This window comes from Pieris brassicae, chromosome 10 (assembly GCF_905147105.1).
Source record: "Pieris brassicae chromosome 10, ilPieBrab1.1, whole genome shotgun sequence".
Lineage (NCBI taxonomy): Eukaryota > Metazoa > Arthropoda > Insecta > Lepidoptera > Pieridae > Pieris > Pieris brassicae.
Genome location: NC_059674.1, coordinates 4,701,041 through 4,766,022, shown reverse-complemented (window position 1 = coordinate 4,766,022; position 64,982 = coordinate 4,701,041). Strand labels below are relative to the sequence as shown.

Genomic DNA, 64,982 nt, shown 5'->3' with positions numbered 1-64,982 from the left:
TTAAAAATTTTCAAAATTAAAATATTAGCAAGTACTAGAATAACAGTGCGTCATAGGAGTAGCCACCATTCCTTTAAGTCACCGGCCACTTGCTGCCGCCCCCAACGCATACGCAAGTTGCAGGAAGGAGTGTCAACCAAGGCCACACCCCCGACCGGTGTCTAAATACAAGACCTTCCTTGCCATTTCTGCGCTCTTGGTATAAGATCAAGGTAACTAAGGTATGTAACATCACTACCGCACAATGAATACCCTGGAAAAATCTACGTCAGAGCCTAACTTACAGGAATAAAATAAATGCATTACCTTTGTCACTTCTAGGCAAAAACGTAAAAGGTTTGCAAAAACACACAGTGAGGAAATTTCTGACTTAAGGGAAGAAATGAAAAATCTTATTACCTCGTGGGGAGAGAAACATCAAAAGCATCAAGCTATTCCCAATGATTTCTGCCCTTAATCTGAGCAACTCGAGTATAGAAAAGTCAATTACTTTCCTAGCAGAACAAAACTTAGAATTCAAAAAAGAAAATTGAGTCATTGGAAATAGAGATAAAAAAACGCGATGAACAAATTTTGATTTTAGAACATAAATTAGAAGATAGCAGACAACATAAGAAGACAACCATTGAGATGAGAAATGTACCTCTGGAAGTAAAGAATCTAAAGAGGACCTCATTAAACTTATGTCAAATCTTGCGCAAAATATAAAATCTGAAATGAACAAAGAGGACATATGGGATATATATAAAACAAATAACAAACAAATCTTCTACAAAAACAATTGTAATAGAACTAACCTCTACGGTTCTACGCTGCTAAGATGTTTAATAATGGCCCAAATAACAAACTCTGTGCTAAACACCTCGGTCTTAAGAAGGATCCTGATGTACCGATCTTCATCTCGGAATCACTAACGCAGAAGGCAAGCAGGGTTTACTTTCTAGCTCGAGACTTAAAGAGAGTCAAGAAATACAAGTACTGTTGGACCCTGTGGCCGTCCGACTTGTATATCTGCGAAAAGATGACACCTCTAACATAATACAAATAACAAATGAGGCCCAAGTTCAGAACCTAATTTTGATTCTGTGTCAACCATTATTTGTACCATATTGTATCCCAATCGCTTGTGTGCTGATTTCAGGTATTATAACTAATTCTAATATTTTCTACTTAAGTTTATGTAACTCACATGTACTGTCTAGTCAACTTACCTCTTTCAACTAACGTACACTGTAAAATAGTCTTGAACAACTAGGGTAAAAGAGGGTAATGGGGGTCACTTAAGCGAGAACTCAAATAAAATTTTAATTAAAAAGAAAGTATTTATTATAACTGCGTGTAAAATAATTTGCTTATTAAACTATCTTTAGAGATCAATTTCAGTCACTTTGGCAATCAACTTTGGAAATTATAAAAGTTTTAAAAAAAACAGATTTGACTCCCATTACACCAACGTAGTGATAATGGTGATCACCCTGGGGGCAATCGGAGTCAAACAAAATCTAGCATACGTCGCAAACATAACCTTCAGCAATTCCCATCCAGTGCACTCCGCGTGAGCCCATAGTCCACACGAGGTACACCTATACCACATCTCGTTGTTTTTTCCGAATTCGTCGCATACTAGGCGTCTGTTTCTAGCATCTTTTGCGTCATCATCCTCATCGTCCTGGCATAAGTCGTCAGTGCCAACATCTGATATAAAAGTTTCGTTCTGTTCTTGTAATACTTGGCGCTTTGCCTTTTCAGGACCCTTCTTCTGTACTTTAGTCTTTTTTCCTTATCCTTTGCCTTTCCATGTTTTCTCTTTTCATGCAACCAATCGCGTCCAGCCATTTTTGAAGCTTGATTAAAATTGTGATTCACATTTAATTGTTCAGCATATACGAAAGCGACTCTTCTGATTTGATTAGCAGTGCAACCATAGAAAATATTTGCCATTTTCTTCACCAAGTTCGCTAGCTCGGCTTCTTCCTCACGACTAAAGACAGTGAATCGTCCTAGATGTGGTGCTAAGGTAGAACCTTTTTTTATCCTCTTCTGAAGGCTTGAAAAAGGGATTCCCATTACTTTAGCAGCATTTCTTATAGAAGAACCGCCATCAATGAGCTGTATAGCTTTATTTAGGCTATCAGAAGACCAGGAAGCTTTTTCAGTTGTCCTGACGCGTACTTTCGGCATGACTCTCATTACCCACAACTACACTAATGAGTAAAAAATAAAAATAAAACTTTAATACACTGATATAATCTGAACTGCATATCACAATTTGAACCGTCTCACTAAGTAAGTGTAAATGTCATAACCGCATACTGCAAGATATTTGGTACTTACCTTCTAATTTGCATTTACGAAAAATTACATCAGCAGAGCGCAAAAAGAAAACACGGTCGTTTCTCAGTGGCGCATGAGTGGACTTGCGCGAGCCGTTCGTGGCGAGCCCGAAGCGGGGGCTGAGGACGCTGTTTACGCGTCGGTCTCATGTAGTGTTTCGTAGTGGTGTGGGTGACTCCCATTGCCCGCTGACTCCCATTACCCTACTCTCCCCTACACATAACTGCTAACTTTTACACAATTGAGCTTCAATACCTACCATTGCATAAACACATCAAAGTAAAATTACATGATCTCCAATTCCTAATATCCTTCTTCATCTTACCTTGCTTCCTGCTGGAATCTTCATAAATAGAAATGGATAAAAATTATAATAATATTTTACAAGAATTAGACACCTTCTCAAACATCACTGCCCAACAGTGCACTATTGATACATTTAATCAAAGTGCAATATCAACTATTCCCTTTCTCTCAGTGGTTACTCAAAATATAAGAAGTATCCATAAAACATCGAATATTGACAACTTGGACATAAATTTAACAACATTTAACATAAATATCGACGCAATAGTTCTAACTGAATGTAGAATAAACCCTGACAAACCACTCCCTCAGAAACCTAATTATGTAACATATAATAGTACGAGAAATGTTAATCAAAATGATGGTGTTGTAGTCTTCTTGAAGGAATCAATCGAGCACAGAGTCAAAGAAATACATCTACAAGGAGCATCACGTCTTGAAATAACTTTTCCGACATAACAAACATTGATTTGTATCTATAGCCCATCAGGGGATTAAACATCAAAAAAATTATTGATTCATTGGATAAATCCCTCATGTTACCTCATTTAAAAACAAATGTGATACTTACTGGGGATATCAACATAAACATAATCGACGGTAATAATGACAAATTGCCAGGTGCATACCTTGACATGTTAGCAACATAGTTTGCAACCAGGCCATAACTTCGACACGAGGATAAATAGCTGTATAGATCACATTATGACTAACTTGGATTCTAGTCACTATTCTGCATCAATAGCCGTTCTAGATACTACAGTCACGGATCATAAAACGACAGTTATTTATTATTTAAAAAAACATCATACAGCACCAAGAACTAAATTAATGACAAATTACGATAAAGCACTAAAAACCCTTGAATCAAATTATGAGCCAACTTATTCTAAATACTGAAGATCCTAATTTTCTAACAAACCGACTTATAACATTAATAACTGATTCCATAAAAAACAAATACAAAAATTGTAAACCTTGTATCAAAAGACTAATAAAACCCTGGATTACACCAGGTATTCTTAGATGTATAAAACATAGAAATACTCTACAAAAAAAACTGAGACTCGATGAACATAATCACGTACTGAAGATTACATACCGACGGTATCGTAATTACTGTAATAATTTAATAAAAAAGTTAAAAAATAATATGAAAGGCAGATACTGAATAATTCAAAAGGTATTATATATATATATATATAGTATATTAAAGGAATAATAAATCATTAAGGAAACGTATCAAAAATATTGCAAACCTAAATAAACAGAAACAGAAAAACATTGAACTTACTAGTTTAAAATCTTCAGGCATTGAATCTGCAAACTATATAGCTAATTATTTCAACAACGTAGGCAAATCTACGGTATCTCAAGTGATCCTCAATCTCTAAGGAAGTATCTTAGCAAGCTCCCTATCCAAGTCAACACAATTGGAGTTATAGAACCGGATGCAGCAGAGATAGAGGTTGTTATAAATAATCTCAAATCCGATGCAGCATCAGGTTATGATAACATCTCTACAAAATTTATAAAAATGGCAAAACATATTACTATTCCTGTATTAACTAAAATTTGTATTCTATCACTATCATGCGGTGTATCCCCTCAATCACTTAAATGCTCAATAATACCCGGTGCATAAAGGTGGTAATAAAGAAGACAATACTAACTATCCACCCATTTCAGTCCTTCCAGTAATTTTCAAAATCCTTGATAAACTTATAAATAGCCGTTTACTTAACTCCTATGGTATATTGTCCGAATCACAGTATGATTTTCGTGCGGGTATCTGTGCTGAGGACGCTATTAAGGATCTAACTGGTAAAATTACAAAAACGATCGATGGTAAACTACTAACTGACGTGTGACTTATCTTAAATTATCGTGATTTATTTGTCTTCTTACTTTCTATTTTAATGTATCATCTTTTTAGTTTAGTTTTTGTTGTTCCTGTTTAGTATTTGTCTTAATAACTGTGTATAACATGTATTTTTGCACTACTTGCCTATCTTATGTAATTTAATACATTTTTTTTCTTTATTCACAGTGGTTGCCTGGAAGAGATCTCTCGAAAGCGATAAGACCGCCAATTGCCCTCCTTTTGATTTAATTATGTTCATTTTTTTTATTTTCTGTAGTGTAACGAAGTGTTAATAAATAAATAAATATTGATTGCACTTGTTCCGAGATCGAGAGAGTTAACACTACAAAATTGTTATTAAACGCCTTCGTAACGTTTGTGATTTACAGCTTATTATGTATATCTACAAAACCTTAGTAGAGTCCGTTCTCCTATATTGTATAAGTATATGGGGCGGCACATTTAAATCAAAATTTGTAAGTATTGAACGTGTACAGAGAAGTATCTTGAAAATAATCATTTGCAAGAATAAACTATATTCCACAGAAAAGCTATATAAAGATACAGATCTCCTAACAGTTAGGCAACTATACATCCTTCAATGTATACTTAAAATCCACAAAAATAACTCGTTTGATATATCAATATTAAGGAAAAGAAATCACTCAAATGTAATAAAGTCTCAAACTATGTCTACAACTTTTGCCTCGAAGCAATTAGCAACCCAATCTCCAAGATTGTACAATAAAATAAATAAAACCCTAAATATATACCCTATCGTGTTTAAAAAGTTTAAAAAAACAGCAACAACGTGGCTAAAAACATTAAATTATCCACAAACTGAAGATCTCTTTGTAGAAGTTGAGTAAATAAATATAATATATATTTAAAATCAATACAAATCACAATGTTCAATAACATATCCCGCATAATAAACACGCTTCCTCGCTTAAGACGCGTTTTGGTAGGGTCCCTGAGAAATCGTCTTAAGCTGGTTTTACTGTATCTTATTTAAATGATACGTAGTACTGATGATGATATGTGATACTATATAAGTACCTACACTGTTTTGTTTTTTAAAAACTTTGTTAAGTAGATTATGTATAAACATATAGGAAAGAGCGTTCATCCCTAACACAGGTTCTCGAACTTAAAAGGGCTCTACTAAAATGTAGATTTAAGACTTAATAAAGATTTGATTACATGTATTCAATTATTAGGCGAAATATTAAGATATACCTAAATTGAGTCTTAAATAAAACAATTTTATAAAAAAGTAATTTATTTACAAACTATAAAGTACATTAAAAAATTGATGCTTATATACAAACATTTATCTTACTATAAAGCTCAGATTATTAAGACACTTAATTCAAAATAGAGATTTAACCTCAAGATAATAACTATATAAAAAATATTTCAATTCAATAGCTTTAATAGAATATTCATTGCAGTACAATTGACTATAAAGACTGACAAAATTTGTATGATTAAAGGTTATCCACTAGATAATGGTTTCAGAATAAAACAAGATCCGTAAGAAGCTGCAGTTGTGGTAGCTTTTAGCAAAAAATAGATTTTGATACTTAACAGTAGATAATTATGATGCTACCGTGATATAAACTGAAACCACTTAAAAAAGAGTTACTTATTTAAATTACTTTGGATAAACAACAGAGATTCATATTCAGATACTTGAGTCAACTAAATGAGATTTAAGCAACTGTATGAGGAATGGCACATTAAAGATGGTTACGCGCAGAAGTAAAATTTTTCATACAAATATTTTAACTAGATTCCTCTTAAAGAATATATAAAGTGGCAGAAATCTTATTATTTTTTTTTGTAAAATTAATGCAATAATGAAATTTGTCTTTTCTTTAAGACTGCAAAGCTTTAGTTAGGCATAAGTACACTTCGTATTTGTATGTAAAGTTAGTTCAGAGTAAAAAACTATGTACATAAAATTGTCATACGGTAAATTTATGAGTGTACTCTTTAAATAATTGTAAACACATCCAAAATACGGTCAGTTGGCTGATACATAAATTTACGACGATTAATAACAATTAAATCGTGTGAGAATTGCTCTCACTAGAATATATTCGAGTTGCAATAAATTGCTCAATTATTTGTAGAATACTTATAAACTAATAAAATATTGCTTTTAAATGAGATATAACGTTGAGAATAAAATAATATGGCTGTAGATCACTATAAGTAGTTGCGTCCCTGTCCATGCCATGTCCATGCTCTGGCATAGCAAAACTGTCAAACACTTTCCGTTCTATGGGATTAGCACAAGTTTCATCGCATAAACGAAAACTATGGCTTCTACAGTTAAATAATACAATAAAATTGAATTATCCGATTGCCTTCATGTTCTATTTTAAATTGAGTTACGTCAAAACTTGTATTTATCAAAAGAACTATAAAAAATAAGACAAAACGATTTTAACATCATCCATACTGATCTGAAAAGTACGCATATTCAATTTGATTTATGTGAACAAAAAGTAAACTAAAAAAAATACGACGTAAATACTAGAAGGAAGGAAGAATTTGTTATTAAGGTAATGAAACCACCCTGTATACATATTTATACGAAAATTGTCTAAGTTTTTATCATCAATACAACAGACGCAACGCAACTCCGAAACTAGCCCAAAATCCCAGAAAACCTTTCGTCAAGCTACGCAATTCTAAAACTTCATAACCTCCCCTGATTCACCAACTGGCCATCAACATTGATCTGAACATCAAGCGCCCCTCTTAACTTACCTTCTTTCTTCACCCCCTTTTCACCGTCCTTTTTCTTTCCAACCAACTCCGGCCATTTGGGTTGTCTCAAGACCGCGTCCCGCAGTCGTTCAACGGCGTACGGATTCGAGTAATGCGTGTACGTAGTTGACTTAATGTACAATTTAATTTCCGGACTGAGCGATTCCGATTCGTGCACATCATCCAATATCAACACCAGCAGTTTGGATTTGCTGTGCGCAGTTAGATATTCGATTTTCGCCCAGTAGGACTTAATAAAACTGTGCGAAAGGACAATGATCGTCCAACGCGATCGCTCGACCGATCGCTCGATTTGATCGACAATCATTTCGCCGGGGATCCAGTTGCGTGAGTGCACGCACAACTTCAGCGGTTGCGAGCCACTTTCCAGCTTTTTAACAATGTCTTCGACGATGGCCACGTCCTCCTGCGCGAACGAAATGAACGCGTCGTACTCGTAATCGCCCAAATCGGTATACAGCTGGAAGCCGTACTTTCTCAATATAATACGAATGATAACAACGTTTCTGTACGTCAAAAATATCGCAACACCAACGAGGCACACGGCAGCCAACGCTACGAGGCTGTAAGTCACTTGACTCTTTAACGAGCAAATTTGATCGATGTCTTTTGTTTCGATATAGTCACCGTTCTCGCACGTTAATTTCGCGTAATATTTGAGTTTTTTATTGAATCTCTTTAATAATCTAAGGCCGTCCTTGTGTTCGCAATCGCATTTAAGCGGGTTGTTGAGGAGGTTGAGTGTAACGTTTTCGTGTAACAACTGAGGGGCGGCAATGAGGGCGTTGTCGCTCAAATCGATTTCAATTGGATTAAAGAGCACGGGCTCGAAGTCTGTTATATTTAACCCTGAGACGTTTAAAAGCTTGACGTAAGGCGGTAACCCATTAATATGCGTGTACGATTCTAATCGCAACACTGTGTCTGGGGACGAACGACTAAGTTCCTGGAATTCGGGCAGCGAAGTGCAAGTGAATTCGACTTTTTTCATTGCGATTCTTTCGGTGCAACTGCAACCGTCAGGGCAAAACGGATAATCGCAAGTCAACATATCCACTGACAAGTCGGTCAACTTGTGGTCCGACAACTCGTTGGGCTTAGAACATTTTGCGTCGTTTATGTGTATGCGTGTAACTGACTTGTTGCTGGTGAGGTTGATAAAGGCATATAAGGAACAGTTGCAATCGAACGGGTTGTAGTCGAGCAACAGATCCGGCAACGAAGCGGCCAACGATTCGGTTGAAATTTCTGGTTGTAGGATTAGGTCGACATATGTAATTTTGTTGTATCGTAGGTCGACGCGTGTTCTGTTGTCAAAGTTTATACGCTGAAAGGAAAAAAAGATTCTATATATCTATTCGACCTTGTACGCTATATTACTTATATTTTGAGGCTGCAAAGTGTTCGCGTGACTTATTGAACAAAATCACTGCAATAAATATCCCAAAATTTTAAAAGTGATAAAGAGAGATTTTTGTAAGGGATAAACATAAACTCAAAACGACTGGTCCTATTTCAAAATTATTTCATCAACATAAATTACTTACATCCAACTCGGTGATGGAATTGTGCGATAGGTTCAAATCCTGCAAGAACACCAGCGGGAACCATACATCATACACTGTTGTTATACGGTTGTAGCTTAGATCTAAACTGTGAAGGTCCAAGAGATTTAGAATCCCTTCCGAGTATTGGACAATTGAGTTGCGCGCGAGCGACAGCACCTGAAACGTTAAGGTGAAGTCACGCAAAGGAGAATATCAGCACTCGTTCCTGGCTTCGGGGAGAATGTAAAAAGGATTGGTCAAACCACCATATCTCATGTCATGATATATGAGGAAAGACGAAACTATTACATATATAGAAATTTGAAATGATCTTTTTAAATAACAAAGGAGCAGGGCTGGCTGATGTCAAGCAATACCGCCGCCCATGTACGGTTACATTGACGACCATTTTCATCCAGGTATATCATGATACCTTTGCTTACATAGTAAAGGTTATCAATATAGCTTCGATACTAAGGGTATAAAAAAGCATATTTCGTTTGACTCTGATGGGTGGACGGCATCCCTACTGACAGATGACATGATACGTCATGATCAGTGGACGGCATCCCCACTGACAGATGACATGATACGTCACGATCGAAGGGCCCTAAATGGGGTGCCAATTTGACAGCTAGCTTTCGCTACCGTGTTGGTTAATATGAACAATGAAATGACTGAAAATATCACACGAGTACGCTCCGAGATGCACGTATACGTAACTCCGTCGAGCGTTACCAACCGTATCTTTTGAAAATATAGCGGGTCTGAGCGGACATGTGCAGTTTCATACTCTACACGAGATTTAAAATAATGGCGGTGGCGGTATATATAATGGCGGTATACGTCAATTCATTTTCTGAAATTCTCTTACCTTCAGATGTCGCAAAGGATTAAAGGTCCCATGTCTCAGTCTAGTGATTTGGTTCTTATTCAAATACAACTCTTGTAAACTTAATAAATCCTCGAATACATAGCTGAAACATAAAAACAATACATTATCAATTATCGACTATGTATTTGTGCATTGTTCCCATTGTCCCCCATAGAGGATCTTTGATAATCAGAGACAAATCTTTGTTTTTAATTTATTATTTAAGATGTCATGTGGAACATGGTGTAATGGTTTCAGCTCCTTACAAACGTTGTGTAAAACATAAAACTTGGCGATTAAAAAGATTTTTATAGAAAAGAAGTTTATTGCCAGTTGAGAACTGGCAGTAGATGTAAAGTTAGATGCATTTTTCTTCTTTTTTTTGACGTTCATAAGTGTACATTGTGTTACCTCAGTCTTGGCTGTGTTCATATTTTTATAGACAAATGGTCTTTTGAGCCTGACACGTGTCGATTTTTGAGTCTAGTTTAAAATTTCTCATTGTGTCGGTAAATTTAACCATGTATTAGAAAAATATAGTAAAAAAATTACTCACTCATTCAAATCTTCAATATTATTTTCTCGCATATCCAAAATCTTCAGGCTCATTAAATAAATAAACAAACCGTCTGGCAACACTTTTATCTTGTTTCGACTTAGATTTAATTTCATTAATTTGTCCTGTCCATTAAACACTTTTGAAGGTAATTCCTCAATTTCATTGAAACTTAAGTCGAGAGATTCCAAATTCAAATTTAAGAACAACTTTTCAGGCAAAGTTTTGATATCACAGGCAGACATAAATAACTTCTTAATGTTGGTACTATTTGAAAATAAATTTTCGGGTACATCACTTAGACGTGTATCGTGAATGTCAACAAGTTTTAATGAGGGTAGATTTGAAAAAAGACCATCTTGAGCTTGAAATAATACATTTTGTGAGTTACTGAACATTTTTACCTGAAAATATAATAAGCATTTAAATCCATATATGTATGAATTGCTGTCAGTTTCTCTATGTGTATATATTTTTGTGTTAACTAAGGAATGTATAAAAAGCTACTCAAATAAAGATCTAGTGATAGTAGTGAATTTAACCAATATTTATGTATTGTGTTCATTACATTATAAATAAGCTAATTCGGTATCTAGTGCCATGCAATTGATTGACTTGTCATATAAAAAGTTAACTATGACAAAATTTCGTAATGTTATAAATATATATAGACGAAACGGGATAATTTGCCAAAATAAATTAAGAAAGGAGGTAAAAGACATGCCGTTTTGACATCACAACTTATTTTATGTACAATTTATAAAGTATGATTATATACGATGATACATAATTCTATTGTTTAAAAAGGCACGACGTAAATTATCACTACTTAAAAAAAAATGCTGTAAAAATCCTCTTTCTAAACCAAAAATAGATGAGAACTGAATGCTTTTGTAAATTTTATGTAGGTAGTTCTAACTTTTATTGCACATAAGCTTGGTTCACCTAAAGGTATGTATTTTACCTCAGTCAGTCGTGAGAGGCCACTGAAGACGGACGGATGCAGCGTCTCCAACGAATTGTCATACAATTCAATACTTTCCAGGAGTCTATTTTTAGAAAATACTCTTTCCGGAAGGGAACGAAGATTATTTGAGTTTAAACTAATATTCACTAAGTGAGGTAGATCTGAAATAATAAAAAAGTGATATTTATACAAATAGAAAATTAATGGACAATATTAATAAAAAAATTAAGACCTCAATAGGGCTTGCATTATCCAAGAAAATGACTAATACAAAAAAATACCAGGAATTAAGGATACATGACGTCGCCGTATTTTCTAGAATATAAAATCACTTAACATTAGGTGTGTTTCCTGACTGTTTATCCCGTTATATAAAAAATCTTACTCATCTAATTTGTTGTTGGCTAATGATTTCTAAGCCGGAAATTCACACTGCCCGGAACTTAGGCTTGTATGACCATAGCGATTATGTGAATTGAAAGTGACCCTGTTAATATATACGTCTATAAGTCTGGCCATAAATACTGTTACAATTGAAAATTAACAAAATATTACGTTTGGATTTGGAATCTATCATTTCTATAACATTGTTCATTGGGTTTTCTCATTTTGGCGCCAATATATTGTACAATCTTTTGAGATATTAAAATGGAGTGTGGTGATAAAGAGAACTGAATCGCTGTGATTGCATTACATTAAGTAGGTATGAAGCCAAAAGCAATTTTTTTAACTCTCCATACGCTTGGTATTAGTAAAATGTTTGTTTACCGGGCTATTAATAGATTCGAGACCTTCTCTGTTTGTGACAGAAAATGATCTGGCCGTCCACGTAGTGTTCGTACGAAAAACGTGGTCAAAGCAGTAAGGGAAAGAATTTTAATAAATCCTGGCCGAAAGCAAAAGATCTCAGGAGATGAAGATACCACCTCGCGAACTCGAAGAACCATGTCACGTTCTTCAAAAGATGTCTTGTATAAGAGACATTTCTGATATTTTAAAAGAGAATAGGTAAAAGAAAAAACTACTGAAGCGGCACGCAAAGGGAGGCCACAGAAAAATTTTGTTTACGGATGAGTTTTTTTTTTACAATTGAGCAACATTTTAACAAACAAAATGACCGCTGCTCAAAGCTCTAAGGAAGCTTTCGAATTAGTCGACAAAGTACAACGTGGGCACTATCCGACTTCAGTGATGGTTTGGTGGGTCCATACTTTTATGAAAAAGGTATCAAAACATCAGCACAAGTGTATCAAGATACCATTCATGAAAAGGTAGTGAGGCCCCTTAATAACACCATGTTCAATAACCAAGAATGGTCCTTCCAGCCAGACTCGGCGCCGTGTCATAAAGATCGGTCTACGCAGTCTTGGTTTGAAACTTTTCAGACTTCATCAGAGCTGAAGACTGGCCGTCATCTAGTCCCGATCTTAATTCGCTGAATTATGATTTATGGTGAGTTTTACAGAGTACGGTTTGCTCTAAACGCCATGATAATTTGGAGTCTCTAACACAATGCATACGATTGGCAGTGAAGAAGTTTCCCATAGAAAGAGTGCGTGCTTTCATTGATAACTGGCGTCAACATGTAAAGGACTGTATTGCAACCAATGCATACCACTTCGAATTATCTTTACATATTTTAAATTGTTTTATATTTATGTATTAAACTAACACACTGTAAAAGTAATAAATGGTATTGGCAATAGACATTTTTTTTTACTTTATTCATTATTTATGGCTAGACTAGGTATATATAATACCTACCTGTCAGTACTACCAATAGCAAAAATATTATTTTCCCACACGATCCCAAGTTTGCAGCATCCTACAACTTACAGAGTACAGCTAGTGTTAAACCTTACCATCAAATGCATGCTCATCAATTTCGAGACTAGGTTTCTGACCAATAATCATCAAATCACTCAAAAATGGCGTCCTTTTAAAAGCGCCATCTGGTATCATTGAATTCAATTTAATATCGAGTAATGTTAGATGTTTTATTGTCAAGATGGCGCCAGTCTCGTTCGTGAGATGCAATGCTGCGTACTGTATAAGCACACGCGTAAGATTTGGCAATGTTGATAATGCATCATAGGGCATCTCTATTGTGTTATCTGAAATTCAAAGACATGTGAAGTTGTATCCCGTAACCTAATAGTTTGGGGGTAGACTCATTTTTGTGATATTTATTTAAAATATCATCTGAAGTCAAAAGACCAGAGGTTGTATATAGATAGACAATTTTTTTAGTTTACACCGCATTTTAAAGAAAGGTAATGAAAAATATAATTTCATGAAGGATTTTATTTTATAACTTATTAAGAAATAAATCAGTCTATTTTAACTAAAATAATCTACCGTCTCCTACTGACATATAGTATTACCGCTGTGTTGAAAAGAGATTAGACCGAGTATTTATATTTTTTTATTTTAAAATTAATTTTAGCGGTGTGTGGCTAGTGGCTTCAGCGTCTCTCATCCCTGAGGTCGTAGGTTCGATCCCCGGCTGTGCATCTATAGATTTTCTTTCTATGTGCGCATCTAACATTAGCTCGAACGGTGAAGCAAAACATTGAGTGGAAACCGGCTTGCCTTAGACCCAAAAAGTCGACGGCGTGCGTCAGGCGCAGAAGGCTGATCACCGACTTGCCTATTAGATTAACAAAGGATCATGAAACAGATGCAGAAATCTGAGGCCCAGATCTAAAAAGCTTGTAGCGCCATTGATTTATTTAATTTTGTAAAATTAAGAGTTTATCTTATGCATGTTCCTTGCCCGCGTTTTAAAACGCACTTTTAAAAAGGCCTGCTGACAAACGAAACTAGAAAATATTTTTGAGATTCGGAGTATTCTATGCTTTATTGCCAAGTAGAGCGTAAGCTTCTTATTCAATGCAATAAGTTCAGGTTCAATAACACACAAAACAAATTAGAAAGTAGAATCTTACGGCATCCGCGTATTTGGAAATTCGTGACTTCCTTCAACCCCGCTAGATGGCGCTGTGTTATGTTACTTTTCAGATCTTCGAACATTAGCACCTTGGCGTCCTTCGCCCCGACCACAGCATCGAGCACACACGATAATTCTTCATCTGGCAACACGCAGTTTTCAATTACCAGTAGTCGTATATTGGGCGAGGCTGAACGTTTGCTTATATGTGAGCGCACTTCTGTTAGCTCCTTGCAAATGAATGTTTTATCCTGAAATTTTTATTTATGGTTGGAGATTGGACCACGACTATTCGTCTGAGATTCATCGTTTCATTAACATTTTTCTTGTAAATTTTATTACAAATTTATTTATTTTTTACTAAGTGAATGTAACTCTGAGAAATAAAGTATCCTTAAATTTTTTATCACTTGTCCCTTGACTTAAGTCACCGTAAAATTGTAAATACCGTTAGGATGTAAGCTATCTCGCGAGATTGTGATCCTTAACGTACTGCTTACAATTTGACGTATTATTATTTGGTAGATTGGAATCTATTGAAGTGAATGTATGTATTTATATAAATATAAATGTTTGTTTATAATAACTTTAACATTATTTTATTATTTTTTACCTCACACCGCAATGAAACGCTGTTCGCAGACACTTTCACCACTACTTCTCCAGCGGGAAGTGAACACGTGACCTCCACTTTTCCTGGCACGGATTGGACAGCACAACCATTCGGCTTAATCCATGTTAGCGCCATAGGTTCGTAGCCTAGCGGGTACTGGATATCCAGGGCTGTATTACTGAAATGATCGTTACAAATGTTTAATACTAGCGGACCCGACAGACGTTGTGCTGTCTTAACTATGAATATTGATTTCGAATTGGTATAATCACCTAAAAATGCTTCATGATATACAACATCTTTGTTTGTTATTCTGGCGCGTATATAAATAATTCTGTTTAACGGGAACAGGCGACATATAACTGGCCATGTGAAAAACATGGATTTTCAAGATTAATGCCACAAACAATTAGCGACTGTAATTATTTTAATAACTCCAATCGAAGCATTACTTTTAGTGAGTGCTTAATATGGTGGTTAAGTATTCTTAAATTTTCTAATTTCCGCGCTTTTTTCTTTCATAAGAACCTTCTCCTGACAATAACAAACACAACAAAAAAATAATTTGCGAAATCGATCTAGCCGTTCACTCGTGATGCCGTGATAGGGGTCCATTTTTATATATATTGACTAGCTGACCCAGCAAAAGCATGGTTATGCGCCATCATTTTCTTGTCCCTACATCGGTTGCTTTGAAGAGATTTGAAGCCATTAATGACAAAAATATATAATAACGATAACAATGATAGTAATAATTCTATTACAATTAATGAAATTCTGTAATAATCTTAGTAGTAATAAGGTAAAATGAAATAATTGTATTATTTGTATTCATGGCTATGATAATAAAAGCCTTATATTAAACTTTATCTTATTAAACTTTATTTAACTAATTCCTGTAAAGTTGCATATCACACCCCCCTTATCACTTAGGGGTTGGAAATATAGTGAATGCAATTCTTTAAAAAGTTATCTTTGAACCGAATATCAATTTTAAAATATTATATTCATATCATTCTTGAAGGTTAAAAAAGACGTGAATAGCTTCTAAATTACGCTATTTATAATCCATCGTCAAAGGCTGACATCGCCTTTGGCCACTCACAGTGACGATGGGTTTCTGTAGCTGTCTTTAGTAGGCGATTGACTGACTGATCAGATTGACTGAATGTGCATTAAAAAAAATCATAATTGGTCGAGCCGTTTCGGAGGAGTATGGGAACGAACATTGTGACACGATAATTTTATATATATATAGAGATAACAAGTCCTGTCTAGAAAGTACTACATTAAGGAAGATTATATGCGAAGCAACTCCTAGCTCAGTTACAGAAAGAAAAGGAGGCAGGCTATACTGCTTTTATAAGAAACGACAAACTTATGGTATTCAAAGGTGTATGGTAACATGTCCCGCGATCTTTTCGAATCCACTCAAATGAAAGAATTTTATCAGGATCACCACCAGCCAGAAAGAGGAACACGCCAAAAGACAGCCATCCAAGAAAAACAAGGTTATCAATTTAAAAAATTACGTTATCCAAAGTTCTCCAAAACTCCAAACTTCCTCTCAATACCAGGATGCCCACAGCTTCCAATAGCAACCACTAATAAACCCGTCGGTCGCACCACAACTGCCCATACGGCTGGTCACCGCGGAAGAGATCGACCGAAGAATGGCCAAGTTCATACAGATAGAATCAAAAATAATACAATTTACTACCAACTTACACTATAAATAAATATATACCACAAACAGTTCAGTAAACATTCTTATACTTAAACGCTCGAAGTATTGCAGGACAAGGAAAGTTTGATGAACTTAAATGTATCCTGAACTAATTTAGAAATATGATTCACTTTATTATTAATACAGAAACATGAGTCAAAAGTGAAGAACAAAAATACTTATTTAACCTGGTCATATACATAAGTGTAACTTTAGAAAAAACAGTAAATGTTGAGTGTCCAATTGTATTTTTATGTTTCATAATAGGAAAAATTCGAAAAATCTAATTATAAATACACCTAAAACTCATTGAGTAAGTATAATGCAAGCTATTAACGATCAAAATATTTTATGGAACCAATAAATCCCAACCAAAATATATAGAAATAATGTACCAAGAGGCATGAATATTTAATAAATTTCCTTCCAGTTTAAAAGAAATAAAACCGAATTACAAATTTAAAAAAAATCCACACATATGTCTATAAAAATCGTACATGTATTTATCGTATACAAAACGTCAAAAAGTCAATTGTAGCATTATTTATATCTGTGAACGAGCGTGTAATAAATTATTACGCTTCATTAGTCACACAATGCGTGATGTAACATCGATGCGATCAACCTGCACTTTTGTAAAAAATATTTAGGTATTGTCGGCAACTAATATTTTATATAGTTTTCACACGATGTACATTACTAACCTACTCTACAATTTTCAAGTGAATGCAATTCTTTTAAAATTTATCTTTGAATGGACATGAATTATATTCATGTCATTCTTTAAGGTTAAAAAAGACGTGAATAGCTTCTAAATTACGCTATTTATAATCCATCATCAAAGGCTGACATCGCCTTTGGCCACTCACGGTGACGATGGGTTTCTGTAGCTGTCTTTTGGGGCCTCTATTACCCCTCTAATTTTATTTAAAATATATAAAACTGGAACTACCTCGTTACTATAATACTTATACATATTAGTAATATTCAATATTATACACTTATAATGAGTAAAGATTGCTTTTAACTATATAGAGAATTCTTTATCAGTCTTGCTTTGAAAACTATTTACAAATCAGTGATCCAACAAAAACTGTATTCATCCACGTGTACTTTGAATTGAAATAAATAAGAAAAGGCTTACTTGAGCGATTGTCCATGGCTACTGCTGCCCAGCAGAACCAGTAATAATGATAGACAAATCATGGTTGGCTACGTTGACATTGACATCTGAAACAATACAAATAATATTCATTAATTAGGCTTATGTGACCAGAGTTGGCCTAGTGGTTTCAGCGTGCGACTCTCATCCCTGAAGTTGTACTTTCGATCCCCGGCTGTGCACGTATGGACTTTCATCTATGTGCACAATTCACATTCGCTCGAACGGTGAAGGAAAACATCGAGAGGAACCCGTCTTGGTCCAAAGCGTTGGCGTGTGTCAGGCACATGCACAGGCTGATTATCTGGTTGTCTATTAGATTTACAAAAGATACAGAATTCTTGACGCCCAGACCTAAAAGTGTTGTAGCAGCACTGATATTTTTTGAAGTCATACTTCTTTTGGCGCGTTAGGGAAAAATTATGGTGAATTTTTACGATGCGCGCGCACACCGTCACCAAAGAACCGACACCATGAAGTTGAAGCTATGACTATCAACATTTTAAAATAAAAAATATACATTTTTTCCGTAGAATTGTTTTTTGTGATATTTAAATAAACTCTATTTAACTAGATAATGCGTTATAATAAAACTTTTAATGAATTAAATACCCTTTTTCTATTGTTATTGTCGTTTTTTACGAACGTAGAATAAGACAAAGAATAATAACTTATAACGCGTGTACACAAAGTACACACACTTTTTTATATTTTTTATTATTATTTTAGTTTTGCAATGTAATCTGTATATTGTCTAATTGTTCTCATTTTTATAAAATGTATATATATAGCTCTAAGGAACCTTAGAAACAATACTTATCCATTACATTTAGAGTCAGAATTAGCCCCAAGTCTTATGTACAATCATCTTCTTAGTTATTAAAATTAATGAAAGGATGTATTTTTGTCTTCGTTTATATATATATATAATTCCTAATCGCCTATAAGTGCTTGTCACGTTAAATCTTGTTTTTTTTTCTATGTATGAATGAGCCGAGCATTGGTCGGCTTGTGTAAATTAATAAATAAATATTTTATATAATTACTTATAAGGTGCCTTTCCTGATACATGGACACACTGAGAACGGCAGGGTTTGTCCTGAAACAAATTATTTGTATACTGGGCTTAATAAATAAATTTTCCAATAAATTGGTTGATGAAGACTATAAAGTAACTATGATTATTGCCTAGATAATTAGTGAGGCGAATACAAAATGGCCGCCGCGTAATATAACACCTGGTGATAATTGTGAAATACACGTTTTATCGCACACGCAGATAAAAAAGAAAAAAAAAAGCTTTTTAAATAAAATAGTATAGTTTGATTATTAGCTTTACATAAAGTGAACTGATGATGTCGTCCTTTGATATCTGTACCAGTTTCTTGATTTATTTTACTGAATCGGCAAGTACCTAGGTGATGAGTCCTTAGTGCCTGAGACACGCCGTTAAGTCTAAGGCGTGCCGGTTTCCTCGCGTAGCAGAGTTAAATGCAAATATAGAAAATATCCATTGTTGAACAACGGTGATTAGACATCACGACCTCAGAGTTAACAGGCACGAGTTACACAAGCTAAGCAAAACTTACATTTATTGTTTGAAGCTGTTTACAATTAAACAAATTTGTTATAATGCGGAATTTGCATGGAAGGGGAAATTCCCCAACGGCCGAACAAGGGATGTTATTATCATATGCCCTTGATAAGTATACAATCTAAATACCAAACATGTTTTTTCAAATGAGTCAAAATACACAGGATGTCCGATAACGATATCACTATTTTCCTTAGGCTATCCACTGAAAAGTTATATAATAGTCCTTGTCGTAACAGAGCCACTGCTATTAAAACCTGTAGCTCAGGAGGAGGATGATTTTAAGGAGTCATGTCTAGTAAATTTAGAAAAAAATCTAATATATTTTGTGTATTTGTGCAAGGATAAAAAACCTTTAGTTGCTTTTTATTGGTTGAAGCTCTACCCCATGTATTAAGATTGGGAGGAAAAATGCTCAAGATAGAGAGAGATGAAGGCCAGTTGGATAAGGTCTGGTTTCTCTAGGTTCTTGAAAATATTATTATTATTATACAAAATAATGAAGCTCATCTAAGTAAATATGAAGAAATGTTTCAAGGAAAAATGAAGCTTCATTATTATTATAGTTGGTACACGTCTCGTTCTCAATATATTGATTTATATATTAACACTTCGTTGCAAAACATAATACAATAGATATAAATAATTGTAAAAGAGGTCAACTTGCGGCCTTATCGCGTTCGAGCGATCTCTTCCAGGCAGTTACTATGAAAAAAATAAGATAAGGTAAGCAAGAAGTGCAAAAATACATCATAAATAAAACAAATCAATGGCGCTACAACCTTTTTAGATTTGGGCCTCAGATTTCTGTATCGGTTTCATGATCATTTGTTAATCGAATAGGCAAGTAGGTGATCAGCCTTCTGTGCCTGACGCACGCCGTCGACTTTTTGGGTCTAAGGCAAGCCGGTTTCCTCACGATGTTTTCCTTCACCGTTCGAGCGAATGTTAATTGTGCACATAGATGAAAGTCCATTGGTGCACAGCCGGGAATCGAAAGTACAACTTCAGGGATGAGAGTCGCACGCTGAAGGCACTATGCCAACACTGCTCTACACAAAAACACACAATACATATAGTTATTTAGATAAAACTAAAAAACGAACAAAAAAAAGTCATGAAAAAGAAAAGTGCACATGAATCGCGATAATTTTAGATCAGTCTCACAACATAGTATAAAAGTTGAGAGTTACGATGTGCACAGGTAATGTTTGTACGGTAGATTTAAAGGTAGATAGAGAAGCTAAGCGAATAGGGACGGGATATGAATTCAATTCGATAGATTATTATTTGCTAGGTTTTGCTAGGTAAATGGAGCGTCCATGTGGTCCAGTGAAGAGACCGAACATGGCAGAGTTATATTAGCATACCAAACCATTCTAAAATCACAAAATAGAGGCAGATTCTTCGTCTGTTTTATCACATAACCGCGCGTTGTTAACGACGAATAAGTGAAGTATTCATTATGAAACGATCACCAACAGTAAATGCAAACATAGTGAGGAAATCTTTGAAATGTTCACTAACGATTCAAAACTTTATAAGTTCAGTAACAATATTCTCAACCCATCCTATGCTGAAACGGAAATTCTTGTTATTGTGAATCAATAGTTGAATTATATCTTAGTGCACTTTCGTTCTCTTTTCTTTTAGACAAAACAAAACTTGTATTTCATAGCACTTTTAAAAAACAAATATATCAAAAAACATCTTTCAGTTTAAATGGTACATAAAAATCATGCCCAGAGTTCTGTAAGTCTAAATTGAGTTGTACCGTACCAAGGTCACCATCATAATTGCAAGGACTATATACAAGAAAAACAGGATCACCTCTATTGAGCCAGCCATATCCGGTTTTAAACCACTATACCAGAGGCAATCATGATATTACTACAAATTGATACTCAGGCAGCAAATATAAATTAATAAAGAATATTCATATAAACGTCATTGAATTATGTTATAATAAAAATTAGAATAACAGTCTTTTAATTTTTTTCCTACCACCGATCTTCCTAAAGAAATGTCGAATTTTATAATAAAGAGTCGTAAATTTGATAATTAATTAGTCGCTTTAAATTACTCACGGGACAAACCCGTCAGTTTGTACCGAGTAGATAAGAGATAAAACATTTATATTATATTTGCAAAAAATTTTTTTTCAGAATTTATATATATACTTAGTCTGGCCATAAATACTGTTACAATTGAAAATTAACAAAATATTAAAGTTGGATTTAGTATCTGCCATTTTTATATCATTGTTCATTGGGTTTTCTCATTTTGGCGGTATGAAGGTAAACCTTAAAGGCACCCAAAACCGACGAGCATACATGCTGATTGTCATGAAAGTGAATGAAGCGAGAGACATACGTCAGGACCGTAGCAACTGGTGATCCGTGGTCTCTGCCGACCCCTTGATAAAAGGCGAAATGATATAAATAAAGAAATTACAAATACTTCTTTTAACGGAGAGCAATGTATATTCAAAAACATGACAGAGAACAGCCTCAAATTTTTAACTAAACTCAAAAAGCCTGAAGGAGGTTTTACTCTTCGACTGGTATATTTTTTTATATTCATTGTACGACCTTAAATCAACTTTTTATTAACAATATTTGACTCTATCAAGATAGAGTCAAATTGGACTAGGACAAAAAGACAGAGGAAAGATTTTGAGTTTTTGTAACGAATACTACTGGACCAAATTTCACCACAAGCAACCAGCCCCGGACGGGCCTGTAACTTGTAAACCTTGAAATATACACCTAGTGTTGCGTCCACAATTAAAGAAAAAAAACCAGATTTTTAGGTTCCCTGCAAGTTTTCTCTATATAAAAGCCTTCCTCAGATTTCAAGAAATTAAAACTACTTCAATTGGTCCAGTCGTCTTCGAGTTTTGAGCTTAGCAACATAATTTGCGATTCATTTTTATTTATATAAGCTAAAATGGTCCTTGTCACTGAGTGCTTATTACTTACATAAGATTAGCAAAAGTAAGAAGTCGTCCATCATATGTAACGGTATATTAATAATTATAACTAATGAATAACGTAATGATCGATTAGTTAACGATGATCGTTTACAGTGCGAATTTAATGAGCCTTATTTAAAACAGGAGAGCAGTATTGGTCAAGTGTCTTCAGTTTGCGACTGTCATTCCCTAGCTCGTGGTTCGATCCCAGTCTGTGCACAAATGGACTTAGTCACTGGCTCATTTAACACTCGCTCGAACGGTGAAGGAAAACATCGTGAGGAAACCGGCTTGCCTTAGACCCAAAAAGTCGACGGCGTGCGTCAGGCACAGAAGGCTGATCACCTACTTGCCTATTCGATTAACAAATGCTCATGTAACAGATACATAAAAATCTGAGTAACAGACTTTAACGGTTGTAGTGCCACTGTTGTTGTTTGTTTGATTTTATTTAAAACCGGACACACCAAATTATGGATTTATAAATAAAAATCACGAAATATATATAAAACATTCCCTTGGTAACGAACAGAAGCAGAAGTACTATTAACATTATTAAAACTTCATATAAGTCGTTTACAACGGATGCTATTAGAAAATGTAACGCATTTGTTAAACTCCTAAAAATATAGTTCACATTGTGTGAGACGTTCTCCATATAAAACGAAATGTTAAGAATAAGCAACTGATAGCACTCAGGTCATAAATACATATTGACAGCTAAATTTAACTGTATGAAGGAGTATCCTTGCGCTCTGCATTTCTGAAGGTTGCGTTAGTGTCCGCACACATCCTCCACTTTCGCCTAAATCGGCAAGACTGCGGCTGGATGATGGTAAGACATGGTTTACTTGATCGGTCAATAGAGTAGATCTGTAGATCACAACTCTACCAGTCACAATAAATTGTTCTAAATTTTCTGGAGCGCTGTCTTACATGTCTACAACACTCGGGATCAAAGCAAAGTATCGAAAGACGATTTTTGGCAGAACCGTCTTCGTTTTTTTTGCACGTTTGCATTTGTTTAGCTGTCCAGGCAAGGTAAGCATCCGCCTTCAACACCACATTTCCAAACTTTAATGTATATTTTCTGTTCCATGTGGAATAATTTTTTTGGCGTATCTCGATATTTGGTTCAATTGGAGTCCACGAAACATGATCAATAACAAATATTAGGGCTATTACGGGTGTTGGACCTCTTGGTTTTACGAAATCGGTAATTTGACAGTACCAAGTTACCAGTTATATATTCTAGAAGCCGTTAAGTCTGTAAAACTGTATCAAAAATTATTTAAAACATTTAAAGAAACTGGCCTGTATCTACCGAGGGATCCAGCTTTTTTATGTAATAAGAGGCAAACGAGAAGAAGGCTCACCTGATGTTAAGTGATACTGCCGCCCATGGACACTGACATTGCCAGAAGGCTCCCAATGCGTTTCCGGCCTTTCAAGAATTGGTACGCTCTTTTCTTGACCCGAAGTAGAATTGGTTCGGAAATACTTCAGTGGGCAGCTGGTTCCACACGCCTGTATGTACCTGCATGTTACGCTATGGCTATCAAACTATTTAATCACCTTCGCAGAAGTTATCAATCACTTCCGTGTAATGCATTCAAGGATATGGTGATATTTATTATAAATATTATTATTATTATGACATTTTGATAATTAATTTGACATTTGCATGCCTATTTTTATACGGCTGATTTAATGTTTTCTTTTATAATTACTCAATCTGAATGTACTACTTTAATTTCAAATAAACGATTTAATATTATGATCTTAGGTTCAAGTCTAGCCTAGCTGTACTTTATTGATGACAACGAAAACTATTGTTGAGTAACTCTCTCCATAGTAATTTTAAAGTTTGCCGAATTGAAACTAAATTTATTCTGAATATAACGGTCACGCATGCAAGCACGCAAATCTCTTTCCTCATGTATATATTTCCATATGTAATATATAATTGAAAATAAGAACTTAGAAAGCGATTAAAATAGATAAGGTAGGTAGGCGAGTAAAGAACGATCCTCGCGTTAATAAAACAATCGTATGACATATTTACGTTACATATTATATGTTCTGTAGTCGCAGTCTTCAATTCTGAAGATCGTATTATTTGCGCCGCACAACATCTTCGGCAAGCGCATAGTGCCTGGGACATGGTAAGACCCTTGATGGCCTTTACTTGATCGGCCAGTGACTGGGGGGGTCGGCGTCGAGGTCTGGTGCCCTCTGCCAGTCACGTTTTTCTAGATTTTCTGGATCTCTGATTGTTACATGTCGTAGTATGGATACGTTTGTTTCCTTAGTTATCCAGGGAATCCTTAGCATCCGCCTCCAACACCACATTTCGAGAGCATATATTCTATAGGTTATATTCCATAGCAGTGCAATAGTCCAGTCTAGGCCACTAGTGGGATCAGGGTGCGGCTCTCATCCTTTAGAATCTATCCTCGGCAGGCCACGAATGGACTTTTTATGTGCGCATCTCGAGATCCTTCTTGACATTCCTATGCATCGTGAGGAATCCGAAAATTCCCTACACGTGTCAAATAGAAGGCAGATGTTGGTGATCTTTCTGATCTATGAAAAAAAAACCAGTACTAGGCACAGGCCTAGTACAGACTTATGTAAAATAAATAATTTTGAGTTTATAACAATACAAATAGCTTTACTCCGATAAAAAACGTTTTCTTTCACTTATGTAGAGTTTTGTCGCCACTATTATATTTATTCTACAATAATGACATAACCACATTCTAAATACACGTAAATTTACACGACTTCGGAAAACCCGAAGGTTTTACGACAACGTTTTTCACAACGTCTAGTAGCCAGCTCATCAGCCACTCATTTAGGTTAAGATCAATGCTTGATTTGATTTGTCAAACTTAAAGAAAGAACATGTCGTTTGTGATTGAACTTAGCCTTAACCTGAAAGGTTAGCCATAAACAAGCCTTGCCGTTGTCTATTATCAGTCCTCTGCATCATTTAAGAATAAATTAAAACATTTATCCTTTCTTGTAGATTTTTTTCATTGACAGTATTGAAAATAGCGTTATTGAGAGTAATCTGTATACAACATGGCTATAAATGTGTTTTGGTGTCAAATAACTTGTAATCATTAATTTGTCATACAATCCAACATTAAATAATTTCTATATGCTGGTCACGTGACGATAAAGCGGTCACAGATTAGAGCGATTGATGACATGACCCAATAAATAAGGTGTCTTTGGTTGTAATGCTCTAGTAACATGTTATAAAAAATAAATGTGTCTATTCATTATAAATGCATTATGTGTAAATTTCGGGAATTTTAAGTTAAAAAAATACCTGTGCCCTGACGTTCCTAGCTATTCCGTTCTATTACCATTTATATTATCTTCCATAACATCATTCATAGATAATTCCATTTTTTTTTACTCCGTCGAGGACTGCCTTTTATATATTATGTGTATTTGTGTAAATAAGCACTGCAGATAGAACAGTGTTGGCCTAGTGGCTTCAGCGTGCGACTCTCATCCCTGAGGTCGTAGGTTCGATCCCCGGGTGTGCACCAATGGATTTTCTTTCTATGTGCGCATTAAACATTAGCTCGAACGGTGAAGGAAAACATCGTGCGGAAACACAAAAAGTCGACGGCGTGCGTCAGGCACAGAAGGCTGATCACCTACTTGCCTATTCGATTAACAAATGATCATGAAACAGATACAGAAATCTAAGGCCCAGACCTAAAAAGGTTGTAGCGCCATTGATTTATTTTTTATTTGTGTAAATAAAAATGATAATTAACGCGTAATAAACTTGTTGTTAAAAGGCATGGTACCTCATAGGGACACGGTGCGACGCGATCTTGCGTAAAGAAGCGTTTTGGCGGGTTCTTGAACTATTCTTAATTTGAATTTTAAAGAAAGAATTCATTATAACAATTAGTATATGTTCTATAATTAATAGTTTTATAAATAATCTGAAATGGTTTTAAAGTCAATATCATTATCGTTAGTATTTTCAAGTCTGTTAAGTTTGTTTATTTCATAAGAAAATAAATATGATGGAAATGCATTCGTGAACTACCGTGATGGAGTCGCTGTCGAGACCATGACCAATTGCAATCTACCCGGAATTCAGGTAGCTTTCCCCACAGCTCTGTAACTTTCAATAGCGATCCGGATCTCAATAAAGAGTTTTATTTCCGTCCTATTTGAAGGTTGCGGTACAGGCGCTCAATATCTCGCTGGGAATCAGTCATGAACCTCCGAGCTAAACGCTATATGCTATCCAGCGTTGTAATAGTAATATAAAATAGTTATATTTATTGAAAACGTAGGCAAGTCAGGTGGATGGATAACTATTGGTTTTTCCTTACTTAAGAAGCTATAAAATATCACCGACGCAAATCTCAGGGCTGTCAAAGTTGACAGTCAAGGTTTCAATATTGTATTAAAATGCGTAAAAAGCATATAACAGGTTAGTTTTCAATATTTTAGTAATTAAATGTTAATGTTAAAATATACTGTTATACTTTTTGCTTTATTTTTATACGGTACAAACTATGCTTACAAATCTGCGATGACTTCAAACTCCGACACGCGCAAACGAAAATATTTCGGCCGCTGACATGTACAAATATGTTTGTAGAGTTTACAAAAGCGATATGGTGTATGTGTACGGTTCCCTGGGTCATAAATGAGAATTATATTTTTACTCTATATTAACACACTCGCGTACAACAATACAATATAAGTGGATTAATAAAATGTTAATTGCTATGTAACAGTTGAAGACAGTGCTTACACGTCTGGCTATACTCTCGGGGCGTGACTCCGACGATTTAGGAAATCGCCACGCTTATTAAACTAAGAGAGTGAGTGAACAAAATTGGCTTGTACATTATGTATGTAATATATTTTTCTCGACATTATCGTATTAGCTTAGTAAGGATAATGTATGTGTTTTTGGGAATAAATAAATAGCTTCTCGATTTTAGCCATTTGGGCCAGTCAGTGCTTAGACTGATCGAGGATCCTCTCTTAAGATTGGAGCAACACCTCTCCCTTCACCTGTCTTCTATAGAAAATAATTTACGTATAAATATGTCCTTAAAAATTTAATGTTGCCAACCCTATTTGAAAAAAACGAAGATGGCAATCACCTTCATTGGAACTTGTTTTGGCTTCTACATTATTAATCAATGTATCAAGGACCTCTTGATTAGAGTTTAAGGTATCATTAGAAATTACAGCAATGCACTTTTTGAACTAGAACTACTAGTAATGGCAAGATTTTTTGCGACCTATCAACAATAAAATTAATAAGAAAAATATTTAAATTCTAATTTTTTGCTTTAAACTACATATATAAAACACGTATTGAAACTGTATAAAAATCCGCTTTTGAATGTTATGTTAATACAAGGAGAAGCGACCAGGGGACTTCAATTCGTAATACATATAAAACTTTACTAGTAAAAACTGTAACTTGAAGTGCAGTAACATTTTTTTTTTCAATTATACATTGTCACATGTTTTAGAATAAATAGATAATAACTTATATTATAGATATTGTATTATATTTGTCGTGGTGTACTTTTCAATAAATATATGTATTGCTTTGTAGTCATTTAGTATTTTGATTTCCTGTTAGGTTAGACTGTTGCGAACCAAATTATTCATTAATTATCACAAAACATGGTATAACCCAAACATGGATTGTGTCAACAAGCGCAGCTATGTCTCATGAAGGTATTTTTATCCTTCTTCAACATTATTTTGAATCTTCTTTATTTTTTATTCGTAGAGTAAATAAGGTTTTGAGACTAGACTTCCTCGGATGCTATCCTTAAAATGCTTTACAAAAAATAATAATAGTTACATCCTCCTTTGGTAAACTATTACTTGTTCTTAGAATTCTAGCTCATAGCAATACTTAAATGATGTATAACTAGTTAATTACAGGCAAAACCAGCTTTCTATGTATTAAATACAGTAACCTAATGATGTGGTTACTTACCTACATGTTAGATCTTGGTGCGTAAGTATTGACAATTTCTATTAACTAGAACCTCTTCCATAGACTAGCCGAAGGCATAAAACATCAATAAAATACTTGCAAATAGAGTTATATACATATATATGTATGTGAGTATTGTTAAAGGTACCTACTTTATAAAGATATATGATAAGAGAATACTCTATATAGCTGTAATGCCTAACGCCCAAAATTAATAATGTATCCTCAATCTAAGTCTAAATCTATTCTTGGATTGATTCATATCTAAAGATCGATCTCCAATCTGCATGCCAATATAACATATTTGCTACCCGATTTTTTATTCGACAATATATTGCACGTCATCTTTTGCGTGATCCTTCCCTCTCGACCGCGTTTCGTTAAATGCAATATGTTTGTTCAAGCATACTAAAATGTTGCTGTTTTTGGAATAAAATAAAATAAGTACGACTATGTATCTATAGTAACAAATATTTTTGGTTATAGCTACTGATATAAACGTTAAAGGTCTCTGTTTACGTTATTAAATATGATAATTTATGATTTTTGTGGTAATATGATTTTAGTAAGGAACGGAACGTTTCATTTTTGTGACAACTGACAAATCTCAACCCATGGCTTCATGAATCTTTGTGCCCGCTATTTTCTAAAATCTAAATATAAGTGCGCTTTGCTTAAGTACAAGTTAACATAATATTATAAATTATACAACTATAATCTCTGTCGTAATGGATGTTGAAACCGTAAGTATTTGGTTTATTTTATTTGCATGACGCTGATTTCCCGCCTTTGAGTGTTTTGTCATATTAATGTTATATAAATGTGTTTTATTAGGTAAAAGGTCGACCTCTGTCTAAGAAGCAATGCACGTTTTAACTTAACCTAATACAAGAAAGTAAAACAATTAATAAGAAATCCACCAACGCCACTAGCTATGAATGAAAAACGATGAGTGCCTAAACGCCACCGCTACCACTTGTCCCAGGATATTGCCGCAGCAACTTCGTCTAAAATGAAAGAATTTAAAGAAGAATGCTCGTAAGAGAAGTAGCAAAGGAATAAAAAAAGAATGAAATATAGCAATAGCAGAATATTATATGCCTAAACAAAAATTAATAGACCAATTTAATAAATGTAAATTTTAAAAACAAACATTTAATAATAAGAAATAAAGAACTTAGAACTAATGAAAAACTAGTCTTAGTTAGAAATGTTTTAATTAAAAATAGAAAAGTTAAGGAAGTAATTGGTTGTAGAGAATATTATTAATTAGCATAGTATAGTTTACTATTTTGTAGGTTTGGGTTTACATATTAGTAATATATAATGAAATAAATTTTATATTATGTTATGTTTTTATTTCTTTTTCCTAATATTTCATTACATTACATGGTTATAATAAATAATAATTTAATGTTATAGGTAGATTAACTACATAACTTATTAAAATTTTAACTGAGTTTCTTCTAAGAAAAATAAGTACTAGTATTTTATATGTACAAAAGGACATATAAATACAACATGTTTGTTTCTGCTAGAATTATATTAATTTTCCCAAAATAATAATGAATAAGGCTTGTTCTTTCAGTTATGTCTTCATTTCCTTCATTAACTTCTTGACTTGAAATTGTATCAAGTGTTGGAACTAAAACTTCAGCTGGTATATCTACAAATTATAATCCTTACAAATATTTTGCATAACAGCTGTGGCAATAATAATATCTTGATATTTCCATACTCCAAATGTTCTGAAAATTTTGTTAACCTTACGTCATTTGGGTCACATATCTTGCAACTTTTTAACATAGTATAGTTTTTAATACTCTAAATTACATTATATATTTACCTCTCTATAGTATTCCTAGTCTATAATGTGTACTTCATCATATCTCTGGTCAGCCAGAGAAATGGTGTTAATAAATATGGTATATTTGAGTAAGTACTATTACCAACCATCCAGTGATTTCTCAGTAGACCTGTATGATATTAAGCTATAAACAAATATACCTGTTAATTTAGTTGGCACATTTATCAAGTTCTACCTTCTTATCAAGCAATTTGAATTAACTTGTAGAACTGAGTTTTCAAAAATTGTTACATCATGAGCAGCACCAGGCCATAGGGCACAACATTAATAAAATTTATTTCTGCATCACACACAGCCTGAAAGAGCCTTAAAGAGAAATATCCTTTTCAATTACCATATTATTCACCAATTACTTCACCTAAAGAAAATAATGCTGCTTATTATTATTACAACTTCATACTATAATGTACAAGGTTAAAAGAAATATATAAATTACTTACATGATGATTGAATTCGTAAATGAGTGCAATCAATGGCAACAATTCTAGGAAATCCAGCAATTTCATGTAATTTTTCTGTACTCTGTTGGTGTATAAAAACATACTCGTCAGCTAGCTTATCAATTGCAGATGATATATCACCAACACCTTCACTATCCCAATCGGATAATTGCATTAAAACTTCCAAATCACTGTCACTAGAACTGGAGGACGACGAAAATTACCACATTTTACCGATGAATATAAAGTGAGATGATCGTAATACCGATCCATAAGCCGTAACCGACCGATTTCACCAATATCTATCTAGGATTGATTTGGCCAATCAAAGCAACTATCAAAATGGACATATAGGTTATTGGCATGAGTAAACACTAATTTTCATACAGAGAGCAATCTTCAATCTCTGATCGGTCCTCTGAAGGATTGGTTGAAAAAATAGATTGGTAACTTAATCTATGATATGATTATTGGCATGCTTTTCTGTAGAAATAGATTGAATTGTAGAATGAAGTAGGCTTAAATTGGATTGAGATTGAATATTAGTTTTGGACGTAAAATAAAACACTTAAAAGATATACATAGAATTTCAATACTACCTAAATCAATTTCTCAGGATCTAACTTAAGAAAATATAATTAGGTTTGGTGAAATTCTTGGTACTTCAAAATGTATATTTGTGTATAATATTTCTTAAAATCAGCAAAGTATTGCAGAAATACATTGTTTTTTTTTTTAATTTTATGCCAAAACAGTAATTAACAATTACAAATACAACTTTATAACATATGAAGTATAGAGTATAATATCAATTAAGAGGTATTGAAATATAACAGTTTAACTATAACTTATAATGTTTGATTCCTAATTACTCTTCAAGCTAGAATATAAAGACAACAATGAGTGTAATATAATTGGTATGAAGTCTTATTAACTTGTTAATAACCCAGGCATGCAAGACAACACAGACAATTTAAAGAATACTACCAAAAATTATTATTTTAGTTGTGTTACTTTAGGAAGTTGTAGTTGTACTTATGCCAGTTTAGGTCTTTAATTCTGAATACTATATGTAGGGCCCATACATCGGTGACAGATACTGGAAGTAAACCTGATCTGTAAGGTTCAGGATGTAATCGAATACCTTGAGAATACTGTTTTTTTTTACACCACATACATATGGTAATTGCTGCTGCTTATGAGAAACACTCTAGTGAATGAAATTATTTTGATTATATAAAATGTAAAAAGACTTTATTACTTACGTTTGGTCAACCGAGGCGAGCACGATTTACTAAATCAGGTACATCAAAACAACAAGGGTCAAATGACCAAATAATAAATCTCCCGGATCTGGACGAGATGAAAATTGCATAACAAAATATATTACCCATCGATTATCACAGGACAACACGGGATATTCTTAATGTAAATATATGGCGAATCGTAAATTTAATAAAAAAATTGTTCATAATTGTTTAAAAAAACTCACAAACGACGTCACCTTATTATGACAATTCGCACTGAACTAAGAAAAACATGGCTGACTTTAGAGTTACCAGATAAGACTTATATTATAAGTATTTTCCCAGTAGTGCGAAATGCGAAAAATAAAAATAGTCAAGACAAAAAATGTTTTTTTTTATCGAATCGAAAAATGTTAAATGACGTATTTCAAGCCCTTTGAGCATCTGGATTTACCGTTTGATTAATTTAATTACGATTACAATAGCGATATGTTGCTTACTGTGTGTACGGTTCCTGAGTCATAAATGAGATTTTAATTTTTACTCTATATTAACCACTCGCTGACAACAATAGAATATATGCGAATTAACAATGGTCATGGAAAAGTTACCAATAATTGTTACTTATAAATAAATAATTAGTAAGTATGTTATTTATTTATCTATCTGTGTACTAAGCCAATACGGTAATATCGAACAGTGAATTTGTATTAACTGTTCGACATTACCGTAAGTTAAATGAATAAATTCTATATGATTTCGGCTACATTGTGAGGAGACGTAAATAGAGCAAGAAGCGACAAGACATGAAAGACTTACAGCAAAACTAAAATTTTCAGTGAAAATGCCTTTTATACTGGTAATTGGTGTTTTCTTGAAAACTAGAGATAGCTTTATTTTATTCTAATACTTGTTACCCGTGTGGGTATTGCTCACCCATCTCTGAATAGCAGAAATTCCAGTAGGTAATCCCCACATATTCCTGGTACTTTTAGGGTTAAGGGATGCGTAATTTCCACCTTGGATTAATTGATCAGGCATTTTTATAGGCTTCTTAACTAAAACAAATGAAAACGTAACATTTTAATTTAATTTAAAGATAAATAGAGAGATACACTCCGATTTTTATGTCGCACGTAGGTAGAAAGCTCAATTAGTCCAAACGCACGACCCTTTGGTTGAGTTTGCCTAACCACCACACAACGTGTATATCGTGTGCCAGGTGAACAATCCTTTTTGAAATATACATTCGAACGCCAAAAGCTGTCCTGAATAAATAATAGGGGTGTGTTACGACCACGCCCCCACAGTAGACACGCCCCAATTGTTACAGAGCCTCGATCAAAACTAGGACAATCTAGAATACGGGTCTAAGTCTAGCAGGGGGTAGGATAAGTGCACAGACGCTAATTAAATATTTAAGTTGCCGCCTGGTTAAAGAACCACAGAGCTGGTGCTTTCCTCGCTCAACGAATCGCAATACAGCGAGGAAATGCTGATTTATATTTGGTTTTCCGTTAATCCATTTTTTATTATTATTATTACGTAGATTACGTTGTTATACAAGTCGAATGTATAATGGATATTTTAAACTGAATACTGTTAATTCCCTTAACCAAACTATTATTAACTACTTATATTGTTTAGTATTAAGATAAACATATTAGGATAAAAATGAAAGGACCCTAAGTCGAATTGGTTCGGCAATACTTCAGTGGGCAGCTGGTTCCACATAGCGGTGGTGCACGGCAAAAATTGCCTTTAAAAACGCTCAGTCATGGAACGGCGGACGTCGAGGTGATCCTAACTTCCTTCTGTACCATTGATCGGAACACCTAGAGGGCTTTTTTAAAATTTCTCTATCCATTGCCTTCTTTTCCCATTCGCTTCCTGCTTACGCCTCTACAGTAAAAAACAGTGAGAAATTGTATTGACTATATAACAAATCATGGATTGATGGAGTAGGAAAGTGATGCTCTTCCGACCTAAAGAATCCTTGACGAGTCTAACCACTGGTTGACCCGAAGGCCCCAGGGCCTGAAGGACCTTGACAGCTCAGCTCGGGCGGTTTTTTTGAACGTTGCTCTGCCGGGTTTTTCTTACGACTCAGACCTCGGCTTAGGCCGATGTGGAGGGGTAAATCGCCTGACGGACAGTGTGGAAGCTCACTGGAGAGAGCGAAGAAAGATGTAAGGGACCTCGCCCTCCCCGGTTAAGGTGGTTAATTACTCAAGCCTAATTACCTTGGTCGCGCGGGCTGTATATTATTTACTGGTAGATTAATAAGTTATTATTTATATTATGTTTATATTTACTTTATTAACATCACAATTACACCATACAGGAGAAAAATAAATTAAATAAATGAAAATATTATATAGCTATGAATTCTTCTTCTATATTCTACGGAAAGACCCTCGAAAATTCTTTATTCAATTGTCTCGTCTTTTCTCGTACTCTGTGCTGTTGTGTTCTTACGACGCTTGTAATTTATTTATCAACTATGTTAATAAATAAATTATTTACATCTTTGGTAGGTACCTTCAGCATAAATAAGGGGACAACGTGCCTTATTAGAAAGCGATCTCTTTCAGACAACCTTAAAAAAAAAGAAATTTAAAGAAAAATACAGATGAGTACAATTACAAAACCGACAAAAAACATAATATGTATATGATTGAGATCAGTACAAAGTTTTTTAACAGTTTAGCTTTCCTTTGGCTGGAACTTATAAGCGGTAAGGCTTTATTAAAGTACATACACAGAACCTATTATAGTGTTAGCAACACATCAACATATATACCTATATATAGAGCTTTTGTTCCACAACTGAGCGTTTTTTAAGCAGTTTTTGCCGCGTGGAACCATCTGCCCACCGAAGAACTTCCGAACCAATTCGATTCAGGGTCCTTCAACAAAAGACGTCAACGTCACTTAACATCAGATGAGTCCGTTTGCCTCCTATTACATAAACAAAAGAATGTTTAAGTCTGTGAAACAAGATGGTTGATGGGTTTTCACTTTTGTAGAACATTAACTACTAGATTAAAATAATTGTTTTAAAGAACTTTTATGACATAACAAACTGACTGTTGTTTCATAAAGCATTTGCTTCAATTCGAATGTTGATAGAAAGTATCGTGAGGAAACCCACTTGTCTTAAACCCGAACGTCGACGACGTCTGTCAGGCACAGGAGGCTGATCACCACTTGCCTATTAGATTGAAAAATGATCATGAAACAGATGCAGAAAGAGGTCCAGACTTATTATGTATTTAGTTAACGTATATTTAGTTTTTTGTTAGTTAGTTATAAGATTTTTTTAACTAAGGTTATTTCAGCGACACATTGGAGTTTTATTCATGTCTAAAATATTTTACAATTACGGTTAATATTTTTATTTGAATTATGATTTTTGCCCATATTATTAATTAAATACATTTCAGGTTGCCAGGACATACTATTTTATAAAAACATGGCGATTTAAATGAGTAACGGGGAGTTTATTACCAGTTCTTCCCTTTCTACAATTTAACAACTGACAGTTAATGTTAATATAAGCATTTATTTATTTTTACTGACGTTGATAAGTTTCATTAGGTTTCCTAGTTGATATCTAATGTATTATGAAAAAAAAGGCTGAAAATTAATTCAAAATAAATCACCCCAAAACATAACCCTTAGTTGCTCCACCCCTATTTACGCCCAGATTTGGTCTCTTTCTATTCTATGAAACCAAATGAGACAGCCCTAGTTTTACTGTGTATGCCTTTCTCTTTCTAACTGCATACATGTGAGCGGGATGGAAGTAACCAATCCGTCATTTCTAGGGTTTCCACGTCAGTTGTCATCGTTACGTCAGTGAGTGATGTTTAAAAGTTTTGTGATTGGTCGACTTTTAAGTTTAAGATTAATTTAAAAAGTTTATTTGTGGTAAGTGATATTCTAAAATATTCTAAATTATATTAATGTCCCTGTATTAATTAATAAATGGGTTTTAAATCAGATAATTTTCGTAATAATTCTAGATGTATTTCGCTACAGCGGGAAGTCTTCACGGCTTCCGCTTAACGAGGCATTTTCTTTTGGAAGCTGTAGAATCGGATCCCGGTACAGGTCTTCCCTGGGAGATACGACCTCCAATTATTTAAATAGAAATCATTTCTGAATAAATTCGACTTAGGGTCCTTCAAGAAAAGAGCGTACCTATTCTTAATAAGGCCGGCAACGCACTCTCTGTGAGTGTACATGGACCGCGATATTACTTAACATAAGCTTTATGCTAGTTTACTCCGTGTTCAATAAAAAAAAATCTTCAAAGGCCACCAATGCACCTCTAAATTAGGTGTCCATAGGCCCACCTTTGCTTCGATGGAAGCGCCTACGTACAACATACGATAAGATAATTATTATATATCACGTAGAACTTCGTAGCAGTCAATCTAAAACAAACTCTTATTAATCCAGTGAAACTGTGTAAGTAAGAGTTATTAGAGGCATAACTCAAAATGGCCTATGTTACTCGGGGATATTCCAAATAAAGTAAAGTAAAGTAATTTTTAATACAGTAATTTTAAATTCGCCGATCTTTGTTCCGCCTAACAATCAATGAATGCCGTGTTAAAGATTAGCTTAACATAATTTATTATTAATATAATGACAAAAAAATACATATGAAGTTAACATAAAAAGAAATAAATTTCTGAACGCACGCATAAATATGTGACAATATATGTCAATCCGTTTTCATTACTGACATTATTCTATATTTAAACAATATAAATAGAGCCAAAAAGACGAAAAAACAACACGAATGTTAAAACTATTGCCATTACAAAAAAACACGCAATTATTCGAATATTTTGGATGTATTATTATTTTTTATTCCAAACTACGTAAATATTTAGGTATGTTCTTTAATTTGAGGAAAGTTTACCGGATCGACGGGATTAATATTATATGTTGGAGAATTACGAAACCCATGAAAACGCTAATTAAAATAAATGCTAAAACATTTTTAAATGTATGTGTTTAAAGAAACGTGCAAACCTGTCTGTCGTCTGCTTCATTAAAGCATTAAAATTTGAAGCTTTTCTTTAATTATTATATAAGCCGTCAGCAAAATAAAGTGTTATTAACAGTATAGAGCATGAATTTTAAAGGCGTAATGCAGTTAAATACCTATTAAATAATTATGAATTTATCGAATAATCTGTGATTTTAAATATTTTTATACACGTTCCTACTGACGTAATACAAAATGGTCACAGATGTCAAGTCAAAGGCTATCATCATCCTTAAGAACCTAATCGAACCTACGATTGGCTGTGCACTAATGGACTTTCTTTCTATGTGCGCATTTAACATTCGCTCGAACGGTGAAGGAAAACAATGTGAAGAAATCGGCTTGCGTTAGACCCAAACAGTCGACGGCGTGCGACAGGCACTGAAAGCTGATCACATACTTACCTATTCAATTTACAAATGATCTTAAAACCCAGACCTAATAAGGTTCTAGCCCCACTGATTTTTTAAATTCAATTAGGTGTTTACTAGTACGGTATGTCATTGGGACTGGACGCCATCTTATCGTTTTAACGGGTTTTAATGTTCAATTTAATAATAGTAATTCAAGTTTGATTAAAGCCAAAACTAATATAAAAAATAATAAAAAATCAAAATTTGTATGTTACATTATTTGTGTGTTTTCGTTCATGTGAGCTCATTCACGCAATTAATGCTCGTAATGCCGTCAAAGAACCCTGGTAGAAACCAAAAACCTGTGATATTTAGCAAATTATTTAATCGTTTCATAATTGCTTCAAAAACAAAAGACAAACAATGGCACGTTTCATTTCTTTATGATCTTCCAACCACAATCAAACGAAATGGACCATGTTCTTCTGTTTTATATTGTCTCCATAAATTAATCGATTCATTGTATATATCCTATGCAGTGGAGTGCGAACCTCATTCCAGATGTCGTTTGAATCACGGCATCAATATTCTTTGTGCGTGCTCGTACCGTACGAGAGGAAAACATCGTGAGGCATCAAACCCAAAAATTGACGTGCAGACAGATGCCTGATACTTATGGTTATATAATCTTTATTTAGACTTAACAAAACATAACATTATTTATATATACGTCTTTATTTAAAAAAAATAAGTGTGAAAGCACTTTCAAAGTACATATTTTGAAAGTGCTTTTTTGCGTGTGTGTTTTTAGTGCGTTGCAGTCAGACTGCTCATTTGCATCCTTTGTCTTCATTTATTAAATTTTTCTGATGTTTTGTGTTAATGTTATGTAAATAAAGTGTTATTATTACATTGAGACAACCATTCAGTCTCCGGTATATCAACAATTTCCTGGCAATGCAAAAATTTCTTTATCAGAACCTTTTTATAATTTGTTTTTTTTTTATATACATGTGTCTTTACTACGACATCATGGAACATTATGATCTAGCCTAACTTAAGACTAATAAGTAATTTAAGTCTAACCTAATTTACTAAAAAGGATTGTTATCATAAGTAAGTGTCCAATAACATTACTTATAGTCTCTATTATTGCGTTCAATTTTTCTCATTCACTGCTTAGCACTTAATATTAAAGTAAACGAACACTAATTCACTAGTACAAATGGTTTTTAGAACCTTTTTATATGATATGTATATGCTCTCTTCCGTCGGTAGCGCATGTCTCAGCGTGGTGGTCAACAATTAAACATCTGGAGTGGACCAACTGTTTCCACAGGTTTCTATCCATCTCTCTCTTATCGCCTCTCTTATGACAGTTTTAAGGACGATGAATCTTTCACTTGATCGGTCCATCTGGTTTGGGAACGGCAACTTGCTCTTTTGCCATCTATGTTACCATTGCCTCTGCGCATTGTATGGCCGAAATAAGAATCAATTCGCTGTCAAGATATGGTCACAGGCGAGTCCGTTCGCAGAGTTGGGACAGCATCCATGTATTGGTGCGCTGCGCAGTCCACTAGTAAGGTATTCCTAGCATTCGCCTCCAGCACCATATTTCAAAGGCATTTGCCTTCTTCGAGCTAACATAATCCACGCTGTTACGCATACTCTTTTGGTTTTGATACCAATTCCTCTTTTCTTACAGATGTTGCCTAAAGGTGTCAAGGCCTTTTATTATTATTATTACTATATTGATGCCAGGAATGTTGCAATTAGTGACATATGGAAGCTTTCTGCCTCGATCTACTAACGTCAGTTTGGATTTCGTCACTGATCACTATGTGATATATGATCCTATTTTCTAGCTCAAGTCTTTGGAATAGTTATTACATATCTTGCTAGAAGAACTGTGTCGTCGGCATACCGTATGTTTGCTATTTTCTTTCCGCTTCTTCACTGGGAAACCCTTATTCCAACTGTCCATGGTCTTAAGAATAATGTACCCTCCGTATATATACAAATAATGCAGGTGACAAGATGCATCCCTGTCACACCTGATGGTTTGAAACGCATTGTAGTATTCAATGCCGATCCTGATGAAAGAGCGGTTCAATGTATGAATTCTGGATTAATCCTACGAGGTGTTATGGCTATCGTAGCATAGGTACTATATCTAATAAAAAATTTAAAAAATTACTTATATATATATATATTACATGCCTTTTTTATATGGCTGATTAAACGGTTTTTTTTTATAATTAATCAATCCGAATGTACCACTTCTTTTGAAAATAAGGATTCTTTCGTATAATCACGAAATATATACATGTTACCTCATTTCATCCAATAAATAAGAATAAAAACGAATGAATTGCGTGATATTCTAACATCATATCAGTTTTGGGCAATTACACTATGTAAATATTTTTTGATGTGATTAAATGATTGTATTTGTCACTTTAAAAAATAAGTAGTTTTTTTTTTATTATTTAAAATGATTTATTATTTATTTATTATATAGTTTTATATTGAGTAGTTTATTGTAATTTTAAACATTAATTTTTTATCATAATATTTACATTAATTGAATTTTGTCCTGTTTTGTGATTTGTTTTATAGAACGGATGGCTAACAGGCAGGAGGCTCACCTGCTGTTATACCGCCGCCCATGGACACTCAATGCCAGAGCGCTCGTGGTGCGTTGCCGGCCTTTTACTGTATTATTGTAATGTAAAGTGTTATTTACTTGTCAGTTTGTTTGAAACTTACTGACGTAAACGAAAACTCGGAAAATCCGTAAAAATTTTAATGTTTTAGCCAAAACCAAAGATAATATATACTTGGTATACCAGCTTTTGGCTATAGACAGGCAGGAAGCCTTCGCCCGTTTTAGTAAAGGTTTGCGACCTCAACAATTAACGTTTTGGTAATTCTTCATCAAATCACTCTCTTGATGAAAACCGTTCAAAAATTATTTTAGTAGTTTTAAGTACAGATACGGAGGGCTTTGTTTTATACGGATTTTTGTGAAGTATGTTTTGTGGGAAATAGGTACTTGATAATTTGCTAAAACTATAATCCTGGTAAACACTATAATTGCTGTAATACAATGTTTCAGTTAAATTATTAAAGACAAACAAAAGCAGCTCCCACCAGGACTTATTTATTTAGAACCGGAGAAGTTGAAATATTAACTATTATGATAGTCTTTAGAAGTTATTAACCGTTATTAAAATATAGGAATCGAAAGGTTGATATTAAACGCGTGACAGGTGAAACATCGTTCATCTTTTGTGTGTCAAATGTGTCAATTGCACGCCAAGGTGGCCATTCTCTTCATATTTATCGGGATAAAAGGTGCTTTTTTGATATAAATACTTTTCTGATCTATGTACTTTTAACAATATTGCCATGAAAATTTTCGTTTATTGTAATAATACTTATAAATATTGAATTATTTCGTGCATAAATTCAAGTTTGACATGTTTTTAAAAAAATACTAAATTCAAAATTAGTTTTTATAATCTGGTTTAAAGGAATGTTATAAAGATAACAAATAGACATAGATATATATAACTAGCTGTGCTATCCCGTTTTAACCGTCTTAATTCTGTCATACCTCGGTGTTCTGTAGTCTTTTCTTCGTAAATAGAGTTTAAAATGCAAAAATAATAATTTTCGTTAGATAGGGTATTGCGGGTGTAAATATTGGTGCCTTCCATAAAACTGTAGTACATCACTTTGCTCTATTGTCAATAGTTCCCGCAGCGTACGTGGTCTAGGAATTATTATTGGTATTTTTCACACGTTTCCCAACACGTAATGTAAAACGAAACCCAATACAAAACTTTTTGAAATATTCTATAGGTAGCCTGTGTTCTTTAAGGAGAGCTTTAGAACGATTTCAATGCAAACAAACAACCATATCTTTTTTTAATTATATTTATATATATTATATTTATATATATTATACTATAACAATTAGTAATTCTAAAATTGTTTTAAAATTCGATAAAATCCCAAATTTTCCTAATAGACCAGTCACCCCATTACCACCCGTGGCGTTCGAGAAAATCAAAAATGTCTCTGGCTTACCGACTTATAATATAACCTGTCATCTCCTTTACAACTCAAAATGTGATTAAACTTACAACATTATTAACCTTAGAATATTTTTTTTCTTGTTTATGGCTTTTATTTATGCCAACTGGGCACAAGGTATTTTGCCAGTGTCGTGTAGATGGAGACACGAAGAAGATTGATCGGTAAAAATAATATAAAATTTTATATATGTACTTAAAAAACACAAATATGAGTAACAACATTTACATAAAATCTACAATATGGACTAAACATGTTTAACAAACATTTAACAAAAATAATCTGGATTCAGTTGTTTCTTTTTGGCAAAAAAGTGACATTGACAATAGCTTGTAAATAATACAAAACGGCGAGGGGTCTGAGACAAAATCACTTTTCAATAGGCGTGTCCCATTAACGTCAAACGAATTCGTATGAAAATGGTCACCTGACAATGTTATTTCCATGTCGCAGCCAACAGTTCCATAAACAGCCTAACGTCAGGAAGATATTCAGCCAGTTCATCAAACAGCTTAGCAAATGACATGGATCGATGACGTTTTACTACTTGCCTAGCCTGTTGACTGTTAATTTAAATTTAGTTCTACTTTCTGCCATTCTCAAACTCGAAACGAAACTCTTCAAACTGTAAATATTTGATGGTCTTTTCCAAATTTTAAAGAACAACAAGAACAAAAATGTGAATTTAGCTGTAACTGACTCAAACAATTTAATTTTAAAAGAAATATTTTTTATGTTAGATATTTCATCTTTTTTTATTTCTGTCATCCTGTCATACGAATGGCCAAAGAATTAGCTAGCATGTTTATGAAATGTAACAAAATGCTACGTCTTTCAGGCCGCTAGTTAAACGGCTCTGTTTAGTTAAAAGCCTAGGCTGTTAATTGAACGGCTTATTAAGCTAGTTGGCGGCGACATCTATACAAATTCGTTTAACGTTAGTGACTGTCTTTCTATCTCAAGGGCGAGTTTCGACGCCTAAACTGCAGCGTGAACGGACTCATTCCCTGGTCTAGCGAATCTTTTCTACCATGGTCACCATTGATGGGAAGGCATCGTAACCATGGCAACAAACACGGTATTATCTTTCACGACTTATAAGACTGTAATTCGATATCGCTTCTGATATTTAAATAAGTCAGTTAAAAATAATTATTATACAGAACAATGGCGGATCCCCACGCCCTGCGGCATCGTTTTTATTTCAAACGGTTAAGATAACACAACCACCCAGTTTCGTCTTAGTGGGGTTTTAAAAAAAATATAAATATAGATCAATTTTCGTTCCAGAACTCATCGTTTTTTAAACCGTTTTTACCGCGAACTACCACTATGCGGAACGAGCTCCGCACCCAAGTATTTCCAAACCAATTCGACTGAGTGTCCTTCTAGAAAAGAGCGTACAAATTCTTAAAAGGCCGGCAACGGACTCGCGAGCATTCTGCCATAGAGAGTGTCCTTGATCGGCGGTATCACTCACCTGATAGCGAGCCTCCTGTCCGTTTCCACGAACAGGGAGTTCTATAAAAATAATAATTAAACCAACCTTCCCATTCCCAAACCAAACATTCCCTTTTGAATCCCTGTCGCTCTTAAGAATAAATATTGAGAAAAAAATATTGAAATAAATGCATCTGAGAATACTTAATGATAAATGGTCAAACCATATTATAGGATGTTATGTCAGTACAAATTGTACTGTCAAAAACAATTTAAATGACGTGAAGGTCATTTACGTAACAATGAGACCACTTCAAAATCCCTTTACTTCCGGCTTTATGCTCATTATTCGATAATAATAAGACGTCAGTATCGTGAAAACCTCTTGACGTCATTGGGTTTTCACTACACAACGTAATAGTCTTATGGTATTTAAAAACTGCATTTTAATCGCAATTTAAGAGTAGGGCGCGAGCGTTACGAGATGTTGCCAAATGTCAAAATCTAATGCGGTTTTGACGAACGAGATTCTAAAAGTCTAATCTTAATTTTTATTAAGAAATTCATCTTTTTAAAAGTGCGATATCTGAATAAAAAAAATAATAAAAAAAAACATACAAAGAATTTAAGTTGTGCGTAATTTATTGACTCTGTAATAATAATACATAATTGTGTTCACCTGGATTACGCCCGTGAACACAATTTTATCATCCCACAACAATAAATAAAGCCCTTTTATTACCAATCTATACAAATATTAACAATACATACATCATATCTTCTTTGCGGATGAGTAGGGATATGTACTGATTCAAATTTAATGACGAGAAATAAGTGATACCTAAATATTATATTACATAATATATTTATTTTACAGCTGAAACTTATATATTAATTTATTTTTATTACTCGTTATCCTAACTGATCCATTGATTTTATTGCCAGTTCTTCTCTTCCGTTCTACGATTGATTTGAGAACTGGCAGTAAATGTAACATTAGAAGCATTTATTATCTATTTCTTTTTTTTCGTTCATGAGTGTACATTGCGTTATCTATATGAATAAATGATTATGAGTTTGTTAAAACCCGAGAAGTCCAAGTAGACCAATTTCTTTAGTTGGAGGTAGTAGTTGTTTTCCTCAAAAAGCATTATTTTAGGTAAAAGTAATTGTTTATTTTCTTTTTGCAAAATTTCCCTCAAACAGATAAGTTTCAAAAACGTTATTGCAAATTAATATTTTTTTAACAAAAAGCCAATTCTTCGAAGAGATTTCTTTAGACGTTACATGACTTCATTTTCGAGGGTACCTGGGGATCAGCCTTCTGTCCTTGACATACGCTGACGATGTTTGTATCTAAACATCCAGGTTTCCTCACGTTTATCTTCACCGCATGCTAAATGGGTACAATGGAACACATTGCACAGTCGTATGCACGCCAACACTGTTCTTACTACCTAAAGCTCGTGATTTAATGTTCCTATGTCCCCTAAGTGGGGCAGTCGTTCCCAGTGATCCTCCATCACATCAAATCTATGCATTTTCCTCATCTCCAACGGGCTCGAGACAAAATCACTTTTCGAAAGTTGTTGGTATGGGAATATTATTTATTACGCTTTTCTACGTAAATATTTGTTGGGCGATAGTGGGTCACTCTATGACTGCCGTATATGCGAACTGTAACTGCGAACACCAAAGAACATAAGTACAGGCCTAATGTGGCATCGTGCGACTCCAGGTTCGATCACCGGCTGTGCACCAACGGTCTTGTCTTGTCTATGTGCGTATTTAACACTCGTTCGTGCGGTAAAGGAGAAACACTATACGGAATCCGACATGGCTAAGACCGAAATAGTCGATGATGTGTCCGAAGTATGAAGGCCTATTAGGAATGATCAGAAACAGATCTGAGACCCATACCTAAAAGATTGTTGATGGTATATATATAATATTTCGTAAAGCGCAATATTAATATGCAAACATTAATTTTAGGATTAAATTTTTAACCCTACACAAACAGACATGACGTGATGGGGCGTAAAATGGCCTCTGCATGTTTGATGAAAGGTTAAGTCGACTCAGTTACGAGCGTTTAGGGTTGATAAATATTTACTTAACTCATTAAATATGGGTGTTTCAATTAAGTGACTAATTTCGAATGTTTACTGACTTCAAAATATATTTTAATTTATATAAAGGTAAAAAACAATCCTGTTCTAAAGGAGCGTTACGTAACGAAATTTTGGGGGGGGGTCCTCTTGGGGACCAATTACATAATACAAGAAAAATTTACCATAGGCACGAACAAATAATAGAACTTTTGCTGGACCTAACGCGGACTAACCAGCATAGGTAGTCAATGAGGCGCCGTTGAGCAATTAATGAAGTTTCCATGGAAAAATAACTATTTGCTTGTACTCTGACTGAGTTCTCAAGAGCGATTACTTTCACTATGTTATAAAATGTAGGTATATATTTTTATAACTTAACGACAAAGTCAAAAAATGTGATTATAGTACCGAGACAACGTGAGAGGTAACAATAGAGACTTCGTGTTACAGGTTATACTTACTGCATTTAGCTAATTGTCTGCCAATAACAGAGCTCATTATATTTCCAATTATAAACGATATAACAGGAAAGTGTCGGGGTTCAATAACCAGCGTCAATTAGAGTAGACATTCTCGGACTATAGTCACGTGGTTGTTAGCCAAAACAGATTTCGTGCCTCAGAGATCTTCCTCAAATAGATATTAGCATTGCAACTGCATGATTGTATCTCGCGCATGTTGAGGTTTCACTTTATTCATAATAAATAAATCAATAATAGCACTATTTTAAATATAGTCATCTTTTGTCTATCTCTGTACTTGAGCTAAAATGGTTCAATTGCACTGTTTGTTTGTCTAACGCTTGACAGTATATTATAATTTTGGTCCATAATATATTATATACGATTGCTGCCTGGCCTTAGGCTGGCTCGTAAAGTATTATTTCAATTAATAACAATATGCTCCGTCACGTAACCATATACGGTTGCCTAAAAACAGTTTTCTAAAGGCTTCTCCAGGTTAGAAACGCTTGTTATGCACAGAGTTGGCATTTTCCTCGCTCAGCGTATTAGAATACAGAACTACAAGGGTTGCGTGACCATGTCATACTAGCTCATTTGTCGATAGCCCCTTGTAATCAGCCACTAAGACCTTAATGGTTACCGACATGGAACTGATGCTACGGTCATACTTAAATCGTTACGACGCTTAGCCATATCATCAAATTTTTTGCATATTAAAATATTTCAAAGAACAGTTCAAGTTCACAGGTGCTAATTAGAGTTTTAAGTTGGCACCTGGTAGCTGTTGGTTCCCTCAGTCCTCACTCGACGAATATATATATAAAAATAGCGCGGAAATGCGGTCATTAAAGGTACACTGCCACAGGGATACACATTATATTCAGTTTGATATTTATCCATTTTCAATTATGATCTACGTTAAGATTGTAAATACTATCTAAATAAACACAGAACATACACACGTAAGAAATGAAACTTCTTTATGACCTTATTTTTCGAAAAATTATCTACTAAATGCAACTTTACAGAAATTGGTTAAATAAAGTTAAATTAGATAAAGTTTAACAAAATGCTTTTATTAACATAGACATGAATACAAATATTACAATTATTTCATTTTACCTTATTACTACTAAGATTATTACAAAATTTCATTAATTATGATAGAATTATTACTATCATTGTTATCGTTATTATATATTTTTGTTATTAGTGGCTTCGAATCTCTTCGAATCAACCGTGGTAGGGACAAGAAAAAGCTGTGACGCGTAACAGATAAATGTGACGCGTAACGGAATAAAGTAACGCGTAACCATAAAATGTGTGTATTTTCACTTCAAAAATATAGAAATAACACAAATTACGTTATTAGCAACACGAATCCAAAGACAAGTAGTTCGTCAATGTGATTTAGTTGAAAATTCAACCCCTCTTCACAATAGTAACAATGGTTGAATGGTGTCGTCACCTTTGTGTTGAGTTTGCTTTGAGGGAGGCCATTTAGGTAATACATTAATGAATTGACACTCGTGGCGATTGTTTTACAAACAATTTTAGCAATGTTAAAATTTTGTCAACTCATTAAAAATGCCTTTTATTTATTAAATCTTAAAGGGGTAACTTTCAGTTTGAAGTTTTAACATTATTTCATATCCCATAATTCCCGGATGTCTAATACATTTTTGACTTACGAGAGTTTCTAAATCAAAATCCACTAAGTTTCTGAATCAAAATCGAAACACGTTTATACAGTTTAGATGCGTCTTAGCGTATGCTTATGAATGTCAAAACAGTTTACAAAATTCGCGAAAGTACAAGGCTACGCCACGCAAAACTCCCAGAAGGCCTTTTTCTGAGAAGAACGGGCAAGAAACTCAGCAAGTTTTACCTTCCCTCTACATTACAATTATTCAAAGGAAAATGTAATAAACCAAATCATACTCATACACCAAAAACCTCTGGTCTCTGTCTAATTAAAGTTTTGAATCCAATTGAGTGGCTTTATAGTAGTCATTTTATATTGTAAATCACAATTTTAAACTTATCAAAAGTTTCGAGATGTAAATAATAAATCTAAAGACAATTAAAGTAAAATTGCCTATACCAATATTATAGTAGGTAATTTAAAGGAAGAAAAAACGGATATACAATTTTAATTAAATTAATATAATTTTGTTCGTGAATGCCTGATATGCATAAGACGAAAATTTGAAGGAAAATATTGTTTCGTTTCATAAAAATCAAAATTTTATTAAAACAATTTTATAATTCGGCAAAAATAAAGATAATTCCTTAAGCTTTTAACAAATCCCAAAGTAAACAATTCCCCTCGGCTTCAACTCCCGAGGGTGTTTCGATATGAAACTGGCCGTTTTGTAACAGATAATCAATTATACAGGTTACTCACATTAACATTATTAATTCATCTTACAATGGAATTTGCCGCTATTTGTAGTATGTATTTTGCTTTCCCGATTATGTTATATGTACTTTTTACGACTTGGCAAAGTTAATTTTATTTATTGAAGTTTACCACCTCATAAATAATAATATATATATTGTTGGGGAAAAAGTCTTTTCTCATTATAGTATGTATGAATTTGTAAAAAAATCTCTTTGGCTTCCTTATACTATTTATATATGGCTGGTAAAATTAAAATTTTAAATTCTAAAGAATATAATTCAAATTTAAATTAGGAAAAAGTGTGATTTTTATTTATTTTTCGTACAGCCAAAATTTAACAACAAAAAGGTAAAAATGCCACGCAAGCCGCGAAAAAAATTGCGATATTTATGGATCTAGTGCTCTCTGAGAGTAGCACAAATTTGGTTTAAGCGTTTTGAATACGGAAATTTTGATGTCAAAGATGCACGTCGCTCTAGTCGCTCTATAACGGGTAAAATGGATGCCATTTTAGAAAAAGTGGAGCAGTGGAGCATATCAGGAGTTACGACGTAGCTGAAGAACTGGGAATTGACCACAAAACAGTTTTGGCACATTTAAAAAAAACTGGATACACAAAAAAGTTCGATATTTGGTCACGAGCTCACTGAAAGAAACCTAATGAACCACCCATTTTGATCCTTTATTATGACGTAATGAAACCGAAACATTTTTGAAAAAGCTGATACCTGGTGATGAAAAGTGGATCATAAGAACGTGCGAAAAACATTGTGGTCAAAGGTCGGTCAGGCTTCACAGACGTGTGGCGAAACCCGGATTAGCTCGCAACAAGGTGATGATGTGTGTGTGGTGAGATTGGAAGGATATTATTCATTATGAGCTGTTACCACCAGGCAGGACCATCGATTTTGAACTCTACTGATGAGATTAAAGCAAGAGGTTGAGAGAAAGCGGCCGGAATTAATCAAGAGAAGCGGTGTGGTTTTTCATCTTGATATCGCTAGACCTCACACACCTTTAGCCACTCAGCAAAAATTAAGAGAGTTTGGCTGGGAGGTGTTAATGCATCCGCCGTATAATCCTGACCTTGCACCTTCAGATTTCCACCTGCTCGGTCTCTTCAGAATTCTTTAGGCACTGTCAGGTTAACATCACGAGAGGTCTGCCAAAACCAATTGTCGCGGTATTTTGATCAGAAACCCTAAAATTCCTATAGCAATGGGATCATGTCCCTACCTACAAGTTGACAAAAAGTTATCGAACAAAATGGTACCTACATACTTTAGTAATATAAATAAACTATATTAAAAATAGTTGAGATTTTTTTTTAAATGCGACCCCAACCTATTAGATAAGAGCAATCTTGGCCTAGTGGCTTCAGCGTGCGACTCTCATTCAAGAGGTCGTTGGTTGCCTATTAGATTAACAATTGGACATGACACAGATACAGAAATCTGAGGCTCAGACCTAAAAAGGTTGGAGCACCGTTGTTTTTTTTTTACTTAATACTATTGTTCTAGTATATGTAATAAACTGTATAACATAAAATAAAAATACTAGTATTTTCGACACTTAACAAAGCTTTATTTAAAATCGATCAGCCCACTTCCGAATACATCCAGCTCTGGATAAGTACTGTTTAATCCGTCATATCGCGAAGAATTCGAATGAGAAGTGGTAGTGGTTTGATAGTTAAGTTCAGTTAACAGAACTAATTGATCTCAATAAAAACCAATATTTCCAAGCGTATGGACTGCCACATTACCGGAAGTTATACACATGTGTGGAAATAAACTCCTAAACGGCCGGATTTTGACGTGTGAAAGTGGAATCAAGAATGGTTAAGATTATTTTTTGAAGTGAAACTTCTTTATCGGCGTTTTAAAAAAACACTGTCACAATTTCCGGTTACGCGTCACAGTTTTCCGTTACGCGGCATATTTTTCTTGTCCCTACCGCGGTTGATTCGAAGCCATTAATAACAACAATATATAATAACGATAACAATGATAGTAGTAATTCTATTACAATTAATGAAATTCTGTAATAATCTTAGAGGTAAAATGAAATAATTGTATTATTTGTATTCATATCTATGATAGTAAAAGCCTTTTGTAAAATTTCATCTTATTTAGCTTTATTTAACCAATTTCTGTAAAGTTGCATATAGTTGATCATTTTTTTAAGCACACATTTTTAAGTTTAAAATTTTGAATTTAAAATGTGTAAACTGGACGTCTGTCGGGCCCACTAGTAGCAATATTCAACCACAATATATGAGTAGAAATACTGCTTTATAAAAGAATATCGAGCTTAAAAAATCCGTGTAATAAACATATATACTTTTAGCTTTTAGCAGCTACAACGAAAGCGTATTACTGTTTCTATATTTTTTCACTAATAAGTCGTTCTTAAGTGAATTTCAACCTAAGTCCTTTTCTTATCAAATTAAAATATAATTTCATCTATTAATTAGTTTATTCGTTAAACATAATAATCAAATATACAGTATTTACAATTTTCTTGACCTAAATAGTAACACAAAAAATTTAAACAAATTTAAAAAGTTCGGTCCCTGGCACACCTTTAACGCTGGCAGCATTTCCTCTCTGTATTGCGATACTTATTACTTGAGCGAGGAAAGCGTCAGCTATGCATCAGTACTATCTACCAGGTAACCTAAATCTGTAATTAGCACCTGAACCCTTGGACCCCACGGCTCAAGAATCTCTACTCCAAAGGGAACAAAATCGCTGACCTGGCAAGAAATTCCCTAAAAAGTTTTTTGTTTGAAATGTTACTTAGGACCGTGCGACGTTCCATTTGACGTAGCTTTATAATTAATTATCATAAAAAAATACATATATACATATATATATATATATATATATTATTCATTTTAAACGAATTTTGTAAAACACGAAATAGCGAGATTTCAACACAGGTCAAATATTTTATATTTTTTTAAATATACAAAACAGTTTACAAACGTCCCTGGGGGGTTGAATTTAGAGTTAAGAGGTAAGAGGGGGAAAGGGGCGTGGCCGGAAGCGGAAGTGCGCCGATATTGCGTTCAATATTTAAAGAGTAATGTTTGTTAACCGACTGTGTTCGTTAGAGTTTAAACATTATGCGTAGACAAGATCTACCTAAATTTTACCTATATATATAATTTTAAATATATATTATATTCATACTTGTAAAATGAATAGTGATTGACGCACTTGGCCTATGACTAGTATCTTGAATTCGAATTCAGATATAACAATATTTTTGTAGTCGGTAAAGAGGTTGTCATTCACAATAAATCCGATAGCGAAGAAGAAAAATGTAATTTAAGACATAAAGGCGACAACTATATTAATATTTATGTATATACGTTTGTATATTAATTAATAACACCAAATCAATTATTTCAATAAGCCAAAGAAACGACCGTCCCCCTTCACTAGGTAGAAAACACACGCGGTGGACAATTCCCATCCTCGTGTACCCGAACCTTCTGGTCTCTCGCCAAAGCTGTCTAAGGGAATTTCTGTCAGCCTTTCACTGTACTCCACATTTCACCACTGTACGGTGAGGATTACTTGCTTTCCACATTTGAAGCAGAAGGCTGATCTTCTGACCTGTCTTTGCGTCGACCTCGACTTTGGATGACCAAGGGAAAGCATCACCGATATTATTGCGATGTGATACTTTGATGACTGAAATAATATTCCGGCAACTGCTATATCCGCAAAGCTCCTGGGACATTTACAATTCGAGCGGGTCTGATGACATCCCCCTATTTGCTGATGGCATTGGAATTGGAAGGGATTTAATTCGTCCCCACACATGTTTATAATAATGAATAAAACTATTTATTATTTAAATAAATAATATGTTGATATGAACAAACGGGGGACGTATGCCTTTTATTGAGGGTCACAAGGCAAGACACTAACAAAACACCATGTACATCATGCAGGTTTTAATCAAGCTTTAGTGAATATATAATTGTACTAAAAAATCTGCAGACGCAATAGATCGCAATGTTGTTAGTATGAATAAATCTGTTAGAGGATTAAGGAAAATAAGTGAACTTCCCCTAACGGTAAACAAATTTTTTTCACCACTCAATCAGATTTCATTGTTGCTTAAATTATTCGTGTCGTGTTCATACTGTCAGGTGTGGCAATTGTAGTCTAAGATACGGTAATATAATAGTTTACGGCACTCTCTAAATATGGCATTTTATTTATATATTATGTACGCACGCGATTATGCAAAATAATGAACTATTAATATAAAGGTGATAATAACACCTAAATCAGTCCAATTACACTGTTTCAACAAAACGCCTGTCTCTTTTCATCGCAGGTTTAATACAATTTGAGGGATAGAGACAAAAGAGTAATTAAAACGATGCAATACCTTAATACGAGTAAGGTTGTACAAAATAATATTTTTTAGTTAAATCATTAGACAATTCATAGTATTCATTTTATAAACTGAAAATGATACACTCGGATAAAAGTATTGCACTATATTTAATTCCTTTAAGTATTATGAAACAGGGACCAAATTATTAAATTTGGTATTTTTATCAATTTTTAATTATTATCATTTACATAAAGGTTCAAAATTTCATTAGCTTTAAAATATATTTACCAATATTGTGTATATGTTACCAATTTGTTAGTGTTCGTCTAAATTCGTTTTCTTAAATATTACCAGCTCTTGGTGTAAAGGTTTGGAAGAAACCGCGATCGTGTTCAGAAACATGCACAGAATTTATAATCTGATATCGAATTTAAAAATAACATTTTTAAAGCATGACAGACTACTCTATAAAAATAATATCAATTGACACAATATTATACATTTTAGTTTGGCTTAAAGGTCTCGTTACCAGGCCATAAAATTAAAAAAATATATATATATACATTTTAGTATCGGTAACAGTATAGCCGATGCCTATATGTATGAAAGTACGATGTAATTATTTCAATATCCTTCGAGCTCATGCCGTAACCCGTGGATCGTGCAGTCAAAATAACAGAATAAAGTTGTGTACAATTCCGTACATTCCTAAAGATTTTAAATATTCTATTAGGTTTTTGAAAAAGGAAGCAGTTTCTAATTGCTATTTGACACAAACTAAATACAAAAAACCGGAAGGAAGGACTTATTTCAAATTTAAAAATCATTGTTATACAGATTAAATTAAAAGTGTCTTTTGACCACGTCGACTTTAAAGAACACTAAATTAATAAGTAACAATTTCAAATAAGAATCACATTACAATCAAACAGACAAAAGAGTTGTGCAAATAACCGTATTTTTAGGAGATTTAAAATTTACAAATTTCTTTTAAATGCAATTAGAAAAAGTAAAATGTGATTGTCAACGTATAAACACCCTATTGGTGTCCAATTTCTGATTCTTAATTACACTCACTTTGTGGCTTGCTCCTCTCAGTAGTATTCTTTATTGCTGAAGGTCGCGTCGCTGTAAGGTGCTTGCTGCTAGTGATATACCTCTACTTTGTTCGGTCTAAAGCTTAGCTAAGCGCAGTTAAGGGTAGAATCGTCGACAGCTGGTTGGCGACCTGCCAGGTTAACTCCTTCGCGTAGAGCGATACGACCGAAGTAAGTTAGAACTCTTCTACAGAATGTTGTTGACAGCCTCATAGGAACTAAACTATAATCTAAAAAATATATATATATTAACAGTAATGTAAAAGCTATTTATTATTATTAATTAAAGTAACTAATTACGAGGCAGAGGAGAGAGCTTAAAAAGAAGATTCTTTAATCAATTAAAAGTTAGTTCATAGAGATCAATAGAAAATATAGAGGTTTGAGACTGGATTATAATTAGATGTCGATACCGGATGTTGCGGCGCGGGAAATGACTTCGAAGCAACTTCCGGTAAAGCGACTTCTCGTTATATCCGGTTTCAACTGGGGGCAATATTGGAAACTTTAAAAAAAGTATATTTTAAATTATGATAGCTCTAATATCCTACTGAACAATAAACGTCCTAAGAATGGAATATATTCTTAGGAATACCACGATTCAATACTCATTGTCACAATTTTATAACCAAATTATCAATATTTTCTTTTACAAATTGGTGTTGTTCGTAAATCATTACATATCAATGTGATTTAAGCATAACATATTATAATAAATATCTTTACGGCGAAATTGGTCACGCACTTTTCTTATAAAGGATTAATTTCTATACAAAATTAATGAACATTCTAGTAACTTATCTATTGAATCAAAATAAAATATTTGTAAATTGTTTAATTCCATTATAACAAAGTAATTCTGAAACAATACATGATTTACGAATACAAATTCAATCTAAAATAATTTTATAATATTACGAATAAAAGTAGACGCTACGCCATTTATATTATTATTTTTAGCCTTACAATACTGTTCAATCTGTAATATTTTTACGTACTCTGTGTTTTATCGATGATATTCTCCCGCGTAAACTTAGTTACCGGAACACGCTCAGAATGTAGAATTGCCGTGAACTCGCAATATCCGGCGACTTGTCATTTGAGGCGGGAAATTTGCTTACATTTAAATATCGAATGTTTTTCTTACGAGTATACGTATTTTGAATTATGCTTTTGTCTAGTACAAAAGCATAATACTGTAAAATAATGTTTGTTAACATATAATGGCCGCCTTTGTTTCTCACCATAAACATATTGGTTTTAGAGTGCGTTACTGGCATAATAAGGAGTAGGTATATATAATTTCCAGGCGCGTTTGGAATATGACTGAACTTCAAACATTATTTTTGAAGAACAAGTCTAGTTACAATTTAAGCTTTGAATAATTAAGTACGGTATGGAATGGTTCGTTTTTGATTAGACTTTTTGCAACCGATTCGACATTAATCGTTATTTTTTAATCAAAATAGATGAATGTGGCGCTAATAAATATATTTTAGGTCTTAGATTTCATATATTTGGTTTTGTTTTTTCTAATGGAAAAGTTGGAACACTTTTACACTTGCCGTCGACTTGTTGAGTCTAAGGCATGCCGGTTTCCTCACAATGTTTTCCAGTAGAGCGAATGTTAATTAAAGAAAGTCAAGTATAAGAGTCACACGCTGAATACTCTAGGCCAACACTGCTCCATTTACATAGGTATGTATCGATCGGGCTACACAGGCTCGGAAAACTGAGACAAGATAGTCTACTATTAGGTTCCCACTCCATCTTAGTAGACCTGGGAAGATGCCGTCGTCGACGTCCAAACCTGCCGCTTTGAATGGTAGTAAGGAGTTGATTACCCACAATACTTTTCATTTTCTGCCAGTCTGAGCTGAGGTTGGCTCTAAATTCTCTAGAGAGACCTACTTGCCTTTTAGATTGACTAATTATCATGAAACAGATACAGAAAGCTACCCAGACCTAAAAAAGTCTTAGGACCCCTGATTTATTTTAATTTTATTTTGTTACCTTGTGATACGAACGCGACACACTATGGAAGTGAACTAACTATCTTTGGAAACAAAAAATAATATAATAATAAACAACGTGTCTTCAAGTAATTCAGGGAGATGCTGCATCTGCTTGCGAATGGAGAAAGTTTAATATTTAACTACGAAAAATTGTTATTCGGTTTGGGTGATTTATTTTTGTAAGCACAAGGAAAACTCGTATGGTGAAAGAACTCGTAAGAACTTATTTTGCGGGGACAACGCTCGTTACCGCATGGCGTCTAGGGCGAGTATGGATGACGCCGTGTGGTTTTAGGATATCGAATATTATCAGACTTTAAGTAGAAATTTTCCGTCATAAATTATATTTTAAGTATCTTCATTCAACGGAACCTCCTAAAATGTTTTTTTACTAATTTTTAATGCATTTCCTTTCTTACATTCATGTGTGTAACACTACCCCGGCTCCCTAAACACATTAAGTAATAGGCGCCCCGCGACGCGCCCTGCTTATATTGTATTAGATCTTTATTAGCTAAATGAAATTGTACTACAAAACTATTATCAAGAGAATTGTGGAAGCCCAACTGAAATGTTATAACATTACATTTTATAATCTACTTGACTGATCGTACTTGCATTCGTGAATGCGGTGATGTTAGTTATTTTGACTATGTATTTTTGTGTTGTTCCCACGAGGATGTAAGTGCGTGCTCCTATTTCACCATGCCTCCTGCCGATAGAGGATCTTTGACAAACTAAGATATATCTTTGTTTTTAATTTATTTTATTATTATTTATTACTTAAGATCTCGTGTAGAACATGGTGTTATGGTTGCAGCTCCTTACAAACGTTGTGTAGAACAAAAAAAAACTTGGCGATTAAAAAGAGTGGCGGAGAGTTTATTGCCAGTTCTTCTCTTCCGTTCTACGCCCTTGATTTGAGAACTGGCAGTAAACATAAAATTAGAAGCATTTAATGTATATTTCTTTTTTTGACGTTCATAAGTGTACATTCTTTTACCTATATGATTTTTGACTTTGTCTTTGTTTGATGTTGGTTAATAAAAGTGTATCCCTCGGCCGAAGTTTGAAGTATGAAGTCGAACTTCCAAACATTTATACTGTTTTTACGATTATATAGTGAAATTACACGTTTCCTTTATTTTCCTAAAAGCCATGACATATTTTTAAATATTTCATAGAACAGTGGGCAAACGGGCGGAAGGCTCACCTGATGATAAGTGATACCACCGTCCATGGGCACTTTTAATGCCAGAGGGCTCGCGCGTGCCGGCCTTTTAAATGAAGGACTTTGACAGTAATAAACGTTTAGTGAAGTTTTATTGTTTAGAGGTAAATGGTGGTAGCACAAATCAAATACAATATCAATATTTATGGTAAACGATGAGTTAATGTGTCTGTCAGTCACCCGCTGTGAAACTGATCGACTCGTTTTTACCAAAATTGAACGAAATTACTCGTGAACCTTATCTTTTCGTTGATCTGACAGTTAATTTTGATGAACTGATTTTAGGAAATAAATTTGTAAAAACAAACTTCAAAAAACAATATTTTTATTGGACCGGTTTCGGCCTATTAAGCGTGCAAATCTCTTCTGGTCGTGAGTTCGAATCACGGCCGTGCACCAATGGATTTTAGCAGTAATAAGCCAGTACAGTGAGGGCAGTATTTATCCTACGTATGGAAACCCGACCCTAAACAAAATCGATGTATCAAACAGAAGGCTGATCACTTGTCTATATAATAAAATGATCGACGAAACATATGCCATCTGTAATCCAAATAGGGTTATAACGTAACTGGATTAATTATATATTTAGTTTAATTATAAAATATTAGCATAAACGTTATGTGACGTAATAACGTTACGACCACATAAGCACGCAAAAACATACACAAATCGATAGACATGTGAGACACGTGATTAGTATTTAGTTTTAAATATAAATGTAAACCGGGCAGGTGGCTCATCTATACACATAGACCCATGGACAACTCACATAACCAGTAGGCTCGCAAGTGCGTTGCCGGCCTTTTAGGAATTCTCACACTCTTTTCTTGAAGTCGAATTGGTTCTAATCATAAAGCTTTGATATTTCTGTTTTCTTAAAAGATAATCGTAAAATGATGGTTATGGATAAATTTCAGGAATGGCTTGGTGCTGTGAGAGTTGAGATGAGCAATGTCGCAGCCCCCCTTCCCGCTGTCCTGCACGCCCTGGGGAGCCCTGCACTACCAGCACAGGTATGCCTGGATTTCCTGAAAATCATTGCTAAATGGACGCTTGATGCTATTTTATATAATAGGGGAAGCTCATCAAATCAGCAAATTATGTTTATGTTTAAAGAACTTTATTTCTCATAACAGAAAATGTATTTTTATTTACATGAGACACTTAATATATACGAACGGATTACACGTCGGCATCAGCCGTCCTAATTTAGTTTACTAGGTTCATTCTGATATGTTTTTAATACTCTTTTGAATTGGTTAAACGCGCTAATATTACGAATTTTAGGTGTTAATTGGTTAAATAATTGCACATCCTAATAGTTAATAGACTTCTTCAAATAATTTGTACGCGGCTTCGGCAAGATAAGCAAACTCGATCGACCATGTAAATTCAGATAAAATGCCAAAATAGTTATCAATTGCTTTATAAATAAATAAATAACATTCATCTTTAAGAAAAACACTTTTTGAACGGATTAAAGCTATGTATTATTATTAAAAACTTATAATTATTTACATAATTCTACATTTTAAAATTTTACCGATTTTTTTATTTCAATGGCTTCGCGTACCAATCTTGGGAAGTCACCGTGACCACGCATGCTGAAAAGCACGCGGAACGTCGGAAAAAAAAATTTAGAATGATGTAAATAATTATAAGTTTTTAATAATAATACATAGTTTCTTAATGTGTAAAAGCTATTTTAACAAAAGACAATACTATTCATCTTTAACTCTTTATGCAATACACATACTGTTTTTTTGCTAACTGTAACTAAATTTATTTTTAAATTGATGAATAACATTTTATTTTGTAAACTTGGTTTGGCTGAACAGAGAGGTAGGAAGCCCCGGGCGATACGAGGCTCATGCGCCGGCGGCGATCGCGCACACGCACGCACAGTATCCGCACACACACATCGAGACACAATTGTAAGTAAACCTCTACAGTACTTCAATTTGTTGTAGTATACAGCTTTAGGGATACGTTCAAAATTCCCATATAGATACCACCAAACATTTTGAACAAACGTGACGTGTCGATCGCCCGATTGGTAAATCATTTGACGTTTGTGTCCCGCGCTGTGTACGATTGGCAAACTTTCCCGCACTCTCTTGTTTAATGCTAAAGAAGTTTGCCGGTATCTGTAACGGATTTGCATGCATTGTGAATGTCCTGAAGCGAGAGACGTGTGTCAGGGCCGTAGCAAGTGGAGATCTGATATTATAAATAAATAAGCCTTTACAATGGTTACGTTTTAATTTAGACTAGGTAGTCTAAGCTTTAGTAAGGTCAGTTTCACTGGAAAAAATTAAAAGTTTAAATTGTTCAATAGTATATAGTAGGAACCGCGTGTTTCACATGTTATTTTTTTACTTTACACCATTAAATCTCTAAGGCTAAGATTTGGAGTTGAAACTTACCGCTAAGTATGACTCCCGTACGTCAAAATCTGTTCGATTCCGACATACTTCCGTATGTCAAAAAAATGCCGGCATTTCTAAATCTTCTAAGCGCTAAAGATTTTGTTTAATTGAAATCTAATGTTACTAATAATTATCGGCATTTTTGGGAGCTGTTAAAATTTGCTGACAAAATACTAGCTTTCCATTTGTTTAAAAAGGCGCAATTAACTTTCATGTATACAGTGGCAGTAGCTTGGTTTAATATAAATTAAACAACAATGGTTTCAGATGCAAAGGCGAGAATGAGGAAAGCCGCGAATTTAGGGAATATCGTGAACATTATCTTCAGAGGTCAGTATTTTATTCGGTTGTGTATTACCTCCACCATGACCTGGAGCTTCCTACGACGCGCCCTTGCGCTTGTCGGGAAATATCCCATTCTTGTGGAGATACGCTCGCTAAACCAGCCCAAACTGTGCCGTAAAGGCCTTAAGGCTCTTAAGGCCAACAGCAAGATTCCAAAGTGATCCGAGTTGTGTTTCTATAAAATGTAAACAATTTTTATTATTGTAGGTTCGTATAATATATATAGGCTATTCGAACGGTTCAAACGCCTTCAATTCGTTAAATTCAAGGAAGCTAGATTTAACGTCTACAGCTAAATGATCACTGAAACCAAGGTCGTAATAAATGAAATCTTACACTAGACCCATGCTGTGTCATTCTAAGTTTAGGTTAATTTTCGTATAATACGTTAATATTACTGTTCTCCTAAAAATTTCATATATTTTACAGATGCAGTAGTTACAACAAATGTGTGGAAGAAGATAAAACGCATGAAGAAGCAGTTAGCAGCTCTGTAGATCCATGGGGAGACAGACTTGGTATGACGTTAACAATTAAATAAATATAAACAATTTATAATAGATATATAACTAACATAACAAAATGAACTGTGTGGGTTAAAAGATGACGTAGTGACAAGAATACGAAGGGGGATGCTTAAGTGGAAGAATGCTTGAAGAACGGATGAACGGACGAACCCTTGTCGGACATACCTGGACCAAATCCAGAAGGTACTAGAGAAGGTCAATTTGAAAGTAACCATAACTGACGTGGGTGCATGGTGTAGTGGTGTCTGTCTACCCGAAAGGGTACCACTACACTACACCACTCAAGTAGGATAGCGCGTCCATAGATTCACAGTAATAACAAATACAGGTAACTAATGAAAAAATATCGAAAAGGAACGCTAGAATACAAACAGAAAAGTCCCTGTGTGCAACGTTCAAAAATCTCTTCCTGTAAGATAAAAAAATTAACAAAGAAAAAGAAACTATATATCTTGTGATTTTGATAAAATTTTATTTTTTGTCTGTCAGTAAGCAGCTCGCTGTGTCAAACGCCCAGCACCTCTAGGAAAGAAGCAGCTTCACCACATGTGACCACAACACACTCAGGTACGTTTCATCTTATTAAATCTACTTCGTATTCGTACCCGTAGCGAGCTGGACAGCTAAAGACAATTGGTGGAGGGAACGAGTCCTATATTAGCATGATGGGACGAGAGCACGAGGACGCCCTTGGCGGCGTTAGTTCGAAGGTAACTTTGGAAGGAAATTGTCACGTGTCTACGTATAATACAACTAGCGTTCATGATATCTATACTGCGTTGTGTGGTATATTTGTACTACAAGTTCTGGGGTTTCGGCTTGAAAGATTACGTCAAAAAGTTTCGTATGACAAACCAAGAAATTACATGGTAATTGTAAAGTTGTGCTGTCACGTAATGAAAATAAACACATCAAACATATTTTTATGTTCAATCAAATCCTTTTCCCTTCCATTCCTGGTGCACAACTGACTCTGTAATTAGTAAATAATGTAACTTATTGGACGAGAATTTGGCGCAGGAAATAGTAGCTGATAAGGTGGTCATAACTTATTAGCTAGGATTTTGGGACCACTTCAGAAGTGAGTGTTATCGACTCAGCACGGCTTGTTTAGTCCGGAAAGAGTCCAAGCTGTATCCCAAATTAATTAAAACCCTTTCAGAGATTCACCGCTTTTCAATCTCGCATAAGCTCCTCTTTTTATTAATTCCTATTAATTGCAAAAATATACTGTTTTGCGGCTCCAAACGCACAGTTTATTAGCCTCTGGAGTCGCATTATCAATTTGAACTACAGGGGGTGGTCGTCGAGGAGCACTGCAGCTGTGGCAGTTCCTGGTCTCGTTATTGGCGGAAGGGGCGCGTTGTGTCGCCTGGACCGGACGGGGATTGGAGTTTAAGCTTCACGAGCCTGAAGAGGTGAGATAGGGGATAGCAAATTGGAATTACTAACACCTACGAAATAATTACCGTAAAATTAACAAGTACAATCGATTAAAAGGACGGAAACGAATTCGCGAGTGGTGTAACATCAGTTCAGCCTCCTGCCTGATTGTTCTATAAAATCATCAATGTGATTGAGAACAGGTTATCAATTGTAACTGAAAAATTATGATATTCGCTTCTGTTCCTTCCCTCCCTGAATCGAACCTAGACCCAATGTAATGATGAAAATATATGTTAAGACTTAATCAAGATAAATACTGACCTCTAGAGGTATGTATTTTATGCAATTATATATTATTATGGGTCCTTAGCCATCCATAAACAAAAAATAACAATTGTCTTAAATCTATTTGTGCTTGTGTTGGTAATGAAACTCCTTCTAAACTCCGATCTGGACTGATATTTATGAAATGTTTATAGAATTATAATTCGATTTTTTATTAAAGTGTGAAATTTTTGTATTTAAGACGTGTCAGGTCGACAATATAATAAGAAGTTAAATTCAATATTGCTAAAAAGCAATAATAATAACGATTTAAAGGTGGCGCGTAGATGGGGCGCTCAAAAAAATCGACCAGCAATGAACTATGATAAGCTATCGCGATCTTTAAGATACTACTACGAGAAGGGGATCATGCAGAAAGTTGCAGGTATTTTATATTCTATACAATATTAGTAGCTTCGGAAAGTAATGTGTGAATGATTGTTCTATTCTGTTATGTTCCTCCCAAAGAAATCTTCGAGTAGTCGTGACGTGATCTGAAATCCATGTAAAACATCCTTCAAAAAGCAATTTGTACTTTCTAAATTTCTTCAAGATAAAACCCATAAAAACTGTGTTCAGAATTGAATCATTCAATCCTCAGCTAATGTTACCAGATATAATAATAAGAAATCATTTATTTGCAAAGAAAGTGGTAGATTAAGTTTGATTAATTACAAAAAGAACATACACGAAGCATGCAAATGTCATATTAAAAATAAATCAATGGCGCTACAACCTTTTTAGGTCTATGTCCCAGATTTCTGTATCTGTTTCATGATCATTTGTTAATCGAATAGGCAAGCAGGCCTTCTGTGCCTGACGCACGCCGTCGACTTTTTGGGTCTAAGGCAAGCCGGTTTCCTCACGATGTTTGGAGCTAATGTTAAATGCTCACATAGGAAGAAAATCCATTGGTGTACAGTCGGGGATAGAACTTACGACCTCAGGGATGAGAGTCGCACACTGAAGCCACTAGGCCAACACTGCTCACAAATATCATATTAATTATTATATAAATAAGAACAGTTATTTATAATTGATGTCAACACCTACAATCTATATACACTCCTTGTACAGGCACCTTGCTTAAAAAAAATCTCCTTTCCCTTCATATATAACGGTCGAAACCAATCTGTAAGTGCAAAACAGGGTATGGAGCTATAGGTATTTATTAATTTATCAGTTATCAGTCAAAGCAACTTGCTTAAAAGTAGACCAAAATCGTCGTCAATTTGTGACTACAATCATATGAACATAAGAATTACAATCAAGGAATCAAACACATAAAGAGTAAAGGTACTTACGGTAAGTAGGAAAATTATACCATATCAACCAAATGTATTGAATCAAGTTAATTTTCTCTTGAAGAAAAACACATTAGTTTTAGTTTAGTTAACAGATATCTATCTGCAGTAAACGATAATTTGCGGTCATGCGAGACTGATCTATGACGTGTCATTATGACAGTCTCCATGTCTTTAGGCCTAAGATGGCTGCAGCCATTGTTCCGTCGTTGATTTATTATTTAAATTTGATTTATTTTGATTGTATTGTTACGAAGACGGGTCAACTGCAATGTTTCTAGATTTAACCACTACTTAAAGAGCTTTTCAGCAGGCTGAAACATTTTTTAACAATATTCTAGACCGAATTTTCTAGGTATGGGACAAGGACGGAATTATACGCGAGAGAGAGGGAAGATTGGAAGCTGGTGCTAAGTACTTTCTAGGCTTTTTGATTACTCTGACACTTAAAACGTGTAATCTAGCCTTTTGTGGCCACAGAGAAAACGCTGATAGCAGTAATCCAAGCTCCAAGGAAAACTTTTTGAGTCTTGTTGAGTTATTAGGAAAATACGACCCGATTTGGTGAAAGAGTTCAGCAAATTTATATTTTTTTTTTTGGGCATAGTATCAAAAGTTGGAATAATTTATCAAGTTTTATATCTAATAAAGAAAGTGAGTCTTCCACTTAAACCCTACAAGATGGACAGGACGTCATGAATCAGCTGAAAGAAATGAAGCTGTTTCACTCAAAAAGAAGATAGAAAACTACAATTATATTATGTTATTGGTTTTCCATTGCAGGATCCTAAGTACTATCGATGCAGGCTATAAAGCACTTCAGTCTAAAGCCATCTTTCAAATTCCTTAAAACGTTTGAAAATTTGTTTAGAAGAATTGGATAGTGTAGTAGAAAAATGATCCATCACCCCTGAATTTTCTAAAACTCGTCAGAGGAAGGTCATTCGTCATTTTGATGAGCTTTGCGAAGATGAACGTCTCCAAGATCCGGAAAGTTTGTTCTATGGATGATTGAGTACGCTGAAAATATCGAAGTTTATTAACACTAAACTGAGTACCACGAGACGATTTTTACTGATGGGGCCTCATCAAAAGCATTTGCCACGGGCCCCAGATGGTATAGTTATGCTACTGTGAGTGAAGTGTGTATGAGTGACTGTTTTTAGTGTAATAAGAGCATTTCTGCGAGTAATTTCTGTTTATAAATTCCTCATTGATTTACCAAGAAATAAACCTTTGAAGAGATCTACGGCATTTTCTATCCGATCCCCTAGCTCGTAACAGTATTATTTATTTTCTCTTTTATCATTGTAATGTTTCCTTTTAAATGTTGTACACACTTATAATTGATGAACATGCATGTATTCGTTGACTGTCAATCCTGTTTATATTTAAGTCATCTGACATCTATGATATTTTACAGGCGAACGCTACGTCTACAAATTTGTGTGCGACCCCGAGGCTCTATTCAGCATGGCCCGAAACCCACAACCATGTGACGTCATTTCTCACCTCTACTATCCCCCCTATTTAGCACCCACAAGCACAGCAAGCTCAGAGTACCCCACGACTGGTATTGGGAGACGGTTCTATGAAAACACACAATTTGATAATACATGAGTTTTCATTATTTATGTAAGATAGTCTAAGTATTAGATATATACGTTCTGTTTTATTTAAAAACACATTTATATTTTATACCTTAATTACCTTATGTTGCCAGACTGCAGTATATTTAAGTTCTTATGTGATGTCTGAAGTATTAGTATATGTAATATTATGACTATTTATTAACTAATAGCTTCACGAACAAGGCCATAAGAAAAAGAAAAAGGATAGAAACGAGTGATATATATTAAAACAAATGCGTTGCCTCGATAATAGGTGCGGATGGCGTGCACTGCATTATGATATAATAATGCTTATAATTAATAACATTACAAAAATACGAATTATAACCAAAGAACCAAAGAGGGTGATAACATGCCCTTCCCGTAATTGGATGTTTGATCCGAGATAAAATCAAGATAGTTTAGGTTGTTGATATTGACAGAATAAAAACTAAAAACCCTTCCCCAGGTATGTAGAGTATCTATCTAGTGTATGTAGAGAGTCGAACAAAAGTTGAAAAGTTGTCGACACCAACTGCCATTCTCGTACAAATTTAGTTTTCGACTCT

General features: G+C 34.3%; 2 protein-coding genes across 4 annotated transcripts; one reads left to right on the top strand and one right to left on the bottom strand.

Annotated features, from left to right (window-relative positions):
• Positions 1-5,859: 5,859 nt before the first annotated feature.
• On the bottom strand, positions 5,860-32,105 carry LOC123714976 (protein toll-like). Of its 3 annotated transcripts, XM_045669696.1 has the most exons (11): positions 31,858-32,105; positions 18,748-18,800; positions 17,684-17,769; positions 14,814-14,991; positions 14,199-14,451; positions 13,113-13,364; positions 11,248-11,411; positions 10,284-10,687; positions 9,728-9,830; positions 8,854-9,030; positions 5,860-8,633 (listed from the first exon to the last, which is right to left on the bottom strand). In XM_045669696.1, the coding sequence occupies exons 3-11, from the start codon at positions 17,743-17,745 to the stop codon at positions 7,215-7,217; spliced, it is 3,012 nt and encodes a 1,003-aa protein (XP_045525652.1). In that variant the 5' UTR covers positions 17,746-17,769; positions 18,748-18,800; positions 31,858-32,105; the 3' UTR covers positions 5,860-7,214. The 3 variants fall into 3 exon arrangements, with proteins under 3 accessions (XP_045525652.1, XP_045525651.1, XP_045525653.1); XM_045669695.1 differs by lacking the exon at positions 18,748-18,800; XM_045669697.1 differs by lacking the exon at positions 18,748-18,800 and having other exon boundaries at positions 31,983-32,105.
• A 3,629-nt stretch (positions 32,106-35,734) lies between these two features.
• On the top strand, positions 35,735-64,423 carry LOC123715071 (ETS translocation variant 5-like). Its single transcript, XM_045669889.1, has 7 exons — positions 35,735-35,772; positions 57,406-57,501; positions 59,692-59,780; positions 60,279-60,356; positions 61,086-61,207; positions 61,776-61,884; positions 64,227-64,423. The coding sequence occupies exons 2-7, from the start codon at positions 57,440-57,442 to the stop codon at positions 64,421-64,423; spliced, it is 657 nt and encodes a 218-aa protein (XP_045525845.1). The 5' UTR covers positions 35,735-35,772; positions 57,406-57,439.
• The last annotated feature ends 559 nt before the right edge of the window (positions 64,424-64,982 follow it).

Coding starts and splice junctions, on each gene's coding strand:
- LOC123715071 (XM_045669889.1), top strand. CDS start 57,440: ATGTCGCAGCCCCCCTTCCCGCTGTCCTGCACGCCCTGGGGAGCCCTG. Junction 57,502..59,691: donor GCCCTGCACTACCAGCACAG/GTATGCCTGGAT, acceptor TATATTTTACAG/ATGCAGTAGTTACAACAAAT. Junction 61,208..61,775: donor AGCTTCACGAGCCTGAAGAG/GTGAGATAGGGG, acceptor AACGATTTAAAG/GTGGCGCGTAGATGGGGCGC.
- LOC123714976 (XM_045669696.1), bottom strand. CDS start 17,745: ATGATTTGTCTATCATTATTACTGGTTCTGCTGGGCAGCAGTAGCCAT. Junction 11,412..13,112: donor TGATGAGCATGCATTTGATG/GTAAGGTTTAAC, acceptor TTATTATTTCAG/ATCTACCTCACTTAGTGAAT. Junction 9,831..10,283: donor AATATTGAAGATTTGAATGA/GTGAGTAATTTT, acceptor TTTATGTTTCAG/CTATGTATTCGAGGATTTAT.